The 72,089-nt window shown below is 37.2% G+C and overlaps 2 protein-coding genes across 2 annotated transcripts; one reads left to right on the forward strand and one right to left on the reverse strand.

The window, feature by feature from the left end:
* Nucleotides 1-5,115: 5,115 nt before the first annotated feature.
* Nucleotides 5,116-31,645, forward strand: LOC127659074 (charged multivesicular body protein 2b). Its single transcript, XM_052148706.1, has 6 exons — nucleotides 5,116-5,270; nucleotides 10,903-10,994; nucleotides 15,256-15,450; nucleotides 20,363-20,465; nucleotides 20,806-20,912; nucleotides 29,056-31,645. Exons 1-6 carry the CDS (start codon nucleotides 5,237-5,239, stop codon nucleotides 29,173-29,175), a joined length of 651 nt encoding a protein of 216 aa, XP_052004666.1. The 5' UTR covers nucleotides 5,116-5,236; the 3' UTR covers nucleotides 29,176-31,645.
* A 2,309-nt stretch (nucleotides 31,646-33,954) lies between these two features.
* LOC127658618 (pituitary-specific positive transcription factor 1-like) lies at nucleotides 33,955-44,586 on the reverse strand. The gene is made up of 7 exons (XM_052147991.1): nucleotides 44,445-44,586; nucleotides 40,669-40,818; nucleotides 40,425-40,523; nucleotides 37,428-37,673; nucleotides 35,904-36,068; nucleotides 34,253-34,313; nucleotides 33,955-34,165 (listed from the first exon to the last, which is right to left on the reverse strand). Exons 1-7 carry the CDS (start codon nucleotides 44,584-44,586, stop codon nucleotides 33,955-33,957), a joined length of 1,074 nt encoding a protein of 357 aa, XP_052003951.1.
* Nucleotides 44,587-72,089: the final 27,503 nt, after the last annotated feature.

Raw genomic sequence — 72,089 nt, forward strand, 5'->3', positions numbered from 1 at the left:
GTCTCTCTCACACTCTCTCCCTCTCTCTCTCTCTCTCTCTCTCTCTCTCTCTCTCTCTCTCTGTGTGTGTGTGTGTGTGTGTGTGTGTGTGTGTGTGTGTGTGTGTGTGTGTGTGTGTGTGTGTGTGTGTGTGTGTGTGAGCGTGTATTTATCACTTTGTGGGGACCAAATGTCCCCATAAGGATAGTAAAACCCGAAATTTTTGACCTTGTGGGGACATTTTGTCGGTCCCCATGAGGAAAACAGCTTATAAATCATACTAAATTATGTTTTTTGAAAATGTAAAAATGCAGAAAGTTTTCTGTGAGGGTTAGGTTTAGGGGTAGGGTTAGGTTTAGAGGATAGAATATAAAGTTTGTACAGTATAAAAACCATTATGTCTATGGAAAGTCCCCATAAAACATGGAAACACAACGTGTGTGTGTGTGTGTGTGTGTGTGTGTGTGTATCAAACAGGGGTGACAATACTCTGACATAACCTACAGTCCCCTGTTGGCCTGGTGCAGTATGGCATGGGACACTCTGATGGTGCTATCTTCCCAGGGGTAGATGGAGTGGAGTCAGTCATTCGATATATTAGCTCCCTGCTACTAGTCCAGAGCACTCGGGCAAAGCGCATTCATCACTGCAAAGATGTGCCGACTAAATCAGTGTGATGAGACCCATATTCTCCTCTCCTTGTTTGCATTAATCTATAACTCTGTCTGGTTAAAAGCCATATCTGTTACACTAACACTAAAAATGTTTTTGACAGTATGGGTTGAAGCTGATTAATTTGCCAATGGATAATTCATTGTGTTGATATCTACACTACCTTAAAAGAACAGTTCATCCAAAATAAAAAATTATTAATTTAATAATTTACTGCATAATTCACTGTAAATGTACATGGTAACCACCAGACTGATCTCACAGTAAAATCAGAAACAATATGTTGAATTTTCTTTAGCTAAAATCAGTCAGTGCTTACCAAAATGCAAAACACTGCCCCCTGTGTCTGAAGCGATTAGTGCCTTTGGATGTATGGGCCTGTGTGAGCTCCGTTAACATGGTGAAATGTCCACTGAAGGGCAACAAAAGAGAGCTGTGAAGCTAATTGTGCTCAGCTGTACAGGATACAATACAGTGAAGAGAAATGCACAGGGGTTAAACTGGGCCGGTAGGGTCCGGAACGGTGTTTTGAAAGAATAAAATAAAATAAAATGCTTGTTTGTCATTATTATACGCTTACTGTATTTTCCGATGCACTTTTTTGTTAAATCTATTTGGCACATTCCGTCTCTATTTTGCTAGTGTACTTTTTTTTTTTTTAATATTTCAAGTTCATTATGCTTTGCTCTAGTCAGCTGCAGACACTGGTTGAGTCAGCATAATCGAGAGCGTCATGAGACCGCGCTCCCCTGCTTCTGTATCATGCCATGGTCCAATCTCTGTTTCAAAGAAATCACGTAATATGGAATCAATATTCTTTGATCCAATACTATGTAGTAGCAATTTTGCTCAGTTTTGTTAAAGAGCTGTATACATGAAGGGGTTTTGAATCCAGTATCACTCACATCCAAAGAAACAGCATCAATATACAGAGTGTGAATATACAGTATCAATACAACTTGAGATCAAAAGACCACTCGACTATTATTTGTATATTTGTGTGTGTACTCCATTTTTGTTGATTCAGCATTTAAATTGTTTTGTGTGCGGGTTTTTTCTTTTTGAAAAAAACCAAAACATTTTCACTTGTGAAAATGCTTTTTCATGCCACATTGAAGAATTTTACCTACTTAGTTCAAGAAGAAGGTAACTTGTCCCAGCTGTCATCTGATTTTTATAAAATGTATAAAATACAATAAAACATTTTCGCGACATCACCCGATTTTAGGGATCCCCTACCTCTGAAATCTCAATTTAACCCCTGGAAATGCACATTTTAAATACTGTACCCACAACCCCCAAACCTAAACCTGACCATCAGTGGAGTGAAATAAAACAATTCAATAAAATAAACGTTAGATGGGAAAATGCAACCTCCGAATTACATTTGTCACTGATTACGCAAGAAGTAATTACTTCCAGGTTTCAATGCAGGATCCGAACCAAGGTCTCCCATATTGCTGACACAACGTGCTTCTGGTCACACCACAAAGAAAGGTAAACACACTGGAGCCGATGCAAACATGTCTGATGGGAAATGCCGCTTGAAAGTGAGTCAGCATAATGTGGCTGATCCAAGGGTATTAGAAGTGTTGGAAATTTCTTCCCGACCTCCTGTGTGATCATGTTGAAGATTTTCAAGTTAAGGTTATCAGTGAATAACGACTTAAATTTCTATATTTTCCTTACACAAAGATATCATACTCCTTCTGAAGACTTGGAATATGTTGTAGAGGTCTGCATTCCCTCGGAACTCCCGCAGGGCCAGCGGGACCCGATTAGATTTCTTGCGGCGAGGGACTAAATTTATGAGTAAATTTACTTCCAATGAATTGTGTGTGGGAGCGGGCCAGAAAAGTGCTGAAAATCCATTGTGGATGTCTGTTTTATGTTATTAATTTATGAATGTAAATATATATATATATATATATATATATATATATATATATATATATATGGTGGTGGTGTAGTGGTCTAAGCACATAACTGGTAATTAACTTAACTCCAGGTTGCTCCAGGGGGATTGTCCCTGTAATAAGTCCCGTTAATAAGGGCACTGTAAGTCGCTTTGGATAAAAGCATCTGTCAAATGCATAAATGTAAATGCATCAAATTAGCCAATATTTAGAGCAGGCTATGCAGTTAGTCAAAGGGGCTTTAGAACAATGACAGAAAATGTGTGGACAAACTGTGTCATCAAATTTTTTTTAACTTGGACTAGAAAATTGTCAGAAATCAACATCAGGGAAGTAAGATTGGCATCATATCATGCGATATGATGCCAATATAAGCATTAAAATTGTTTGTGTACACTTGTTGTCTATTTGTATGGCTTTTGCCCGTTGTGGAAAACAAATGTGGTGTTGGTGGAACTGGAGAGGTCGGGAAGAATATAACTGCAGGCAGAGATAGCGGGTGAACATGGAGTAAAATTCAGCTGTAGCGTTTGGGTGCAGGATAGAAACTTGCAGGTGCAAGTGCAGGTGGTGTGGGATGGACAATAACAGTCCAGTGCAGTCCTCTTATATGGTGCACCAGCCATATTATCTAATTTTATGATGTCTAATAGTAGGCTACTGTATTATACTTTTTGGCACTTAACAGCTCCTGGTCACCAACCACTTTCATTGTAGCTTGGACATTGTGCTAAAGTCTCCTTTTCTGTTCCACAGAAGGGGAAAAAAGTCATACTGGTATGGAACACATCAGGGTGAGTACATAATGACATAATTTTAATTTTGGGGTGAACTATCTTAGATAGTTAGTAGATAAAAACATATATTGATAGCACATTGCACTTAAATTTAAAATAAAACAATAAGCAGTGAATTCTGGAACAGTGTATCTCCTCTAAACATTAACACAATAACAGACACAGTAAATCTAATTACACCGATAAGATATCTTATTTTATATTACTGTCTGGAATCATAGTTAGCACGTTAACATTAAACGTCTGTTAGCCTCAGGCTTCTCCACGAACAGAGCAAGATACATAAATGTCGTGGCGAATTCTCTGCGGGACTTCTCAAAATGCGCCAGCCCGGAACAGAGTCTCTCTTATATGAAATGGAAATTTTAATATACTTTAAAGACACCCTCTATAGCAAATCAAATTGTAAGTTTATCTCATTATTGCATGCTAGAATCGTTCTGTGTTCTTGGAACAAGATTGATCACCAGTGGGGTTATTACCATTAGCACATTTAGTGCTAGTCCCTGTAGTCAACATTGCTGATTGTAGGAAAACATCTCCCTAATAACCTTAACGAGAATAATGCCCCAGGAAGCGCTGTGTCCTCCTTAGAGAGAGGGTATAATTTGCTGGGGGTGACACATGTGCTATCCCTTCCAAAGTCACCCGCACTGTCTCGTTGGCTCAGTTTTCTTTGCTTTGGGGCAGTAATCTCCTGCCCTCACTGTGTGTGCCTGCTCTACTTTACCATATGATGAGCATTACACCCACAAGGATCCAACTGAGCAACAAATTGTTCAGATGGATGGAGCGTAAAATTGATAAGAATATTACATTTTACCATAGACAATGATATGGCATCTACCCTGCAGTAAAGTCCACTGGAGTGATGGATATAGGAAATAAAAAAGGCTTTGTTTATTTTGCAAGATGAATTTTCTTTTTAGTGCTTTGGTATCCAATACATTTTAGGGGGGAGAGAAAAGGTAGACTATATTGTAAAAAAAACAAAACAAAGTGAAACCAAACTGGAAAATATTGAATACAGTCAATATGTGGGTAGTTGAAATATAACATGTCAGCTTAATTTAACATCATGATGTATAATTTATGTATAATGGTTCTTCACCCTTTTTAACCATATTTTTGCTAGATATAATCAGATCATTTAAAATGGCCCTTTCATGTGACAAAATAATTTGTTGAAAATCTTTAAAAGCTAAATGTGTTTTCCTCTTGTGTTTTTGGTGATTCACGCTCTTTGTGCATGTCGCCACCTACTGGTGGGTGCTTGTCAAAGGTGGAGATTTATAGTAAAAAATGACTTGTGTATTGATCAATTTCTAATCCACATCTATCATATTGATTCTGAAGACATGGATTTAACCACTGGAGTGGTATGGATTACTTTTGTGCTGCCTTTATGTGATTTTTGGCGTTTCAAAGTTCTGGCCACCAGTCACTTGCATTGTATGGTCCAACAGAGCTGAAATATTCTTCTAAAACTCTTCGTTTGTGTTCAGCAGAAGAAAGAAAATCATACACATCTGTGATGGCATGAGGGTGAGTAACTGATGAGAGCATTTTCATTTTTGGGTGAACTATCCCTCAAAGTTTGCCTTGTTGTGAACGTCTGCATTTTTAGAAGACACTGCCCCCTATAGGACTCAACGAGAATTGCATTATAATTTGTGACGTCACGGCCTGCGTGACTCAACGGGATCATGTGCTGAAAAGTCAGTTGTGCTTACAAACAGAAATCTGAACCTTGGAGTGGATCGATAGTATCCAGGTTTCCTGACAGGGAGGTTAGGCGGCGCTCAAATAAGGTAGTTTGATATTGAATCATAGAGTAAAACCAAGTATAAGTATATATAAGTATAAGTCATCATGGCATCTCTGTTTAAGAAGAAGACAGTCGACGGTAAGTCACTTTGTTCGTTAATTGTTTTTATTACAATGTTTTTCACTGCCTAATCTCTAATGTACACCTGTCTGCCTGCTGCATTTTTTGAAACGGTATCTGCCTCTTACAACAGTTTTGACGTTGTTTTCTTTTGACAGCGAAGTCACAGCAAGTCTGTTCGGAAAAGCTTAGCCTGAGGGTTTGAAGTTTTTGAATTAACAGTTCATCCTAAACTTAATTTCAGTTTATGACACAAACGATTTTATTTAATCACGTTTGCTTGTGACATTATGCATTGAAAAAAATAAAGTAACAGCACCTAAATTAAGTTTGCCAAAAAGAAAGAATAAGAAACTACATTTAACAATTTATAAAACTCAATATTGCATGCAACCAAGATTAGTCAGTGACCACATTGTGTTCGCTGTACAGACCGTTTTAAATTAAACCATTGTTGCAACTACATTCTTTATTATGGGAAATGAGGACAGTAGGCTTGTATTGTTTTAGCGCGCGCCTCTTCATTATTAATGTTTATTTCATCCACAACTGTATTCCAGCACGCACTCAATGAGCAACACTGGATCAAATGAAATCAGAACATCTCTGATTACAAACCTGCCCTTCCTCAAGGCTCAATTGATCACTGCATCATTTAAAGTAACACCCTTACAGGTATATGAACCTGTGCATAAGACTAAACATATCTACAATAAAAGCACTCATTCATGCATATTATCAAGCCGTTTTTTACCATACTGATATTTTCGGTTAGACTTTTTATTTTATTTCTTTAGAAATTGTAGTCATTTTAATGTGAGATTCATTCATTTATTTTTGCCACAATTAGCCATTATAGGTCAAATGCATAGACTCTGATAAATAACTCATTCATGATAGACTGTAAAAAATGACAAATGATTATCTGGAAAAGTAGGTGGTAAACTGTGATAAGATCATTTTAAAGAATCATAATCTTTACTTACGTTGTAATGCTTTTGCCCTGGTTAAGAAGTCCCATCATTTCTGAGCCTTTGCCATCCTTGTGTCAAACCTTGGTGCCAAGGTGAGCGGAGAGTCAACGTGCCAAAGTATCCTCTCAGATGGCAGAGTTGCTTTAGCTCGTCGAGTTTTGTGGACGATAACCCTCCCTCAATAAGACGTTTTCGAACACGTCATCTTTTACGTAAGACTTACGTACACAAGTGTACACAAACTATCCCATGAAGATTTAGGGAAGGGCAAGTAACAAAATGCTGATAATTATGTACAAATATTCAGAAAACTCATTGTGACATTTCTTGTGACTTGTATCCAACTTTCTTCCTCTTTTCCATTTTGTTCCCAACATTAGTGAACTTGTTTTCTCGCATGATTGCTGTATATTTAGAATGCTTTCGCAACTTCATATGTTACTATTTTAACTGTAAATGTATATTTAACTAACTTGCACTGGCTTTTCTGTTTCTTTCTTTTTTTTTTCTTTTGTGTTAATTGCCTTCTAATAAACTTAATTTAACTCTGTTACCAATTCTTTTGGTTTTTATTCATCCTTTTTAACATTCCTTTTTTCATTTATGTATTAATTAATTTATTCATTCATTCACTTGTTGTCAATCTTATTCTTTTGAAATTAAATTTAATCTTTCCATTAGTTTATTAGAATCATAAGTCTGTTTAATTAATCAGCATATTTTACTATGGAGGGCCTGTCAAAATGACACAGGATTACCTCAACAAATACACATGAAACTTTCATTTTCATCTGAATATTTGAATTTTTAGAGCATCATTTTTTTTGCTTAACTTTATGTTTTTGAAAACCAATGTCCTTCTAATGCAACCTCTGTGGCATCTAATATTGACCATTTAACCACGTGGGCTGTTATGACTTATGCTAATATGATTGGCATTCATGAGGGCACAGGTGGGATGATTGCTGTGTAGGAGAGCGTATCTTCCCTTTAGGCTTTGTAGCTGCCGCTCTCTTGTGCATCCTTAGTGAGCCTGTCCCCTCAATGTATGATCTTTCAGGCCTTACCCCCAAACAAACGTCAGTATTTTGGTTTTATGTCTGCCCAGTCCTTTAAAAGTACAATTATTTTACTTCAGATCCAAAAGTGACTGTTTTCAGTACTCTTTATCCATTGTCCACTTAAGTGCTGTCTATTTTTGACACAATCAGTTTAGGTCACCGAATGTACTTTGTCATTTAAGATTTACTTGACCAAAGATTCTGACCATTTATTTTTTAAAAAAGAAGCTGAAATATGGATAAAAAGTAAGCAATGATATTTAATGCAAGCTCGCTGGTTTAAGGACCATTGTTGTTGAAGGTTAAAAATCTGATGCAATGTACTTAACGTGCTGGAGGAGTGTAATGTGGTTACATTTTTCCACTTGAGCAGCTGGTCAGTTGTTTCTCTGGAAAATGTTACTGTGGTGGGACTCACAGAACTGCCGTTATGGCCTGTAAATCCCACCAGCACCAGAGTCCCAGGCTCTATTCAGCATCAACTATATATTAAATGTTGTATGTTGAGCACTTTGAATGCATACAGTACAATGAAGAGTTTTGTCCTACAGACATGAACAATACCTATGGATTTTTGAGAAGGGCTGTGCCAATAAGAAAGTTCTTAAGAATATTCCTAAGTGCAATTCTCAAGTGTTTTCTTAAAGGAATAGTTCACCCAAAAATTCAAATTCTCTCATCATTTACTCTCCCAGATATGTATGACTTTCTTCACCAGAACACATTTGAAGAAAAATATCTCAGCTGAGTTGGTCCTTAAAATGCAAGTGGATGGAGATTTCACTTTCGAATATCCAAAAATCACAGACAGTCAGCATAAACGTTATCCATCGACACCAGCTGTTAAATGAACGTCTTCTAAAGCAATACGATCGCTTTTGGTGCAAAAAAGATCATTATTTAAGTACTTTTTTAAACTCTAAATCATGCTTCTGTTCATGTTCAAATTGGCATTTGAAACACGCGAGAACTGACACACGTGAGTTACACCCGGAAGATCAGTGCTGTTTACAAGTGAGAATGATGAACACTGTACAGTAGCTTGGTTGGTTTTGATTTATATCTGTTATTATCTGTTTCTTTACTCACAATGGTGCATTTGTGTGCTTATCCTGGATGTCTAAATCGAGAGGACAACGTAAGATTACATCTTTATCCATGCTAATGCGAGTATGTCAAACAAGAGACCACTTGGACTCCGCCCTCTCGTGAAGCATTGGATTATAGTTAAAAAAAATACTTATATTATTGATAATGTTTCGCACCAAAAGTGATTGTATCACTTCAGAAAACATTAATTTAACAGCTGGTGTTGTATCGATGACCTTTATGCTGACTGATTGGGATTTTTGGAGCTTTAAAAGAGAAATCACTATTCACTTGCATTTTAAGGACCTACTGAGCTGAGATTATTTTCCTTCAAATGTGTTCTAGTGAAGAAAGAAAGTCATACACATCTGGGATATCATGATGATGAGTAAATAATGAGAGAATTTTAATTTTTGGGTGAACTATCCCTTTAAGAATGTCTTAATTTTTTTCTTTGACATTGTCTGATTATACTAGCACGCACATGAACTTACCAGGCCTTGTCTAATACAACAAATTCAATACTTCAACACTGGTAAATCATAACGATAAATGTGCATTTTGTATCTTTATTGTTTTAAGCAGCAAGCACCTTGCAATAATTTTTTTTTAATGTTAAACAATGTATAGTCAGGACATTAATAACGTGAAATATTACTATTTTAAATATTGAAAAAAAAATCAGAACTTCTTAAACTACTTCAAAGAGTTTTCATCAAAAAAATCCTCCATTGACAGCTTTGCAGATCCATGGCTTTCTAGCTGTCAGATTGTCCAGTTTATGTTTCACCCCAAACTTCATGTAGCACTTGCCATAGATGTGGCTTGTCGTGCACTTCGCACAGACCTTCCAGTCTAGCTGATCCCACAAAAGCTCAATGGGTTTAAGATCCATAACACTCTTTTCGAATTATCTGTTGTCAAATGTCTGTTTCTTTGCCCACTCTAACCTTTTCTTTTAGTTTTTCGGTTTCAAAAGTGCCTTTTTCTTTGCAATTCTTCCCATAAGGCTGCATCCCAAGTCTTCTCTTTACTGTTGTACATGAAACATGTTGAGCGGGTAGAATTCAATGAAGCTGTCAGCTGAGGACATGTGAGGTGTCTATTTCTCAAACTAGAGACTCTGATGTAATTATCCTCTTGTTTAGTTGTACATCTGGCCTTCCACATCTCTTTCTGTCCTTGTTAGAGCCAGTTGTACTTTTTCTTTGAAGACTGTATTGTTGTGTACACCTTTGTATGAAATATTCAGTTTTTTTTGGGGTAATTTCAAGCATTGTATAGCCTTCATTCCTCAAAATAATGATTGACTGATGAGTTTCTAGAGAAAGATGTGTCTTTTTTGCCACTTTTGACTTAATATTTACCATAAGACATGCTAGTCTTTTGAACACTGTGGCAACTCAAAAACAAACACAAAGACAATATTAAGCTTCATTTAACGAACCACTTAGCTTTCAGCAGTGTGATATAATAGTGATTTTCTAGCACCAAATGAGCAATTTAGCATGATTACTCGAGGATAAGGTTGGAGTGATGGCTGCTGGAAATGGGGCCTGTCTAGATTTTATCAAAAATATTTTTTTTCAAATAGTGATGGTGCTGTTTTTTACATCAGTAATGTCCTGACTATACTTTGTGATCAGTTGAATGCCACATTGGTGATTCAAGTACCAATATCCTCCCGAAACAGCAAAATCTGTACATTATTCCAAACTTTTGGCTGCCAGTATAGCTAGTTTTATAATGTTGTAATGCATAATATTTCTGACCCTCTCCTTAATTTTTATTTGCTTTGACCCAAAAGCACAATTTGAGTTGTATGCACTAAAGTAAAAGGACAGTCTTAGCATCTGAAATTATCGGCAGATTGTGGCCGATAACCAATATTTCCAAAAAGCAACTATAGGCACAGATTAACCATAGTTCTACCTCTAGTCTCTATGGACTCTAAAGTTTGTGTAGAGAGAGTGCAATGTATTTTATCTGTTTGAAATTTATAGCATGATTGGTCATCATGTTAAAAATCTTGAAAACAACATTTATTGTTTACATTTTGTAATAACCTTTGCATGGTTTGAAATAAAATTCAAATTGAAATAAAAAAACAATTTTCTTAAGAACGTTATGTGAATCTGGCCCCTGAAGTCATGAGACTTAGAGATGGTTGGAACACTAAGCAGCCACATAGCAACCATACTGAACACCTTAGCATCAGGGCAAAAAACTCAGGGCAAGCACACCCCCCCCCCCACCCCCACCCCCAGAAAATGTAAAGATATGGTAAACCATGAATAAAAGTTCTGTCAGACACAGAGCTAAAGATTTGCTTATGGTTTGGGTGGGATATACTAAGTTGGCCAAACCCATTTAATTTCTTTTGTGGGAGAAAAGGAGAAAGACTGGAGGAGGCAGAGAGAGAAAGCAGGACAACATTTTTTTTTTCATAGTTTCGGATCAATGAACTGTATGAGGATTTTCCAGACAGTGTTATTGCATGATCCTCCTCACCCCATCCTGTCACAGATATCATTAAAGAGCAGTCCAAAGAGCTGAGAGGCACCCAGAGACAAATCACCAGAGACCGAGCTGCCCTGGAGAGACAGGAGAAGCAAATGGTAAGTGGAGCAAAGCACTTCCATATCTGTTGTGACAAAACCTCTTCCCTTCCAGCCGCTCACATTTCGCTGCTTATTTGAGGTCGTCCCTCTTTGATATCATCTCATTGCATCAAACTCTTAAAGAATGAAGTTGGTTAATTTAACTTATTTGTGATCATCCTATTAATTGCTCTTAGAAACCAGTAGATTTGGTGGCCTTCATGGCTTTAAGAGAGAATGTTTAATACTCGTGGGGATGAGTTGAGAGCGTTCATGCAGGCGCACTGCAAAGCTCTGATGAATTCAACGTTCTTCTCAATCACCCCATTTCAATTTATTGTTTCTAATGTGCATAATTGCCTCCCGAGAGGGGGTCGTTTTTGTTAATCTTTATTGTAATTAGGCGAGATTTAGCTTTTTCTTATTTTTTATATGACCTATATTGAAATATAGCTGCTGTGTGGTAATGTTGGTGCTGGACCACACATTCCTTTTTGTCTTTTTTCTAATGATATTCTGTAAGGCTTCATGTCAAGAATATTAAAAAAAAAATCATATTTTCATTTACACTTATATACTCAATGTTTTAAGCCCATATATAGCCTCTGTAGCAATGCTACCAAATCTGTCTTAAAGGAATAGTTCACCCAAAAAAGGTCTTAGTTTTAAACAATTACATCCACTTTCCATGTATGGAAAAAGAGCGGCTAGGACATTGAAACGTCTTCTGTGTTTCACTGAAGAAAGAAAACGAAACATGAGGGTGAGTAAACGATTTAAATTTTGGGGTAAACTATTCTTTTAATCTACTTTTCACCAATAAACTTCTTCAAAATAAATAATATATATTAGTTGCATGATAATTATTAATCAGCTAAAGTGGATCATCGCTGCAGTGTTATGTAGAACTAAAAAAAAAAGTCCACGCCATCGTTCTTTGGACGACCTTCTGCATTTTCTTGAGTATACACTATTCTCTGGAGCAGATTGTTTTGTTAAGCACATCAGTCTGTCACTTTTATTGTAGTTCTGCAATCTAAAGTGCTGCCTAGTGGCTGACATGACCATAAAACATCTTTAATAGGCTTGATTCTACAACTCCATCTTGCACAGCTCTCTATACATGAATAATTATAATCATGGCACATCATTTTTATCATGGTGTTACAGTAAAAAGTGTCCTATTTAAGTCATATTTTGTTCATGACATGCAAACATACACAATGTTCTCAGTACCTGAAGCTGTCACAGTGAAATGCGATTGTGTGTTAAAGTAGGACAGTGCTGTAGGATTGTGTGTTTGTCAGTGCAGCTAATGTGGCTGCTTGCATTTTGCTTAGCAAGCATCATGTTAGGTGGAGCACAGCACCTGTTCTAATGTGCGTCGTTAGAGTATGTTCTGGTTAATATGCCTGTTTAGCTGCTCAGCACTAACATTAGGAGCACACCGGAGAAAACAAGATCTGCTGAGTTAAATAGAAATATTCTGGGATTTAGATTATACATTGAATTATGACTGTCTTAAAGGGATATTTCACCCAAAAATAAAAGTTAGGTCATTTACTCACCCTCATGTTGTTACTGTATTACTTTCTTCTGCAGGTAACAAAAAGAGATAATTTAATGATTTAATCCAGTTTTGTTGGCTAAATTCAGTACTATGTCAGTGTATTTGGACTTCATTAAAAAAGCACTCCAAAGTATCATAACTCCATGCAACTTGTGCATCATATTCCAAGTCTTCTGAAGACATATGATCACTTTATGATGATTTATGGATGTCAGTCATGACAACTCTCGCACATATTTAGCATGTTAATGTGGGTATGACATTGATAGTATATTTGTCTTGGCGGACTAGATCTGCTTGGCTGCTTCTGCTGCAGGGCAAGTACGGAGACTTGCTATTGCTACAAAATATACAAACATACAGAGTTAGCAGGTGGACATGCTGCTGCTGCACAATCAGAAAAAATGCAAGACATGTTACATTGAGCATGTGTGAACATGCTACTGCACAAATAGTCATTACAAACAATCTCCCAACAAAGCAACAAAGCTGCTCAAAATTAACAGCCACAAAACACAACCCCCCCACCTCCGTATCGCCAAGGCTTGTGTACTGCAGCAGCTCAGAAGAGCCATATGCATCGAGTGTATGCTAGCCAGGTGTTCCTTGGCCACTGGCCGAATGGCATAATGCTTATGAACTAAACTACTATGTGTGCCACAGCTGTTTGGCCGTATAGCTTAAACAACTAGTGACCTAACTCATAGTGTGTACCTGAACCAGGAAAGACCAGAGTTTATTTTACTAGTGACTAGTGTGTAGATTTATTTAATCTAATGACATAAGATAACAATATGTTCCAGACAGATTTGGCTATGTGTAAGATTGGCTAAGACTTCAATGTGTCTTGGCCATAAGCAGACCTTACCATTCAAGCTGAAAGAAGCAGCCCCAGCAACCACCTGAGCAAATTGTATATTCAGAGAAAAAACTCAAGCAGCGTGCTTCAGTGAAACAGCTTGTCTGCAAAACTAAGCCATTTGAATGATGACAAATAAAGAGATTCAAAATTGTTGCATGTCAAAGGACCAATCAGCTTACACCAAGCTAGTCATTTGTCTTAACATGTCACATTTGAGTGAGCTGATTGGCTAACAGATTAGTAAACTATGTTAACATCAATAACATTTTGTGTTACTGGGCCACCATTAGGTGATCATCATGTTGATTTCTGTAAATGAGTCTCAAATAAGCTGACATTTTCAGTCACACCAGATGCTAAGAGTTAGAAAAGAATATTTATCTGACATATATTTGTCTTGTCTTGCAATGTTTTTCAGTGACAAGAAACAACACACTGTGTGCAGAGAGAGCTGTATCATAATTATATACCAGTTAAAATGCACTGCACATGGCGTTTGTTGAAAGGCTTTCTAAGTGCAGGGACGGTCAGGCTTTAATGTTGATGGGCTGCCCTGACTATATCACAGTCCCTGTAGAGAATTCTGCATACACAAACATACACTCACACACTGCATCAGAAATACACTAATTGTTCCAAATCCCTCAGGGCATAGAGCTGTTTTCAGACTTTTACTATTGTAAAGAAAGACAGACATTTGGGTCTAAACACATGACAACATTTTCAGCTGTTTATGGTACAGTGCTGAGCATCTCTGCTATTGCTGGCTTTTCCAGTAGTGAATCAATCGATTTTGTTTCTTTTAGCTAGATCAGTAATTCACCAATTTTTTGTAATTGTTTTGTAATCAGATCACTGTTTTGCTTTTCAATGATGTTTTTCAATGACCACAGTAAAACCTCTACAAAAAGGTATAAAAATTGTTTTATTTTTGTAGAATAATTTTTGTAAATTACTAGATTTGATCTGTTAGTTGTCTAACAGGTCTGCATGACAAGACTGGCACAATGAAAGAAAAAATAAATAATTAAAAACATTTCTAGAAATATTCCAATGCGACCATTATAATCAGTAAAACCAACTTCCTACCAATTGTTATAACATTACAAGATCAGAAACAACTCAGAAGTTCAGGTACATTGTATGACAAGGTTTTCAGCTTTGCCAGATAAAAAATGGCAGAAAGAAACTTTTTTGTTGTCCCTTTTACAATGTAATTCAGCAGGTTTTTTTTTTTTTCTAGTATATTTGTAGTGAGCTTCACGAATTGTTGTGTCCAGTATGATTATATAACAAGCAGAGAGAAGCTGATTGTTACCCTATACAACACAATAACTGTACCTAAATTGGTGTTAATAAACCATCTGTTTTTAAAGAACTTATTAGTTCTAGTGCCATCTTTGCCATAGTGCCATATTTAATGGGAATGACAATAGGCTTTGAGGGATAGACTTCCACTCTATTCAATGGGCTGTACTGCAGTTTAAAGTGTTTTTGGATCCTGGACAAACTATTGATAAAATATCTGTCCAAGAACATTCAGTATACAAAGAACTCCAGACAACATGAGTTGTGTGAAATCAGATGTGATCTAGGAGCTTTATACCTTACGTGCCATTGAAGAGACTGTAAGTCCATCCCTCACAGCCACGTTGTCATTCCCATTTAAAATAAAAGATGGCGCTAACGTGAATAAGGTCTATAATGGTCTTTTTATACTTCTGGTCGATATGTTAACGGTATCAGTTTGATAAAAAAATTGGCCAATACATAGCAGTGGTGATCCAACAGTGCGTCCTGCACACATTGTTCATTGTAAACGGAGCTTGTTTGTTTATTCTTAACAGGAACTGGAAATCAAGAAAATGGCCAAGACTGGAAACAGCGAAGCCTGCAAGATATTAGCCAAACAACTTGTACAGCTTCGAAAACAGAAGAATCGAACCTACGCCGTAAGCTCTAAGGTCACCTCCATGTCCACACAGACCAAGGTCATGAATTCTCAGATGAAGATGGCTGGAGCCATGTCTACCACAGCAAAGGTAAGACCCCCATACCTCCTTATGGATCTGCCTGACTACCGCTTTCTATTATTTACATTTAGTCTGATGTGTTGTCAGGAAGCACCGCAAAAACAGAATCTCTTATGCAGCAAAGTACTTCAAAAGAATTCTTAAACAGCCGTTAATTACCATGTTGAGAAGCTTCTTATTTCAGTGGTATTATTTGACCCAGTTTTATAATATCTGCTCTGCTCTGAGAAAGAGACCATAACATGGCTTTTCAATGTTCTAATTCACGATGTACTCATTATCACTCATTTGGAGTTTTTCCATGATAGCTTGAACCGAGTTTGAAAAATTAGCACTTTTACTTTTTTGGAGCTTGGAGCAATTGAATAAATTAGCATACAGTATTTATTTTTTTGCTGTGCTACAGTGTAATACTAATCAATCAGCAAGGCATTTAATGTAAATTAAGTGTTTTTTCTTTGTCTTCATTTTCCTTATTAGTGAAACACGAGGCAGGATCTTTACCTGCACTCTTTTATTATCCATATTTTGTTGACTCTTGAGAATCTTTTTTGCTGAAAATGGAGAAATGGGGTGTAGTTTTCCTCTCCCTTTTGCTTCCAAACCAGGCTATTCTTAAATTCAGATTTAAAAAACAGATTTAGGGCAAATTTCAGTTACCGTTTTTGTGCCATTGAAGGCATACTATGGGAGGGGGTGCTTCTTATAAGGTAGTGCATTAAACCTTGTGCATTAATAAAAAAGGTCTTCGAAAAGGTCCTTCAAAAATGTCCATGTCAAAAAACTTCCATAATAATATTATATATTAATATTATTTTCCACTTTCAATGAGTTCTTTTTTTTTAACCAACATCTAGGGATCCTAAAAGTATCTCTACTTCCGATACTGATGTTGTATAAAAAACATTGATCCTCACACAAAAATATAGATTCTAAATGAATTATTTATTTTTTAACTAGGGACGTTATTATTTGGTGACCACGAACAATAACATAAGCTTAAAAGTGAAAAAAAAGGATTAGGCTATATTAGCAAATACTTGGATGGGAACTGTTCCAGAACAACGAGCTTTTGACGCAGAACTTTTTCATTCTATTAACAAGATGCCGCAGCACCGTTGAGTGAATTGTATTTTATTGTTATTATAAATTATTTTTTTACAGAGATTCTCTCTCTAAACTCGCACGGAGATGCACTGGGGAGTACTGGCAAGACAGACAGTTCGACTGAGCTGATCCACCAATCAGAAAGTTCATTTCAGATGCGATTGAATATTTGCTAACCAATCATATCCTCCGTTTCAGTAAGGGTCGAGACATTTCCAGCATCTGACACACAAGCATCCCTGGAGAAACTATAATTTGCACTGCATATTTATTTAGCTGCTAAACGTAAATATATGTATATACATTTAACTTTAACTTATCAATTAAACTTTGTGAAAATACTGCATGTTATTGCACCCCTGATCTTTGATGCTCTTTTTTTTTTTTTTTTATTCGTATCGGATTGAAAAGAAAATAAGTGGTATTGCCCATCCCAAAATCAGTGCTGATCATAACTACCAAATATTCATTCATTTTCAGGGTTTTAACCCTTTAAATGTCAGTTTGTTTATATAATGCCACTGTTGTTTTTTATGAAAAAAACAAAAATATATATATATATTAGGGATGTCCCGATCCGATACCTAGATCAGTATTGCATCGATACTGACGTTTTTAGATGGATCGGGTATCGGTCCGACGAGCCCGACCCAAATCCGATACTCTGTGTTAGTCATGTTCGTTACTGTCAAGCTTAAAAAATGACATAAAAGAACTGTTAAAACACCATTAAAGCGGTTCATATGACTAGTGCATTTTATTCAAAGCCACTTGAAGCCACGTGATAGCTCTGTGAATTGCAATAGGCTGTGTTTAATAAGTAAACATATATGTTCTTGCACGCGCAGCTTCAGCACGGTAGTGAATGGTGCTTTTACACACACGCGCACGGCTATTTATAGCCTTCACCCGTGCACAATATTTGTGCGCTACAAACGAACATCTCAGATGTAGATGCTCAGCAGTTCGGTTCACTTATAATATGGACTTAGAAAGGCACAGGAAGTGCATTTAACCAGAATTTAATTAAGAAGTGAATTAAACTGTGAATAAAAAGGGTGAGGGTTTAAAAGTTAAAGCTGTCACGGGAGACTCACGGAGAGGCAGAGATATGAACTCAGTAGCAGGGTTTATTGAGCAGAGGATTGAAACAGTGATGTAAATATTGTGAGTAAATTCAGTTAAGCAGAGTGGCAAACAGCAGGTAAGTAATATCCAGACAGTGTATAGATATGATGAAAGAGATAACTCAAAACAATTTTATGATACATGCAGGCAATAATGAAGACACATGATTGACATAGTAGAAAGTTCTGGAGTCTCAGAAATGCTATCGATGAGAACAGGCACAGAGTGAGAAAGTGAGTGTGAGAGTGTGTGAGTGTGAGTGTGTGTGAGAGAGAGAGAGAGAGAGTGTGCGAAAGCGGGGTATTTATTTATGCAGTCATTGATTAGCCACTAATGATATGCAGGTGCGTGTAATCAGAACTCAGGGAGTGCCAGTATGCTAGTTAATAATAAAGTGTTTCTTAAGCTATACATTTATATTGAAATAATGTGTAGTTAACACATTAACTCTTTACATAGCCTATTAAAGAGTACACCCAATTATTTCCACACAATACTGTAAAGATATTATAAACTGATTATGTAAAAAAACAACACTGTATCGTATCGGTATCGGCCAATACTGAGATTTCTGATATCGGAATCGGATCGGAAGTGGAAAAAGTGGTATCGGGACATCCCTAATATATATATATATATATATATATATATTTTTCCATACACTAAATGCTAAGGGGAAAATTGATTATCACAGTCTGGGATATGTCAGTGATTAGCAACAATGTTGATTTTGATGCATTACTATTTTTTGTGCAGTGTCAGATTTAAAAAACAAAACAAAAACAACTCACCTTGGAGGACAAAAATGTCCACGCCCAAAAACTGCTTTAAAAATAATATTGATTAATTTTATTTTCCACTTTCACCGACTTCGATGCCAGTTTGTTTACAAAATGCCACTGTTGTTTTTTTATACAAACACGGATTCAAAACACACTCTGACATCCATACCAACACACCCACACAATTTTAGCTGCATCGTTTATTCAATTGGCCTGCAGTGCTCTATAATCCAGAAAATAGGAAAAAATAATGTATTTGCTCCATAGGCTAAACATGAGAAAAATGGTGTGATCTGGTGGAAAATATAAAAAATATATATTTTTGAAGCCAGGGCTCTGGAATGAAATCAAAATATAATAGAATTTATGATTTTATACTTCAATGGCATGGGATCAAATATTGCAGTTTTGATGTCTTTCAATAGGGACATTTGTCCTGAATTTCCTGAGTGCAACTATTTTGTGTGCACAGTGATGTAGATGTGTTTTAGTAACTGAGTTTGAAATATCAAAATTCCCCCAAAAATACACACCTTTGGCAAAATATATGCCATTGGCATGGTCACAGCCAAAATGATCGAAAAAACTAAAATTAAAAAGACAAAAATGTCCCGAAGGTCACACAAGGGTTAAAACAAGAGTGAGTGACCATATGCCTTCACGTAGGCCCCTTCCACAAGGCTGTTAGCAAAGTTTACATACAGTGGTCACTTTAAGAAAGTAATCTTTTCAGTGTAGGATCATGTGATCCTATACTTACGATTCAAACCTGAAGTAATTCAAGATCTTACCTGGGATTTTAAAACCCTCAATTGCTCTCATGCATCAAAGGACTATAAGCTGAAAATATACCATACATATTTACTTATTTTCATGTTTTAACACAAGGGTTGGGAACCATTTCCTGTTGTATTTTGTTATTTTTTAAATAATGAAACCGTACGATTGTCGTGACTCGCCTAAGCAGACGGAACACTGTACTATAATACTCTTCCTGCTGCGCAAATTAGCACTGTACTGAATCTACAGCACAAAACACACAGCGCGTCCATTGTAGTAGGAATCGCTAATGCAACCGTATAGGAATCGGTATCGATGAGAGGAATCAGAACCGGATTTGTTAATTCCTTACAATTCCCATCTCTATTTAGCACAACATTGCGAGACAGTTCGCATTTGATCAAAACAATAAAAGTTTTATTTGCCACAAAAAAAAAAAAAACGAAATCTAAATTTATAAACATGAATTTAAATGCTACATTTCCAAGGATACATTCGAATGAAAAATTAAGTGACAGTAGTATAGTATAGATTCATGACGGATGTATCTGCTGTGCACATAGTAGACTGTAATCACTTCAAGTACTCTGCACTTTAGAGTGATTAGGGCATAGTAATGCTGACTTTCCAATGGAATTCACCCTCATTCTGTCTGCTCCCAATTTACACAGTATGAAGAAGGAAGCTATTAATATTTCCTCACCTGATTGTTAATGTATCCTGGGGTTTGTAGTCAATCATAGGGTTGTATCGAGTGTAATAGATATGACATTGGTGATAATGAGGCTGTCATAGACCCTGTGCGTAAATAATTCTCTCTAATCAGATAAAACTCTTCCTGTTTTGTCTGCCCTGCCACATTGATAGAAACCCACAGGGACAATAAAACAGCCTTCTCTCCACATGACCTATTTTTATGTTCTGTGTTATCTACTTATCGTACCTCCCTCCCCACCAAATGATGCAATGTCTAGATTTATGTTGAGCTGCATTCTAAATGTATTCATCCATGGTGGATTTTTGTCAGTGGTTCTATTTTTTGATCACCGTTTTGTGCACCGTAAGGCTGCGCCATTTTGTCTTCGGTAATGTGATTGAGTTCTTCAACTGATTCTGTCTCTTAGACTATGCAGGCTGTCAATAAAAGGATGGACCCCAAGAAGACACTAGAAACGATGCAGGACTTCCAAAAGGAAAACTTAAAAATGGGAATGACGGAAGACATGAGTGAGTTTGATTTTATTTTTCTTCTCAAAATGCCTGCGTCTGATTTGATTATAGCAGTGAAACTTACCTGGTGGATCTGATCTGAAGGGTCACTGACAGGAAAAGAAATCCTGCAAAGTAAGGATTGCAAAAATAAATAAACTAATCAGCTTTTAGCTGAAAGGGAAAAACAAGGCCCAAAGGCTGTGCGTCCAATCAAACTGTACTTTGGAGCTGTTTTTTGCGATTAAACAAAAAATTATCTTGTGTCCTGAAACGAAACCAGTTTCGACCACTGGTGTATTGATTAGGTTATTTAATCAACTTTTATGAACTTGTACAACTGTTTGTGTGCCCACAGTCAACGATACACTGGATGAGATCTTTGATGAATCTGGTGATGAGGAGGAATGTCAGGACATTGTAAACCAGATGCTGGATGAAATCGGCATTGAGATCTCAGGAAAGGTGAGACATTTTCTCACTCTCTCCCTTTTTGTTCTAATCACTTTCATGATTAGAAAAGATATAAATGGATAGGAACCAGTCAATGACTTTGTGTGCAAGAGGCCCATCAGAGAGGTCAAAGATATGGGCGCGGGCCTCGTCAAAGGGGTGGGCATCAGAGGAGAGGGCAAGGCAAAGGGCAGAGAACTGTTGTGTCAAATGAAGTAGGGTGTCGATTTGATTTATACAGAAGCCTTACCATGGCTACACAATTATATCTTCCTTAATTGAAATGATGAACAGTCAAATTGGTCATATTGTAAGAACTTACTGTCAAGAAAACCTGCAGGTCTGCTGGATATGCAAAATATGCAGTATATTATATACTATGTTCAACTCTCAGAATTAGAGGTCGACCGATTAATTGGGCGATTTTTTTTGCATTTTTTACATAATCGGCATAGGCCAATATCCACGCATATCAAGCCGATTATTAGGCAGGCGCATCTGTGGGCAGCCTAGTGTTGTTGTGGAACACGTGTTCGACGCACGCTGCCCCTAGAGTCATTTTCCAGCAGAGTGAGCAGACCTCATCCAGTGCCTAAGGAAGGAGCTAAGTTCCTTGGAGAAAACAGTAAGGGTTAAATTTGTATAACTTCTTTAGATTTAATTAAAAACTTTTGATATGTTACTGTCAACTTCAAGAAAAAACGTGACAAACGCGATACTTGACATGACATTCGGCTACTTTGGATATTGATAGCGTAGTTGAAGTTGCATTATCACAGCAGAAGGGTTGCTATCATGTCACAATAAGTAAGCAAGAATTTTGCAATTACAGACAGTGAATCTGAGACTTTTATTTGTTCTGTTTGTGTGTCTTATATTTGAGAGGGTTGTCACTCAATGCAGATAAATAAGTAATAAAAATATACCAATGCAGTATAGGCTATTGAAGGACTGGCTTTGGTAAGCTCGGACGTTATCGGTTCTGCTGTCGGTACTGGAGAAATTAAGAAAATACATTCTTTATTGCTATAAAGAGAAAGTTATTTTATCTCGCCAGCCATTTCTATGTATAATAATATGAAACCATTTGTCTGTGATGCAATTTAGCAATTCGCAGTGAGAGAGAGAGAGAGAGAGAGATCTCTCACGCGGTGCTGTAACAGCGAGCACAACATGAGCCCTGCTTAATGAGTGACAGAACTAAACATTCAAACGTAGCGTGTTTACACTTTAGATCTGTCATATTATTCTGATTTTATTTTAGATTTCGCCTTCTAAAGATTATAAAAAGAATATTTATACATAAGTCGCATTCTGTCTAGCACAATTTCCTTCCCTTCACAGCGGTACTGACATTTCTCCCTAAAACTCAAACTTAACGTCAGAATCAGCACGATCGGTGATTGTTGTAAAATGCAGTCTAGCTACAGTTGCTAAATTGCGGGACGCGTTTAATAATAAAAAGAGCGCAAGAGATACCGTTCCCAAGGCGGCACGCGCTCCGAAACACACTGCAAAGAGACAAGCAAAGTATAGGCTACTTTGGGTTTCATGTGCGCGTCTAAACAATCAAATATACACAAAAATATGTCAAAACGACCGGCTTGGAGATTCACTTAAACACAGTTTATGTCTTAAATGGACGTAGTTATGGAAATAGTTGGGGAGAAAATATGCTGCATCAGGAGCCTATTAGATCTGAACTCGGTCTTAAAGGGGAAGCAGTCTAATGAACATGTTGACGATTGAGCCATTACTACGAATCAAACAACAAAAGGCAAAGAGAAAATCACTTACAGCTCTTATCTTCTGCATTAATGAGCATTAATCTATCTATGATAAACTATGCAGTGCTATTTTACAATTAATTACTTTATTAGATTTCTTTTTAGACCACACCTGAACAGTAATTTTAGTAGACCTTCCTGAAATTAAATCACTGTGCCTATATACCGTTTATATTTGTGTAATAAATATATATATATATATATATATATATATATATATATAAAGAATACCGTTAAAGTACCGGATCGATAAGCAGTATCGGTAAGATAGTAATACATTAAAACCTTAACGATACCCATCCCTAGTTATGACTGTGCTTCTGTTGGATGCTCTGAATATTGGATTACCTGTCTGGATTGCCCCTTAATTAAAGCTGCATTTGGATCTCAACCTTCGTGTCTCGGAGCAGTTCGTAACACCTGCTTTGTTTATTTAATATATTTGTTATACATTATTTATACAATATGCTTTTACATTATACATTTTTAATTTTAAGTGTACAAGTGCAGATTGGTCAAGTGTTCAATAAATGTATTTGTTGAGAAATGTTGTCTATCTTAAGTAATTATTTGTGTTACATTTTATCTTTCAAATAAAAGGTTCAAATAAGAGGTTAAAAACAAGCACATATCGGCCAAAATAAATCGGCAGCATTAATCGGCCATCGGCCGACCCGGATTTCAAAAGATCGGCATCGGCATCGGCCTGAAAAAACCAATATGGGTCGACCTCTACTCAGAATGTATGCTCTTACATTGGATAGATAGTACAGATATTTTGGATTTTGTGAGTTTGGTTATGTAAAGTACAAGTGTACATGCAGGTACAATACCTACTGATTGTTATTGAATCAAATGATCGTTAAATTGCTAAATTTAAACATGATCATTTTGTTGGTGTTTTGGTGATTAAACCAAATGTCCTCATAATGGATAATGTGCAGGCAGACAGTCATTATTGCAAAACAAACCCTCAGGTTTGATCAGGACACCAGTGAGAAGCGGAGGCACGTTGAATCATCCCGAAGAGGTATATTTTGCGATAATAACCATCTGATTGTGCATTATCCCCATTTCTTCATGGCTACTTACCAAATAAACATGAATGAAATGTTGACTTTAGTTTAATTTATATATATATAAAATCTTGGCTTCTGGAAAGAAAACAGTCTATTCGCTAACTCATATTTAGCTACAGCGTAAAAAGTCTTCATGTGTTTTATGGTGTCTCTCTAATTCCAGCACTTTGTGTCTCTGGTTCCTTGTTCTTATGTGAACAGCTTTCATTTTCTTGCTTTAACTGTGAACTCCTGAGCATTTAGCCATCTCTAAAAGGTTTTATAAAATGAATACAGAAGTTCTCTAAGGCCGTTTTCAGTACAGTCAGTATCAAACCATTTGGAGATACAAAGAGGGCACCAATGAGCTATTGTATTCTTACTTGAATTGGTTGGAATACAGTAAAGAGAGAGACACCCTGATACAAGGGACTTGAATATCATACCAGTATGTTGTCATTGGAAAAGTTATATTAAATCACAGCAGTGGGTGGTTAAATATTTCTGAATAAAGACCATTGTCCATGCTATCACTGTACGAGTGACTGCTATTCTGGGAAACAGTGTTTTATACATAGCTGTGATGTGTGTTCTAACTCTCCACGGTCTCTACAGGTAAGCTAATAAAATAATATCAACTCAAGTCAATATTTTATGTCTATGTATTTACCATTTATTTGTTATGTAGCTGTGTAATAACAGACTGATCACACTGTGAACTTAGCCACAGTAGTTCAAATGTTCTTCAGCTGAAATCGTTCTGTGCGTTCTGAAATTCTAATCACTGCCCCCAGTGGCCGAAGCTGGAAGTGTTGTTCAACGGATGGGCATGTACAAGCTCCAGTTTCTGGGTGAAATGTCCACTGAGTGGTGCCATGAACGAGAGTTGTATAATATTTTTATTTGTAAATTATATAAAATGGTCAACAGGAATGCATATTTTATTAATTTAGGGAAAAGAGGGAATGAATAAAGAGGGAAAGTGCATCCTCCAAATCACACTCAATGCAAATACTTTCTGGTTTCCAAATTACCAGAACCAGAGGTGGAAAGTAATGAATTACAACTACTCTTGTTACAGTGCTTAAGTACTTGTTTCTACTTTTATAAGTATTAATGAAACATAGTACTTTTACTTGAGTTGATTAAATATGAAGAATTCATCTTCGCAACCGGTATTTTTCACCACAATAAAACATAATATTCCAGAATTTTTGAAAAGAAGAAAGTTATAAGTCCTAATTCTGTTTATAAACTATAATGTGCTTTGCACAACACAACGGAAGCTTGCATAAACTGCCGCTGCTGTTCATTCATGTACGAGGGATACGAGGTACGGCCATGGTTGATGGTGGAAAGATAAATTGTTGTAGAAGCCCATCCAATTTTGCGAGGCAAATTTTTTTTCGCGTTGTATGTGAACGCACCATTAGAAAGATACAATGCCAATAGTGTCGGAAATTATCGGGGACTCATTGCAAAAATTCCACCGAAATTAATAAAAATATATCCCTGAAATTCTAAATATGGAGGCCAAAAATGCCCACGCAATGAGTTTCCATGTTTATTAACAATATCTGATATAGTTGCAATTACATTGTGATCTTCTTTGACTTTTCACTGAACGTAATTTTTTTCCCTATAGTCCGGTTCCTTACACCATCGCGCGCACAGACGGGTTCTCCACTTCTATCAATCCGCATCAGGGTAGGGTTGCACCAGCTTTGCGTAAGTTCTCACATAAGTTAGGACGTAAAGTTTACACTAAGAGCTAAGTAACTACTAGTTAGTTTGTAACTAAGTCAGTGCTTAATTTGGTTGCACCACCTGTTCTTAAGGCAAGAAGGTTGTAAGCTCTGCATAAGGGGGTGCAGAGTCACATAATATGACGTTTACCTGAATTTATCCAAAAAAAGGCTTCAGATTTTGTGCACAGAAATGTTAAAAAGCCGTGAATTTAAATTTGATCTAGATACGGTTGATGTTCAAATCTTGTTTGCTCGCGTAACTGTCAGCTGTAATAAATTATATCCCCATTAAAATACAATACGTAATAAAAGTAGATTTAATAAATAGTATATATTCCTTGTGTAAATAACAATATATAGGAACTGTATCTAAAATAAATAAGGGGTGATAAATAAATATTAACACAATTGTATTATTTATTAATACAATAAATAGACATTTATTAATTTAAATATCATATATATATATATATAATTTATATTGAATGTGTTGAAACTTCACACCGGGCGACACACCCTGAAAACTGCACCGTTAGATCGGTTTCATGCTGAAGAGCCGCTTAAAAGTAAGTTGTTTTTTTTCTCTCTCTCTCTTGTAACAAGTGTAAATGTCAGCATCATAATGTATGTCGAAATGATTGATGCAAACATTGATTGTCACACAAAACATGATCTCATTGATGTCAAACTATTAGTCTGCTTTTTTTCCATTCGTTACTCCTGGTCATAAATATTTAGTTCATACATAAGGTTAAGTCCTTCCTAAGTTTAATGGTGCAACGCTCAATTATTTAGTAGTGCGTAAATTGTGACTTGGTGCCCATTTACACAATACTAGGTTAACTTATGTGTAGCTGGTGTAACCGGCCCCAGATTGGTATTGTACTCCCGTGTTAAATTCCATAACCATTCAACCCTCTTCTTCAAACTAAACTGTCCTAGTGGGTCACACTCACTCACCGTGCTGTACTGTACTTCCCTGCCCTGTCTCAGCCGCTAGCCAAAAGTGTGCAAGGGATGGATGTTATATTAAGAACATAATGTTACCTAATGCTACAATTTCCTTAATAATAGTATCTCAATATGCTAAAAAAACAATGTTAATTAAGACTTTAATTATTACAACTGTAATACAATAATACATATACAGAACAACCACTTTTAGTGTTTGAATCAATCATATGTCTCACTAATCACTGAGTGAAATGTTTATTTTTGCCTTATATTATTCAGTTGCCATGTAGACGTTGATAACAGTTTGCTTACTAATCTCATTCCATATCTGGATAATTGCCGCAATATCATAGAGGATACATTTTCTCCTCTAGGAAGTTGCATTATATTAGTTTTGTACAGTATGTTCATTTAATAGCCAAAATACTTGGACATACGTGAATGAGAATAAACCTGAAATAGGAATGTGTTGCAGTCACAATGCACATTATGTAGTTTAAAGACTATTTATAATGTTACAAATGTCTATTTCTTATGATGATGTGAATTGAAAACATTTTGTCTTTGCACTGAGCACTTTTGAACTTTTTGGCCTCTTAATAAACAAAAACATTTTTAAGACATTTTCTACACATTGTGTGTGAGCTTCCCCTCTTGTTTGGACTATATTTCTATTTAAATAAATATTTTATTCTTAATTTTCTGTTTGTCCAAGAATCCTCTTGCAGCAATTATTGACCTTGTATAGACCTTATTTACGCTAGCGCCATCTTCGATTTTTTTATGGGAATGACAGTGAGGCTTTGTGAGATAGACTTACAGTCTCTTCAATGGGCTGTACTGCAGTTTAAAGTGTTTTTGGATCATTCATGTTGTCTGGAGTATACAAAGAACTCCAGACAACATGAGTTGTGTAATATCAGCTTTGTACCGTTCGTGTCATTAAAGAGACTGGAAGTCTACCCCTCACGGCCTTGTTGTCATTCCCATTCAAATTCAAAGATGGTGCTTGCATGAATAAGGTTTATAATGGTCTTTGGCATTTAGAAGCTGTTAGTTTAGGACCTGTGAGGAGTCTGTTTCTCAAACTAGAGACTGTGATTTACTTTTCTTTTTGTTGTGCATCTGGCCATCCACTTCCCTCACTATCCTGGTTGGAGATAATTTTTTCAAAACAGTAATGCATGGAATAGCCTTCATCTCTAAAACAATAGACTTAAGGTGAAAATAGAATTTCAGGAGAATCGTGTTTCTTTTGGCCTAGTTTTAAAACCACAATTTGACTTCAAGTGTAAAGCAACTTATAAGAACTCAGTACCTCAGCATATGGGGAAAAACCCCACTGTATTGTGATTTCTTCATGGTAGCGCAACCAATTATACATTTTTCTAATAATAAGAACTTTTTCTTGAGTACCAAATTAGCACTTGAGAATACTTTTGTAAGGAATAGGTGACACAGTATATGTTTGCCATCACGGGTAAAGAAAAATTATTGAATAAATACCACTTAAAACAAATATTTCAAACTGTAATAATAATTTGCAATTAATGATTTTGGCAGTATTTTTGATCAATTCAGTGCATCCTTGGTGAAAGGAAGCATCAATATCTTTCAAGAATAAAAATTTCTTTGTGTTCTAAAAATGGAAGCGTATATATATATATACTGTAAATAATAAAAATTCTGTTACATTTACAGTAAAAACTGGCAGCTGTGGTTTGCAAGAAATTCACCGTAACAGATATGGTAACCACGTTTCAGGCTTTACGGGATGTAATTTTGATGCCTGTATATTTTACAGTGCATTACCATTGTTTATATTATTCAATAATAAACGTAATATATTGACCTTCTGAAACTGTAAAAATCTTCTTTTCACTTTATAATGTATTGCTAATCACTGTAGTTATTACAGAAGGGAAAATGATGACATGACGTTCATAAGTAGCCATTTAATAAGTGTGAAATAAACTAGATTATGCAGTATGTTTTTGACCTCTGAATGCTGCAGTTAACCAATCAGAATCAAGTATTCCAGAGATCACTGTGCAGTGTCACAGTAATCTTAGGTTTTGAGTTCTGTGAAAGGAAACATTTACAACCCTTATAAAGGCACAATAGCTGCTTTTGAATGAAAGACTAGCTGCGTGAGTTTAGAGTTTTATATGAAAGGTTTTTTAAATGGTGCCAAAGCTATTTAAAATCTCTGTAATGTTTCTCATACAGACAGCCCCAGCGGCTACTGTTAGCAGATGCTGGAATCTGGCTGTGCCTGTTTTTACTATAGGCCTTTCTTTAGATTCATGAGATGCACAATCATTGTTTCCGATTCCACCAGATGTGTATTCCCCTGGGCCAAAATGTGATACTCGCATTTCTATATACCGCAGCTTCTTTTTCATGTTTCTACCCAAATAAAATGCTTTGACTCTGTTTTGTAGAACATTTGGGTGAAGCAATTATCATATTTGATTAGTGCCTCTTTAAATGTGGCCCCTTATGTGACAATTTAACTCTGAGGCTTATACTGATAGAGTTTTAGCTCCAGGTGAGCTGAGAAATGTAAAGTCTTACTGCTCTAACGACTCTTATTGTTATTGCGCAGATGGTAAGAGCCCCCTCAGCAGGGAAGAACCTCCCCGGCGCCTCCCCAGCAAAATCGAAAGCAGCCACAATCTCAGATGCAGATATCGAGAGACAGCTAAAGGCTCTGGGAGTGGACTAAACTTCATCACGCTCCACAACTGTCTGCCACCAAAGACTGAGTTCATACAGTGGGAGCTGGGAGGTCTATGGGGATGGTGAAGTTATTAATGAAGGACAAATGTCACAAAGAAACGTTCTCTTATTATAGGCATGTAGAGAATGCAATTGGCCACTGGTCTATAATTGGATTAAATGGTCTGATGTAGAGAGTAAATCATGGACTAAAAGTAAAGAGGGTTTAAAGGTAGTGTCCAGTTGCTGTACCATTAGAGGCATCAGTCAGAATTGCAGTCTGTTTGAATGATGCCACGGAGACCTATTATGCCTGGAGAAAGCTATCCTTTAGCATTTCCATTCATCTTAATGGCAGTTGTTCAGACCACAGGACTACCTGCTTGTTGTTGAAGGGGAAGCATTTTTTTTTTCTTTTCTTTTCTTTTTTTTGCAATTCTGTTTAGTGCTGCTAGTGGCAAGTACTTTACACACTTCACCTTTAAATTAAAGGGTGCTATCTATTGCACTTGTGGCAATGAATTGTCCTATCAATTCTTTAAATGTAGGTAGCTTAACATTTTGAAGATTTTGATATACTGCATGGGAGTCTTCCCATTTGTTATAGGGCTAATCATCTCAAATATGTGTCATATAACTCATATGATGATCATTATGTGTACTTTTATGTCTCTAGGTTTTGCATGGCTTTAGAAAGTAAGTTATGGAAACCACTTTGCTTCACAGTGAGGTTTGATATGCATTCATTCAAGTATTTTTCTCCAAAACTGAACCGAAAATATCTTGCATGAGAATTTTTGTTGATATGATAATGATAATGTAAATAAGTCTTTACTTATCAACCTTGAAACAGTGCAACCATTGAGACCGTTTAACTACGTTTTGGATGTACTCTTTGGTAGATAACAAAACAAAATTGTAGGTTCAGAATGGTCACATTTAAATTGAATGAGACACAACGGGCCACATCAGTACGGTGAATGAAAAGAATAGTCTTCAGGTGCTGCAGAGAGATGCTCAAGCTTTCATACTGTTTGCAATGTCTCTGATCTCATTAGGGTCTTACTCTACACATATACTGGTCTGCCAATATGGGGGACCCAGTTTCTATGATGGAGGCCAACAATGATCCTCTATGAAGTATAAAAAATGAGGGGCTGAATGGAAAATGGAAATTTAATAGGAACTGTACATTCAGGCAGTTTTGTACAACTGTACTAAACTGCCTTTTTATTTGGTTTCATATCCTCAAAATGTAGAAACTCGCTAAAAACCCATGAATGTAAAGTAATTGTTCACCCAAAAATAAAAATTCTCAGAATTTACTCATCCTCATGAAATTCCAGTTGTGTAAACTGTATCATACTATCTTCTGCAACACAAACGAAGATTTTTAGACAAATATTTCAGCTCTGTAGGACCACACAATGCAAGTGAATGGGGAACAGAACATTGAAGCTCCAAAAAGCACATAAAGGCAGCAGAAAAGTAATCCATATGACAGTGGTTTAATCCATGTCTTCAGAAGTGATATGGTAGGTGTGAGTAAGAAACAGATCAATATTTAAGTCCTTTTAATATGAATTTCCACTTTTGACCAGCCCCAAGCAGTAGGTGGTGATTTGCTCCAAGAATGTGAATCACCAAAAACAAAAGAAGGAGAATGTGAAAGTGGACATTTTTAGTAAAAAGGCTTGAATATTGATATGTTTCTCACCACAGCTATCATATCGCTTCAGAATACATGGATTAAACCACCGGAGTCGTACAGATTATTTTACACAATTATTTTGATGTGCTTTTTGGAGCCTCAAAGTTCTGGTCACCATTCACTTGCATTGTGAGGACATACAGAGCAGGTATATTCTTCAGGGATATTCACATCTGGGATGGCATGAGAGTAAGTAAATTAAGAGAATGTTTGGGTGAACTATCCCTTTAGGTGACAAACATGCATATTTGTTCCATAATTACTGTTACAAATCATTTTAAAACGAGTTGATGAGAATTCTTATTTGCATAAAGTCACATATTTGCTGTCATATTGTGGTCAAGAGATGTAAAGCAGTGTTACTGGCAACTACAGTATGTTTATCAGCATTTCTGTTTAACTTCATCTTCTCAACATGTTTAACAGGTTTGCAACCTGACCCAGGCCTGAAAACACAATGGGTTTTGTGCCTGCTTCGGGTCAGTTTGTCAAGTAGGATTATGTATATTCGTAGGATTTTATTCTAGGAGAAGAAATAAGATAGTAAGCAATTTCGGGGACAGGTTCGGGCTTAAAATCTGATGGTATCTTTCGGACCGGGTAGGGTCGGGCCACACGGTCTTGTGTGCGGGTCTGGTTCGGGTTTCATTTTAAGGCCCGTGCAGACCACTAACATGTTTTTAAAAAGGTTCCTCACCAATACAATATGTATATAAATGTACAGTTTATGCTTTGATTTGTTTTTCTAATGAATAAAGTACCTTCAAATTGCAAATAACTCCTGTTTAACATGTGTTTCTGCATTTGACCATGTTAATAATGGAAAACTAATTTGTACAGTCATTAATAGCATAGAGGCTGTATGAAGATGCCCTATTTGAAACCTTTGAATGATGAGATCCTTTAAGCTCTTTGCTTAAGTCGAAATGTTAGACCTCTACAACTGTTCTAATGGCCTATTAGACCATTTCAGATTCCATTAAATTAGACCTCATTATTCATAATCATAAAAACCAAACATGATTTTTAAATAAGGTCTTAATGAGTTTGTAGAGTGACCTTTCCTAAATTAAGTGAACCATGATGGAGTCCATTAATTTTGAACTAACTTAATGAAGTATGAATGTGTAACTGCTCCAAGGCCTTTCTCCCGGACTGAAACCCCCATCTCTGCAAAAATCTGTGCTGGAATGCATGCTGACAAATTCTTCATTTTATTGTTTTCTAAGAAATCATATGATTTATACCTGCCAAAATTATTCCAGACTGTGCTGTATTTCTTGCATTATTAGATCACATAGGGTGTTAAGGGATGTATGCTGACACAGTCAATGGCAGGAAGTTGATGATATTGTAGATCATCACCCTTATCTCTGCTGTGAGAGGTTGCATGCAGGTGAGAGGCATTGCTACCTCATTATAACACTGTCAGGAGCAATATAATACTGTAAATATTCCCTCAATAAAATCCAAAAGGGACAGGGTTCTGGTGATACTACTATATGCAGTAGAAACCAGGTGCACTAAATTTACCATATAAAAGTACCATATACTGTACACGGAGGACAGGTGCTTAATCCTCTACCAATGGAATAATGTTAGATTACATATACTTTCTATCTTTGTTACAATTCATGCAAAACATGTAATTCACATTATAAAACTCAACAGATTGTTGTGGAGAGGCTAAAGTCTTAGTCGGATCTTACAATATTATAGGAAACCAAGCATGACCATACTATTAATCATTTATTTTGACAAATTCATAATTTCAAAGTGACATCACAAAACATTTGTCTTACAAAACTCTACAGTGCAAATATACTGTTTTCTGCTATTTTTAGAATATTTGCATATTAATATTTAGCCAATACATTAATATTTAATTGAAATGTGCTTTACATATATTTATAAAGAATAAATAATAAACTACATTTACTCAAGTATCGAAAAGCTATTTTGCCTTTACAAGCACTTTGAAATGTTCTCAATGAGTAGAACCAGAGAATATTAAGCACAGACGGGCCACTTCTATTAAAATTAATGGGAGAAATTGGAATGCCCAACCAAGGAGCTCGCTCCCAATGGTCAACGGATGTAGACAGGAAGTCCCGCCGTCAATTACCTTTTTAGGTACAGACATCTCCTGTCAATCATCTAAAAATGCGCATGTGCATTTATGTGAAACCTGGAGTAAAAAAAGCATAATTTATGATACCCGCATTGTCAGATTTTACTGCTGATTTAAAATATTTTCTTTGATCGTAATCTTGACCAAGTGTTTTTGAGATTTTGGTGTTCTCCCATTCAAGTAGAAAGGAGTTATGACTGGGAGTAGCCTCCCGAGAGGGTTCCAAAAATGGACGACAGTGGACTGACTTGCTAGAAAGACTTTGATAGGACCTTTCACAATCATTTCATTTTTCTCAGAATGTCTGGTAAAAAAAAATAAAATAAATAACATTAAAAGTTAACTTTTTTGATGTCTTTTGACAAGTTAAAAAAAATTATTTGGGGGTTGCAATGCAATCTCTAATAACCCAGGAAAAATATCAAATCATTTGGCATTTTTTAAGACACATAAAGCAAAACATTTTACAAAAGAAGCTTATTTTAAAATGATAAAACTAGATATACTGTTATAAATTAAGATAAAAATTACTTGGACACTTCCTGGTTGACAAATGTTAGAGTAGCATGACCATTGTTAATGTGAAGAACTACACGTTTGATTGAACACCTGTGTGAACATGAGGGGAACTGATTTCAAACCTCTATATCAACTATAATTAAATTGAGACAAGTTCAAAGTGATCAGAATGTTAGTTTAGAGAAAAGGTCTAGCATAATTTTTTTGCAGATGCAATTGGTTTGATATTTTATATTACATGCAAAGCATTCATATACTGTATATTTAATTGTGTCCAAATAGTTTTTGGGGCCACTTATTACCCTTTCACACTTCAGCTGGTGAATCAGTACTGTAAACCCACTGACTGCTAAAGGCCTGTGTTGTATGTCCCAGAGTAACTGTTTTGCCCATGGATAATCACACAGTACACAGACTCTAGATCTTCAGAGTCTGCAGACTACAGTCTCTTTGGTCATGAATGAGCTGTGATGTAGGCTGGTTTTGACTCTTTTCTCCCGCTGCCTGCGGTTACAGAACCACACACGGACCACCTCCTTCTCCAGATGAAGACCCTCTGCCATCCGCACAATCTCCTGAGACGAGGGCTTGCACTTCTCCACAAAATTTCTTTCTAAGGCTTCCTTAGACCCAAGACTAAGAGAGTGGATTAATAATTAATTAGATGTAGATGCTGATATAATGGGTTTTGTTTTCTTTTTTCAGCTCAAATTCCCAGTTTACCTGATGGTTGTTCTCCGTTTCCGTTTACGCTCCTGCATGCCCATCTTCTCATTATAAAGAGCTGAGCAGGATCACAAATTAAAGATAAGTGTAAGATTTAATTGTAATTCAGTAATAATGATAATGTATTGTGGTGGAAATAACTAAAAAGAAAAAAACATCACACATAAGTAGGGGTGTCATGCACCTATCTATTTAAAAAGGGACCAGATGCAGTCCTGGCAAGAGAAGACATGATTAGTACAAATAAGATAGGATAGTCTAGTGGTGTGGTTTTCATTTAGTGTGAATTTGGAACCTGGATTATGTCCCAAACTAACATAGTGTTTTTTAAACAGCAGGATCTCATAAAAATTCTGTGACTATGGCAAAATTTAATGCGTTCATTCAGTGCCATTCATTATATAAAAGCATAACATGTTATAAAAATTAACACAATCATGTGCCTGGACCGGAATAAGGAATATTCTGGACATTGTTAAGTTTGAAGTACCACCTGTTTTCTCCAGGGGGCAGTAAGTGAAACTCCAGCTGTTGAAGGGACTCAAAAATCTAAAATTCATCCAAAAAAATGTATTTACTCATTCTCATGCCATCCCAGATGAGTATGACTTTATTCTGCAGAACACAAACGAAGATTTTTAGAAGAATATCTTAGCTCTGTTGGTCCTTTCAATGCGAGTGGATGTTGACCTGGCCATGATGCTCCAAAAAGGATTTTAAGGCAGCATAAAAGTAATCTATGCAGCTCCAGTCGTTTAATCAATGTCTTCTGAAGTTATCCAGTTTGTTTTGGGTGAGAACAAACCAAAATATAACTCCTTTTTCACTGTTTACACCATTGCAGTCTCTAGGCACGATCATGATTTCAAGCTCGATTACAATTCCTAGTGTTTTCATATGCGGAGACAGCTAGATGGAGCTATAGGAAATGTATCGAGCTTGATATCATGATTGCCAAGGAGACTGCTGATGTCTACATTATTAATTTGATTATACATTTTAATCAATTGAGAACCCCAATTACAATGGATGCTTATATGTACCACAGCAGTTCAGAGTTGAAATGTGCACTGTGCGGTGCTTATAGCAAGTTAAAGGATCTCCCAAACAGATTTTAAATCAACAAAACCTACTTCCCTACCCTAAACCTAACTGCTAGTGTCATAAAAAAAAAGCAAATGTGACATGAAAAACACAACTGCTGAAGTAACCATGTCATTTTATGTTCATTTAACCAGGAAAGTGTGATACATACAACAAGCCATGCAAAAATGTGATTCTATGGAATCAGGTTGTATTTTTAATAAATGAAGCAAAATTTTTGTTTGCAGTGATCACTGTGCATTTTCATTTTCATTGTCTTTTTTTATAAGTGCTGATCTTACATTTTGATTCATGGGGAAAAATATCATATGACTTTCAATCAACTTTAGGGTGGGTAGATGATGACAGAATTTTCAGTTTAAAGCAAATGATCTGCGTAATGTGCGGCTCAACTGGAAAGAACAAATTTAGGCATGTGAATGGATTATTTTTTCCACCATGTTCAACACCTTTTTACCTGCAATAATTGTGCAACTTATCAAATGTCAGTGGGGACTCATGCATGATGCATCTGCTAATAACACGCTGTTGGCTGCTGACTCACCTCCGGCTTGCTCAGCCTCCTCCAGCCACTTGGACAGGATGGATTTGAGCTTGCAGGCATTTTTGAAGCTGAGTTGTAGGTTTTCAAAGCGGCAGATGGTGGTTTGACTGAATTCAGAGCCGTGCACAGCCGCCAGAGCTTCACCCACATTGGTCTGAGTATAACCTGTCAATCAAAGCCAAAAGTTAGAGAGCATCTCCTCTTCTGTATTTTCAGAAATATTTATGACATCTGATGCATGGAGATTTTTGACTTGCGGCATAAAGTCTGATCTACTTTGCAGTTTATTCTGTCTAAGAACCGCTTACTTAGTTCTTACTTAGGAGTAAGAACAGGTTGTCATGTACTGTAAAGTGACCAAAGAAGGTTCATTTTGTTTTTTTGTGCCATTTAGGGGCAGGTAAAATTTAAATAGATGGTACCACAATAATAAACCTGTCTAGAAAAAACAAATACAATTTTTTGCCATGTCACTCTCAATGAACCAATTAGTGGAAATGTGTGTAGACTTTGTATTCACAATTTCGGTCTGTTCAAAAGGGATAGTTTTTATTTTTAGTTCACCCAAAAGTGAAAATTCCCTCATTTACTCACCCTCATGTCATCCCAGATGTGTATGACTTTCTTTCATCCATAGAACACAAACAAAGATTTTTAGAAGAATTTCTCAGCTCTGTAGGTCCATACAATGCAAGTGAATGGTGGCCAGAACTGTGAAGCTCAAAAAAGCACATACATTTAGCATAAATGTAATCCATAAGATTCCAGTGGTTTAATCCATGTCTTCAGAAGATACATGATAAGTGTGGGTGAGAAACATTTCAATATTTATGTCCTTTTTTACTATCAATCTCCATTCACTTCCATATTCTTCTTCTTTTCATGCATAAGGGCAGGGAGGAGAATCAATAGTAAAAAAAATACTTACATTTTGATATGTTTCTCACCCACACCTATCATATCTCTTCAGAAGACTTGATACTGGAGTTGTCTGGTTTACTTTTATGCTGCCTTAATGTCATTTTTGGAGCTTCAAAGTTCTGGCCACCATTCACTTGCATTGGATGGACCTACAGAGCTGAAATATTCTTCTAAAAATCTTCATTTGTGTTCATCAGAAGAAAGAAAGTCATAAACATCTGGGATTGCATTAGGGTAAGCAAATTATTAAATGAGTATTTTCATTTTTGGGTGGACAATCCCTTTAATTAGCAGCTGATCATTTCACACACAAAAAAGAAGAAAAAAGGCAGGATATACAGTTCTCTTCATGAACATCTAGTTTGCTTGCTATTAAATACTCACCAGCTTATGTTTTGGGTGCTGGTCCCCCAGCATAGTGTGCTGGTGTCCCCACTAAGCTTTTAAACTAGCTCAACCAGCTTCATCAGACCAGCACCGAACCAGCCCTAGCCAGCATGGGAATTGTATGCTGGGTAAGCCTATTCACCAGGGTTTCAAGACACACTGGTCTTCTAACATTATAAACAACAACACCCATAAGATCCGACTCAAAAGACAAACCCAGTTTGATCCTCCTCAGCTTGAAGTCATTAGCAAATTTCTCCAGTTCACGGATCTGTGGGGAGTCCATATCTGGGGGCTCTTCCAATGGCCGACTTTTCCTGCGCAGCTCCTGCTTGAAGTCACCTAGAGTGGGTTCATCTGTAAGCAGGCCCTGGGGCAGCGGGGGGAAGCTGTGGGTCAGAGCACAAGAGCCTCCACCCAAGCTGTGCTCAGGGAACTTATACAGGCGTGGAGCCAGAGCTCCTTTGGGACCAAAGAGGACAGAAATAAAGACTGCATTTAGAGGGAATAACAACTGTAGCAAGAGCAAAGTCATCAAAGTGAAGAGCATGGTAGTATGCAATTCTGAAGTCAGTAAGAGACAGGTGTGATTTCTCAAGACATTTATTTTCCGTGATACCTATCAGTAGTAGGGTCGTTCTTGTAAATAACTTTTGAACTCTAGGTTTTCAAAAAAATAAATATGCTTGTGTTTATGGAGTATTTCTCTGAAAGTGAAGATAACAGTCTATACCCGACTTTCAGAAATCTGCTCAGGTCAAGCTCCGGTACTTAAACTTTGAGAATACTGTGAGTTAACTTGATATTATCATATCGGTTTCTGAAATTGTAGGATGGAATGATTTAACATCATGTGCAAACATAAGTACAATATATATACAGTATACTTGTGTATGCACAGTTGTTTTCCCACCAAAATGATGTCACTTCCTGGAGGATTGTTATTTTTTTAACCATTTTAAATTATAGGCCTATTTCCAAAAAAAACACATTTTATTTGCAACTTTTTAATTACAAAAAAAAAAAAAATGATAAAACAAGGAATATTTTGTAATAAATTGTTGTTCGTATTAGAAATTTGTAAATAGAATTTAGAAATGGCAATGACTGCTGTAAAAACAGCAGTAACCCCATATGTTAAGACATCATGGGGGCTTGAGAATGTACTGCATAGCAGGAATCCTTTAGCGACATTTATGCATGGTATTCCAAATAAATAAATAGACAAATAAATAAAATAATAATAAAAAATAAAAAAGCTGAAGCAGCTTCTGTACAATTGATGTTTTCAATAAATTGATCTACATCTCCCTCTTGTGGCTATGTGTTTTTAATGCATATTGTTCGCTCACATTGAGTTGTCTATATTGGTTCTGTTTGAAAGGTAGTTTAATTTTCTTGTTCTCTTATTCTGAATTAATTTCCATTAGATGACTAATACAGTGTCATGCATGTAACATAGAAACTAATATTAGTGACTATTATGAGTTATAAATAGCCTTAGAGTTATAATTGTTTTAATCTTGGTTAATGTTTGTTGATAAAAATACAATTGTTCATTGTTAATTCCTGTTAGTTTGTATTAATTGTATTCATTTGCATTAATTAATGTTACCAAATACAACTTGTGATTTAAAAATGTATTAGTATATGTTGAAATTAACATTAATTTTAATAAATGCTGCAAGAGTATTTTTAATTGTTATTCACGTTAAATAATGTTAATAAATTGATTGTAATGTGTCAATGTTAAGTGTTACCAAGAGATCTTTACTGCAAAAAGCAGCAATTCAAAGAAAACAATCACTTGTTATTTATTTCTGCCGACACTAGGTGGAACCACAAACACATCGAATTTATCTGGTAAACGCGTGCATTGAGTCAACTGCAGCAGCATCACACAAACAGCAGGCACCAAATACAGTGGCCCCAAAAATATTTGCACTTTTAAAACTGTATATGTGTCATTTCTTTATTTTTTTTTTTTTTTTTATCAAAGCAAGAGTCGTCTGCAAACAAATGTTGCCAGACCTTATCTCAGAAGTAACTCTTAACTTCTTTCAATGATTTTGAATCAATTGGCATAAAGATCATTTTCACACAAATGTCCTTACAGAGTAACTGCAAGTGTAGCTCATAACATTAACTATGGACATGTTCCAGTAACGGTTGACAACCAGAAAGTTTTTTCTTAATTTTGTATAGTTTTTTATTTTGTCATTTAATCCTACTAACTTCCTTACACAAGTGTACTTGTGCTACATTCTGTTGAAATTAATGCAACTTGGTTTGATATTCTGCTGTGTAATATAATGACATATACAAAGTGTGCCTTAAAAGGGCACTCAGTAACTTTTGTTTTTGTGTCATCTTGGATTTACACTAGCTGGGTTTCCATCAAAATGTTTCGCATATTTAATGCGCACTTCAGAAAAGTAGACAAAAAAAATGCAAAACATTGCATTTCATGCGAATAAGCTATTTCCATCACTTTAATGTGCATTTAACCAATGCAAAACTAGAAAATGCACCTCCTCTTAACGCATTAATTAATGTTAAGCGTTTCATTGCAGGATTTCTTATGCGCATTTTCAAAATGTGCATAAAAATAGTTGGATGAAAACGCCGCTACTGACATCTAGTGGCTTGGATGTAGCATCATATAAAACAACAGTTTTCAGTGTCAGATGGCATTGTAGAAATTCACTTTTCTCAGTCAGCCATAAATACTTTAACCAATGAGTGAAAGTGTCAAATAACAGGACATTAACTAAGATTAAGCAAGTAGTATTTGGCTGGTCATGTGATTCTAAAATGGCAGCCCTCATGTGCGGACCCTCTCCATGTAGAATAAAACAGCTTTTATAAAGTTACTGATATGACTGGAGTCTTCATTTTAATGTGAGTGGTCATGATTTCCTACATATACTGCAAAATTAATTCATGTCTTTATGAGTTAAACTTTTTTTTAAAGTTTTTAAAGAAAAAATAACTGAGTGCACCTTTAAGTGTCAAAATACTTTTGGGGGTCACTGTACTCTGCATTTATTTTTCTGGTTCTATTGCAACAACTTTTTGTGACTTTGAACTTGGTCGGTCTTTGTGTATGAGTTTGGCTATTTTGTGTGTGAGGACTTGACACAAGTGAGAAATACTACATAACTTGTGTGTCATGGGGTAGCGCTCAGGCTTAGATTTTAGCACAGGTTGTACCTTGCAATGAGTTGGCTCCGTTGACCATGTTGGCATGAGGCACACTGCAAGTCTGCAGGATGCGAGTCTGTGAGATGCTGGCAGAGAGCATTTCCTGTGCTGGGGACATCAACACTGCACTGTCATTACACATCATAACAACACACACATGACCTAAATGATGTTATTTTGTATGGCGACATTGTGTATGCACATTGGAACAATACTTGACGCACTTGCGTGATTTGTGCGTTACTTGACGCACCTGCCATCATGCCGTAGGTGGTCTGCTGGTTGCTGTAGTGACATGGGGGCATTGGGTAGTGCAGGCTGGCTGACGCATTGCCCAGAGCAGAAGTGGACAGGTGCATGTGAGAGCGTTTGGACGACTGGACCAATGGGAGACCTGAGGGGACTAAATCAGAAAGCAATAGAAGAATATCAGTGCCACATCCAAGATATTTCAGTTTATTTATTCATGAGGATGGCTCTTTTTTAACCTGATCCCACATCTCTGTTCAACACCTACTTGCTATAGCAAAATGCACATCTTGATGAAAACTAAATATAAAAAAAAAATGTTGCTCAAAAGCTAAAAATGTTTTTATTCTCTCTCTCTCTCTCTCTCTCTCTCTCTCTCTCTCTCTCTCTCTCTCTGTATATACTGTATATGTATACTGTATATGTTCCTATGCATACTGTACTGTAGTCTGTCGATTTGATGTGTTAGTTTAGTGCAATTAATTATATGAAAAAGCACATTTTAATGGCTTTCAATGATATGGAAATTATTCAAACAACATTTTGTTTTCTAAAGCCACTTTTTTATTGTCTAATCAATGCGTTACACATCCGCCACAATAATGTAATGTCTTTGAATAATCAGAATTATTATAGCCTATTCATTATGTACATTATTCTATTTTTAGAATTATTTTCAATATTGTACATTGAATTAATTTTAATATGAAATTCTTTATGATTAATTTAACTAAATAATCAGCATACCATGTCATTAATTTGATTATATATTAGGGCTGTCAATTGATAAAAAAATATGTACTGTATATATACAGTGAAAGTTGTGTCCCAAGGTTACTGTATGTGCCAACCAAATTATTTCCCAAGCCTGTCACCATCATAATTAGCCTATCGCTTAATACATGTATTTAATACATAACTAATTATAATGAAAAATAATTATTATTACAGCAAATTATTATATACACTTTTTATTATGTTTAGTTACATCCCAACATAGGACGACAGACAGACAGACAGACAGACAGACAGACAGACAGACAGACAGATAGATAGATAGATAGATAGATAGATAGATAGATAGATAGATAGATAGATAGATAGATAGATAGATAGATAGATAGATAGATAGATAGATAGATAGACAGATAGATAGATTTTGTGAAAGTCATGATTTTAGCTCTATGTTTCATTGCATTTTTCCTTACTTTTGCAGTTGAGTTTTGAATTAAAGTCAAACTTTTTAGAACAAAAGAAAGTATGTAAATACAGATATTAATCCTTAATCTGCACAGTGACCTCGGGTTGGGAGAGCTGCACAACTGCCAACATTTCATTCAGATCAAAGTACCCGTGGGAGGTAATAAAAAAAAACAAAATGGCCATTATGCATGTCTCAATAAGAAGTGCTCTTTATGAGAACAGCCTCAACTAGTACTTATAAGACAATCTCCTTATATAGTCTGGCTTTGACCACTTGAGCAAGAACAAGCCTGACATTGAAATGATGCAATCAACCTTTATAAATCTCTCATAAAAAAAATCATTGGTTTATTCCATCAGTATACTGGAGCAACCGTTAAGTGTTCAGATACAATAACAAGTCTATCGCATTAAATACCTCTTCAAAACTTTCCAATAGTTGTATACTCTGACATTCCAAAGACAGGGATTCACTTAGTGCATGGGGGAACGGCGAGTTAACAGAGGGCAAATGTGTATGAATAGAAATGCCAAAACATTTCATTTAAAATGAACAGAGTTTTGCATCTTCTGGATCAGAGCCAGAGCGAAATTGCACGGCTCAGTAATTATGCATAAGACCTATAATTTCTATGACGAACAATAGCCAGGAGTTGAGACTCAATTCAGTGAGTGTCTGACAAGACTTTCAGTAATGCTCTCACACATGAAATACAAAACTGGGACTAAATGATCATATGCATGATAATTTGGCTATCAACACATCAAAGTAATAATATGTCTGCTTCGATAATTATCTGTGGAGACAAAACAGCTGTGCAAAATGAGCTGATTAGCCATGTCTACATAATTCTCACTTATTTCAATAAATTACTGTTTGTCTTGCCAAACTCTTCGCTGCTCCCTGATGTGGTGAGTGGTGTCACCCAAATCAAATGTGTCACCCAATGGGAAAATGTGAGTACCTAATGATCAAGGTAAGTTAAACTGAGTGATGTCGTATATAATGCAAATTTCTCACTTAACTGATTTAAATGGCCATAAAATGAGTTTCATTACTAATGTATCTGATATGAAATGGCATTGGCCAGTGCATCACATTTTAGATTTAGTGATCTTTTTCCAAACACATTTCCTCTGGGGGAAAAGATATGCGATCTTTGGAAAGGTTATTTGCTCAGAGTGAGAGTCAGACAGATTGTGAGCGATGACAGCAGTGTGGACTGGAGATAATAAAAAAATGATATCTTCATAACTTTAGGTTCACATAGACTAGGTCAAAAGGACATACACTCATAGTCCAGTCACTCTCTCTTTCATCTCTTTTCTCCTTGTCTTTGTTTCTCTCTCTCTCTTTCTTATAAATAACTCTATGGGAAATGGTCTCAATGGGTAAATGCTGTTATTCCAGAGATTTATCTATAGAAGTCTAGTTGGGCTTTTCTAGTGTTCTTTATTTCTTAACTTCTATGTTGAACTTGTCCATCTTAAAATTATAATGTTGGCAATTTCTTTCATTTCTATAAGCTGGGATGCTCCAACTTGGAAATGTTCCAGAACATAATAAATGCAGTTGCATTCATTTCTATGATAAGAAACAGTTCGGAACAAACAATCTATGACCATAAATAGATAAAAGTGAAAACGAAATATAATAACCCTTCAAAGACTTCATAGTCTATTTCAAATTAAACATATTAAACTATATATTAAAACAGCTTCCAAATGCAAGTGAAGCACTATTGTATTTATTACCCCATGACTCATCATCGCACAGTTAATTGTCCAATTCTGGGACAACTAGGCCGTCTCTGCTGGCTGTGCTTCAGGATCCAGAGTCTACACTGGACATCAATTGCTGATCCAACACAGCACAATTTAACAAAATGTAACAAAATAGGCCCAACTACTGTACATGCAAAATTATTTACGTAAAAACATTTCTGAATATGAAACTTGACAATTTTGTAAATGCATAAACAACAGCAGAAGGGTGACTGTACTAGACCAACACATCTAACAAATACTGGGCCAAATGTTAGATTATTATTTGCCATTTCATAAAGTTACAGATAAATTGGTACACAACCTCTGATGTCAACAACAAAAGATTTAAGCAGTGTTTTTCTCCTGCCTTTAAACATTTGATAAGTCTATGTATTTAGCAATCTTAACTCTGTGCAAATATACTGTATGGTTATTCAAATTCTACAGACATGGTTTAGGGTTTTTCAGAAACCCAAAACAAGACCAAAATTACTCATTTTAACTTCTAGAGTTTTCAAGCTACATCCACCAATCTCGGCACAGACTTTCAGACTGTTCTGACTTTATGTGCTATGACTTTTCTGACTGATCGGGAATTAGGTTTTCTGCAGAGTGGACAAACAAATCCTGGAATAATTCCATAGACTTTCATTGACGGAATGTTTAGATGAGCCCAGACTATTCCAATTCCAATTCCAATTCTCTAAACACACACAAAGCATTTAATCAGCTTTAAGGTACTCTCTAATTAGCTAGCTGTCAATATAATGTCAATATAACCATCAAAAAAATTTTGAGCATCAGATTTACCTGCAGGCACCATATTGCTAGTGTAGCTAGTGACGGGCAAGCAGTCGGAGGCTCCAGTGTGGTGCATGAGCAAAGGCAGAGCAGCCGAGTCTCCGCTTAGAGCAGTGAAGGAATCAGTGGTGCTGAAGGCCTGACAGGTCATGACTCTATCACCAACACAGATACTGCCTCCTACATGCACGACAACGGCCCACCTGTGTGACAGGAGCGGGGCTTGTGCAGGTATTTATACTGAGCCCCCTCGGACCCCCTCATGTATGTTAATGCTCTCTTGCTGTTACCACACTATGGCAGCCCACAGCAGCTTTCTGACATAAAGCTGTGGTAATTAGGGCAAAGAGGTGAAATTTGATACTGTCCATCTCCACTGTGTTTGGCTTTCAACAAATACCAATGACTGCCAAACCAAGGCTTATGTGACTTAAGTTGGAGTTTCCAAACTGATCTGCATTAATTAGCCATCTCAGAATGTGTTTACATTTACTTTTTAATGCATTAAGGGAGTTGTTGTTGAATGAGGGAAATATTTAGGATTTGTATAATATAATATAATATAATATAATATAATTAGAATATGATTATAGAAGAATTGGAAACTTGTTTTGGAAATGTCTTTATTATAAAAAAATAAAAAAAAGTTTACGATTATTAAGCTGACTTTTATATAAAGCGTCTCAAAAATACTGCTGTCAAACTGTCAATATGATGCCATTTGGCCCATTTCGTGGCCGTCCCACCAGGAAAAGTCCTGGTTCTCCCTATGGTCAGTCTGCCCCTGTTTGCCAGTACACATCTGGCCATCTGGTCACTTAACAATTAGTTTTTGTTTTTAATTTTATTTGTTTGTTAAAAATATAAGCTCCAAAGCCCTAGTCCTAGCTTTAACTTGCTCTATGTGATTAAATCACTATGCTTAGCTGAGCAGGTGACCATCTGCAGGGATCTCTGAGACTAAAGCACAATAGTTCATTTTAAGACTACATTGTGACTCTTTATTGTTTGTGTTTCTGTTTGCCAGCATGACAAAGTAATCGCCTGAAGACTTTCTTGTTGCAATCCTGCGGAATATTTGGTGAATATTTTTCATCAGAATCGTAAATTGCTTTGTGTCTGGGTGACATCATTTCTCTGTTTACTCTCTTCAGGCGTCTCACTACAATGCCTGATCCATTAAAAGTGAGGAATTTAAAAAAAATCCAGCCTACGATTGTTTGCTGGTATGAAGACATCATTACACTGCAAAAGTGGCACAGAAGCAGCAGCTAAAGTGGCATTTAGGTGCATTTACACACAGTATTACAACTGTATAAATCATGTTATAAGATGAATGTTTAAAACATAAAACTGTGAAAACAGAAACATGAAATGACTGAAATTATGAAGTTATACTTTCAATTATGAAACCAAATTATGAAATATATGCTGTCATAACAACAACAAAGTTTAAGGGTGCTCTGATGTTGCATTTAATTTACACCGAAAATGAGCAGCCTCAGAACTGCCTTTGATTTTAGGTGCTGATGTGGGTCAGATCAGGCTTAATTTAGTCTGGCTTTTGCATCTTTACACAGAATTTTAAGCAGGCTCAGAGCAGACTTAACTCTGCTGTTTGCAGATGCATTTAGTCTCCCTGTCTGGTCTGTTAGCTGGTTTTAGAGGGATTTGAGGCACTTTTTAGGTTTTCACTTTCCAGCTGACCTTTCAGGTAAACCAGCTGAGCACCAACTTGACAAAGCTGGGAGACCAGTTTAAACCAGTTAAGACCAGCATACCATCTCAGGCTGCTTTAACCCTCTTATTGTCTTAGGGTCATTTTTGACCCAGGGAAGGTAAACAATACTTTATAAATGATGCCTAGATTTTGGTATTGGGACCAGACTTTATGACTTTGTCAAAACCTTGTCAAAACAAACAAAATAAATAAAAAAGAAAATTTCTGAAAAAGAAAATGGGTTTTAGAGAAATAACAATTTAAAACAAATTATTCCTTCAGTTGTTTAAAAGGGGTCATGAAATGGAGATTCATATTTTCCTTGATATTTAGACAAATAAGAGGTAACTGTACTATAAAAACATACTGTACATTTCAGAACTCAGAACTTCCTCCCTAATCTAAAATGAGCATTTATAGTTCCAACCCTGCTGAAACATCTAGTTTTTAAATCTGTGTGTTTGTGATATCACGAGACATTGCTCTTTGCATTTACACACCCCACAACCAGCATTATCACACCCTTGGCCACGCCCACTGGCGCTCAGTTCGAGATCCAGAGAGAGAACAGGACAGACAGGCCTGGTGTGGCTAACTATCCCTGAAAACCAAAGGGGAGCCATCTGAACTATTTTGAATGATTTTTGTATATAAACATGCACTAGACAGATGTCTTTGAACATTGTCATGTATCTCGCGCTGCTTTTAAAAGACAGCGGCAAGTTACAACTCTGAAAAGGAGATTAATTCAGCTGCTCTGCCTCCTACTGTTTTGAGCACAAAGGGTCCTGGACACATTCTTGTGCCCATCTGCGCTATTATAAATTTTTGGTGTATGTTAACATGCACTAAATGGACATCTTTGACTGTTTTGATGTGTTTCCGGCGATATGCACCTCAATGCGCCTGTGTGTGTGCTTCTTGTTTCATTGTGCTTTGGACTATGTATGTGCACTTTTTTGGCTCATATCAATGTGGACTGCTTGTGGACTGCTTGTGAACTAGTCGTAATAAGATGAAAAGAAATTGTTATTGAAGGATGGGGCAGTTAAAAAAAACTTGGACCAGACTAAAGTAAACAATTTCATTAATTAATATTTCAATTGTCATGACTGTTTGATTGATATACTGATGCTGTGCTTGAGTGAACAGATCAATATATTCAGATGCAGTGTGTTGAAGATGTGTTAGTATAAACCCTGAAATGTATTTGTATAATGTTGTGTCTTCCAACTGAGTTTCAAATATGGCTGTATTTGAGGGGCTGCATGATGACATTCAAGTTTAAAGGAGATGCTGAGGCCAAAACCGAGCATTTCAGACAGAGGGCCAGAGACAGGGTGAAAACTTGTCATATATTACTAAATTCTGACTGTTTTGATGCAAAAAAAACTTTAGTAACATTATCAGTGGACCTCAGTTAAGATTATAAAATTATTTCATGACTCCTTCAAATGGGCAGTAGTAACCTTTCACCTTAGGACTTTCTTACTGTTATACAGCTTTAAATAGTTTTTGCATCTATGAATCAAATCTGACCTAAAAATAGTTCCTAAAAATCCTGTTCTCTAGATTCCCCACCTGCTTCACTGGGTTCTGCAACTTTCCCACAAATTACTTTCCTCTCAAACGGGGTTTGAGCAGTTAATATGGTATTAAATATGTTTACTGACACAATTTTATGGTATATGTTAGGGTACAATGAGGCTAAAGACCCCCCAATGATCAAAGACCTAATGAATATAATTTTCTCCTAAAGCATTAGATGGCCGAAAGAACTATTAAGGCTTCTTCCTAAACCCCTATAACAATGCAACAAATTGTTTGACATTAGTAGGAAGAAGTGGATTTGTTGCATTGGATTGCCAGGTGGGCCCATTTTGACTGCTGGAAAAGGCAATAAAGATGTAGGCATGTACTAAAATTGTAACTCTTAAATGTAAACTGTTGATTTTCTACAAGCAGAATAAATCAGAAATTGTTGTAATATAGTTACAATATTATACATGCCAAAAGTGCTTGAAATATGTGCATCCTCCAAAGTTTTTAAACTAGTTTTTATTTATTTTTTTAATCTGTTACTCCATTAATGGCTTCAAAAGTGACTCAACCAATCAGAAACGTTAATGAATTCTGAGAGTTTTTCTTTTTTAAAAAAAAAAGTTGAATGAAGAATTAAAATTGAAGAATGAATTGCCGAAGTTTAAAATGAACGCAGGTCTGTAAAAACAAATGTGTTCATTTTACTTAATTAAATTATGCAAACTTGCTACCTTAATTCACTTACGTTTAACTAAATTGTATCAAGTTAAATAGAAGTCTCAGTTACTAAAATACTCCTTAGTATTCCTTATTTATTCTGAGCTTGACTGACTAAGTTCTATTATTTAAGTTTTATCTGTGATTCGAGGAACAGTGGCAGTACTGCACACTCACATGTTTAGTAAGGATTAGCCTACTTAAAAATATAGTACTAAAGTATACAGTATATATTTTATTGTTTGGTTTTTGGGCAAAATTAGAGTGCCTTGAAATTACAAATCCACAAGAGTCTAAAAATGAAATTGCTGTTAAGTCCTGTAGTGTGTTACACACCAGCCCTGAGAAAGAAGTTTAGCCCTTCTAATCCTCTAGGCTGTCAAAGGAAGTGAGCAATGGAGGTGAGTGCAATACAAGTCCCAAGTGAGTCAGTGTCTGCTCTTAAAATAACACCTATTGTACAAGTTTCTGTTGTGATGGAGGCTATACCAGAGAGATAGATGTAAAGAGAGAGAGAGAGAGAGAGAGAGAGAGAAGGACTGGTAAAAACAGGCTTGAAACACCTGATTAAGGGGGCCGTGAAGAAGACCTTTCCCATGAGAATGAACAAAGGACATGTGATTTGAAGAAATAAGACCATGTTCATTACATCTCTCAGGTAAATCCCTGCACATTGAGTCCTCGTAGCCTGCCAGAGTAACCAAGCACGGCGGCACAAAGCCCCTAAACTTAATTAGTACAGGGAGCATGAGCTGAGGACCAGCGCTCGGCGCCTGCACCTGCTCAATACGGTCCTCACCCCAGTCTGCAATACAGACACCTCAGGCCTTTATCCAGCTCTGCAGTGGGAACGAGACCATCACAGACATTCTCACAGGTATCACATCCATCTAATGCAAGACACACATGTACAGTACACACACCTAATTCTGTGAGCACTGCATTGATTATACTCTAAATCAGTGGTTCTCAACTGGTAGGCTGTAACCCTAAATTTAGTGGCAGGTCTGTTCTGAAAGGGTCACGGATGGCAGGGAGATTCCAATGCTAAAAATAAATAATAAAATGCAATTAACCATCTAATCATGAATAAAAAAATACATTTTAAATAAAAACTTTTAAAAGGAATGAGAAAATATCCATATCTTTTATTGTTGATCTTTAATTTGAGGAATTTTTGCGCAAATGTACTGTATCTATCTAATGATAATCTGACTAATATTATTAAAATATTTGGCTCAGTGTTTGTTCCATTTGCTAAGTATTGTCATGCTTGTTTATGCATTTACAAAAATGTCAGTTTTATTTTCAGACTAAATGTTATGCCTAATAATGATGTCATGTTCATATTTTTGCATAATGTTGGGCCTATGCAGTTCACGGAAATATTAATAAATTTCAATGTTTGATTTTATGGAAATTTTTGTTTATCTTGTATTAATGTTTGTACTGTGTCGGCTCATTACTTGATGGCCAATGTCAGCATAGAACCACTGTGCTGCTATAGAATTTCTTTTGTCACAAATATATCATACATTACATAACAGATATACTGAATATATATATATATTATTATTATTATTATTATTATTATTATATTATATAAATACTTACTACAACATATTCTAAAATAATTGTATCTAAAAGGCTTTCCATAATAATAATTATAATAATTCATAATTCATTTATTCATTGTTATTTCATTTACAATTTAAAAGGAACTGTAAGCATGCTTCAGATGCAAGCTATTCAGTACTAGAACCATATTTATGCGTTAGGAAACATTTATGAATTCAAATAGACAGTCAGAGAGATCAAGCATGGATCATGTGGTCAATACAAAATTAAGGATTAGATGGACCGTTGTAAATTACATTGCAGAAAAGTCATTACCGTTGGTTTTCACTCTCACAGTGTGATGAGAAATTATATATGAGTCCTTCTACAGTGATTCTAAGGGAGAACATCCCATAAAGATTCTCTGTTTCTCTTGCTTGTGCTGGTTTCATGCACATTAAAGATCTGACTTTGGCTTTGATGAATGCAAGTAAACAGGCCACAGCAAAACAAATGGCTGCTCCTGGCTTTAATTCCTTGATTCATTATGCAAACATGATCTATTGTGGAACCCAGTGTACTGATGAATATCAAGAAGACCTTATGTTTAAGTCCTGAAACATCAGCCGAGAGAGATCAGTCATTCAGACTTCAATGCATAAACTAAACCAAAATGCAGGCAATGAAGGTAATTTCATCAGTATATTCAACAATACCCTTATTCTAAAAGGTTAAAGCAGAAAGCCGGTGAGGGAGGGCTTGTGACATTTTGCACATGATTTTATCAGTTATTTAGCAAACAGGATTTCTACTAGTTTTCTCTATACCACTTCAATTAGTTCCCCTATAGCTTCTTAGCAGATCTTGCATGGATTGTACACGTTCATATATTCCTGCTTTACAGTAAACACTGTTGTTGTAGTATAATAAGATGTACGAGATGTACAAGACCTCTGCCTCATCAAATGACGACAATATGATGGTAAAACATTGGTATAAAAACCGACTGTTATTTTCTATAAAAATGTGTGATTTGTTACAGCAATCTGCAGTGTTTCTCAGGTTTGATGTCTAGTAATAAATGTACAATATGGAATGGTACAGGGTTGGGCACAATTCTAAATGTAAGAATTGTTTTCTTTTCAGTTCATGAGTTGAAATTGAATTAAACCAGTCTATTTACAGTCTACTTAATTTCAAATTTGAATTATAATTCAACATTTTGTTTGATACCTCCATTCTAATTGAATTCAAGTTCAGGATTGGAATGGAATTTGAAAGACATTCTCAATTCAATTCTGAATGGCGCACAAAACTGTTATGTATATAATATATAGTAAGGTTAACAATACTAATGTATCAAAAGTACCCGTTTTTTCACTGGGGCCGATGTTTTACTAAAATAAGAAAACACTTGTGAATTAAAACAGAACCGAAAAGAAAATCCAGAATAAATAGGCAAACCTACTTGGTCACTGAATTGATAATTGTTTATTTTTTTTATAACAAGAAAAAGTTGCTTACCTTTCAACTGGTAACTGTAGCATTTGAATTTTTGCTGTCCCAGTATATTATTCCTGTGGACTGAAAAGCATCCAAAACCAGCCATCGGTAAAACAGTTTGCTCTTTTCTACAAATTGAACTGTAACCTACTGCATTAGCATAGCTTTTATAATTTCTCTAAAAAACACATTATAGAAATAAATGTTTAAAGACAGTTTTTACAGCTACTCCAGTCCGATTCTCTATCTGTGTCTGTGTCTCCAGCATTTTTCAATAGTAAACATCACCTTGTGATGTTTTAAATTTTAAATGTTTACTGCAACCTCCAAATGCCTCATTCATACCATCTCCATTTTCATCATGTCTCAGCAGTTGTACAGTGATTTGCTGTAAATATTGATATTTCTGAGTTAATAGTAAGTGGTTACCTTGCATCATGACCTCAAGGCCACTTAATCTACACTGGTGGCCAAAAGCTTTGCATAATGTACAGATTGTGCTGTTTCAGAAGGAAATTGGTACTTTATTCTCCAATGTGGCATTCAACTGATCACAAAGTATAGTCAGGACATTACTGATTACTGTAATATCACAAATAGTGATATTACAGCTATATCACTATTTGACCATAGTCATTTTTCCAGCAGCCATCACTCCAACACCTTATCCTTCAGTAATCATGCTAAATTGCTCATTTGGTACTAGAAAATCACTATATCACATTATATCAAACACTGCTGAGAGATATTTGGTTCGTTAAATGAAGCTTAATATTGTCTTTGTGTTTATTTTTAAGTTGCCACAGTATGCAATTTACTGGCATGTCTTAAGGTCAATATTAAGTCAAAAATGGCAAAAAAAAAAAAAAAAGAAACAGCTTTCTCTAGAAACTCATCAGTCAATCATTGTTTTGAGGAATGAAGGCTATACAATGCTTGAAATTGCCAAAAAACTTAATATTTCATACAAAGTTGTACACTACAGTCTTCAAAGTCAAAGGACAACTGGCTCTAACAAGGACAGAAAGAGATGTGGAGATAGTCCAGATGAACAGCTAAACATGAGGATAAGTACATCAGAGTTTCTAGTTTGAGAAATAGACGCCTCACATGTCCTCAGCTGACAGCTTCATTGAATTCTACCCGCTCAACACCAGTTTCATGTACAACAGTAAAGAGAAATATTGCAAAGAAAAAGCCACTTTTGAAACAGATTAACAAAAAGAAAAGGTTAGAGTTGGCAAAGAATCATTGGACAACAGATAATTGGAAAAGAGTGTTATGGATCTTAACCCTGTTGAGATTTTGTGGGATCAGCTAGACTGGAAGGTCTGTGCGAAGTGCACAACAAGACAGCCACATCTATGGCAAGCTACAGGAAGCGTGGGGTGAAATGTCAGCTGAGTATCTGGACAAACTGACAGTTAGAATGCCAAGGATCTGCAAAGTTGTCATTGCTGCACATGGAGGATTATTTATGAGAACACTTTGAAGTAGTTTAAGAAGTTCAGAATTTTTTTTTCAAATTGTAATATTAATTTTTCAATGTACAGTGACTAATGTCCTGACTGTACATTGTGATCAGTTGAATGCCTCTTTGGTGAATTAAAGTACCAATCTCTTTCCATAAGAGCAAAATCTTTATTCCAAACTTTTGGCCGCCATTGTATATTTACCCTGTTTACACCTTTTGAAGTTTTTACAGTATATGTGTCTGTAAAGCAGTTCAATGGAAAGGAAGAGGCAAGAACTGGCTTGACAATGTAAATAATAGTTTAATGAAGAAATAAACCAAAAGACACAAACACACACACATAGGACGGACAGCTGCCCGTAAATGCACTCTTTCTGTCGCACCACCGTCCGCAGTCGGCCTTTATCCCTCTCGGATGCTTGATTTGCCTGATAATGGTCCGGGTGTGTAAAATCATGACCCGGCCCCACCAATTTCTCGGGTGACAGAAGGGGTCTCCCCCGCCCCTGGCAGCAGCTCTCCCACTCCAAGTGGTCGGCAGTGAGCCCCTCCCCGCTCAGTGGCTGGTAAGGGACTCCTCTGCCCCTGGCGGCGGCCCTGACCGCTTCAGGCAGTCAGTTAGGAGCCCCTTCTCCCCTCGCGGTCGGCGGCCATTCCTCCACTTCCAGGCGGCAGGGTTCCTCCGTCCTCTGGCAGATGGCTGTGGCTGCTCCGTTGGGGTGGATGATAGTGGCAAGAATTCCACTACCACTGGCCAGCAAGCCAGTGCCCACGTCTGTCATGGCCAACAAGCCCACGCCTGTCACTGTCACGGCCCTATCTCTCTGTCAGTCTAGTGTGAGCTCTTCTGTTTGTTATTGACGTGGGTGCATTGCGCTTGTGTCTTGGCTGCATGCATTCTCATCAATAATCCTTGTTTGTCTCTTGCTTGCTTTGAGCGGCACGCCTAGGTCACGAGCTGACTTTGTGCGCTGAGGTTCGGTCACATCGGTACAGTGTCTAGTGTATGGCCGAACTCTCACACAAGTGTCTGCGCGCAACTTGTTTTTTGATTGGTGTGGGTGTATATCGCCTTGTTGTCTTGGCGATGTGCACTCATGCCAATCGGATGATTTGCCTGCTTGTGAGAGCATGCGGCTTTGTTGTTATTTCTACCTCCTTGTTTGCTTGTCGTTGTTTCATTTTTTACACCTGACCTGGATTAACCCTCTTAATTTCTTTCCCTATTTTAGTCTCTTCGTTTTTGCTGTCCAGTGCCAGTTCATCTTGTCTTGTTCTCTAGTCAGTTCTGCATGTGTGCTATAATCTTGTTTACCCTGATCACCTTCCTGTTCCTGTGTGGCCCAGTTGGTTCGGTTTCCCTCTGCCATCCCCTGGATTACTTTTTTCCTTCGGGGTAATTTATGTTTTCCCCCTTGTGGGATTTTGTTTAATTAATAAAGTGTTGTTGTGTTTTTAACTCTCTGTTTGTGTACTTCCTCTCTCTAAACCCGTGACAAAAATGCCCTGTCAAATTGCAAACGCCAGTAAATTTTAATAATGTATGTTAAAGTAATCTATATTTTTATGATAATGAGCAAAAGCAGTGCAAATATTATGCAATGAATGGTGACAAGGACAAAATTCACAGCAAAATCAACCAACGTAGGATGGAAACATTTAGAAATTGTTGGTAACTAAGCAACAGGCTGAGTGAGGAATGTTTGCTGCTGTGGATGGAGGATATGTTCTCTAGAATTCTGTCTACCAAAGGACAGATAGTTCACACAAACAAATCTATTTTTATTATTGATAGATTTCCTTTTTGTTTCAGTTTTTGTCTCTTTTGTGGAAAATGCCTTCACATAGTAATAGAGGGTTTAATAATAAAAAAAACGATTATCTCATCCTTTGGTTTAAGCAGATCTTTAAAAGTCATTTTAACCATTCAGGGTGTGATTTTACATCTAAACCTCAATGTGTGTATACCTTTGACCCTTTACTATTATTCTACATGACTGTCCTGTTATTGTGCTATTGTGATGTTATTTTATGATAATGAGCATTTGTGACAATGTTGATTACCACAAAAACTGGTACCTTTTCTTTAAAAATAGCTAAAATTGAGTTACATTGAGGGACTTACAATAGCAGTGAATGGGGCCTATGTTTGGAGGGTTTTAAAGCATAAATGTGAAGCTTATAATTTTTTAAAACACTTACATTCATTCTTCTTTTAAAACTCATGTATCATTTCAGATGTTAAGTTGTTTAAATGGTAATTTGTACAGTCATTTTAGGGTTTTAGGGTTTGTTGACATTGCATTGCATATTGTTTATGTCTTGTGGCTAAACTTTTAAAAAAAGGTAGTTTTTAACATTAAAATTGGCCCCCAGTCACTTGTAAGTGCCTACCTGTGATCCAGATTTGCACTTTTTTTAAAGAAAAGGAGGGGCAAGTCAAAATTTATTTTTGTTGTAATTAACATTATGCCAGACATGCTGTCAATTGAGCTTAACTTGTATTGAACCCGAAATATTCCATTAACTTCTATTGTAATGGGGGCAAAGTTGCACATTCGACTCAAATTGGTTAACACGTTTCAAGTGTTGTAAATATTGACAGTTGCACTTCAGGGCTTAGACAGAAGCTGTCATGATGTTGTCAGTCTGACACATCCTCATTTACAATTCACTGTGTAACACTCATTACCAAGCATCTGTGTTTTCACTTTTAAATACTTTATAATCTGTTGACTCTGAGACAAGAGGTAAAATATAAAAAAGCAAGGCTTAAATAATAATAATAAAATAATGGGGAAATAAATCAACATTGGCCTAATATGACAGCTAATTTTCCCCTTTTAATTTAGAAAAACATTCTAATAAACAATAGGAGCTTTAATAGTCTTGTACAGATCAAAATGGTAACCAGATGGCATTTCCATCATGATTTATTAATGGTATTGTCTGATCAGTGGCTTTGATGTAGGCTTTGCAGATAAAAGTGCTATGGCTAATGACAGACTACTGCTGGTCCATGTAGTCCTTTAATATGAGCCTGGAGGTTGAGATCAAACAGTCTGTGATGAACGTTACTTGCCGCTCTCTGACTGGACTGAGATTCAAGATTAAATGCAAAAGGCTCATGGCTCATGGCAGTCCACACTTAATAATTTGAGCACTGGGACAGTTCACTGATATAGCACTACACATAGTGCTACTAAAGCAGAATGTGAAGTGTCCATGGACAAGAGCTGTAATTGTCCACTTAAGAGTTGATGTCGTTTTGACTATTCGATCTTTAATAGGAGTAACACTATTGTCCTGCTCCTCAATTCTCATTTAAGCAGATGAACTGAATTTTGTTTAATATGAGTCTTGTCTGACCACTGACAGATGTAGGGAGTCTTTGGGAAAGCTGCTTGAAAGCAATGTTTATATATGCGATTGCATTTAGCGATGATAATGGTGCAGAAATCACACACTTCAGCTTTAAGTTCCAGTGGAAGTGATAGACAAAGAGAATGGTAGATAAATTATGGTAATAGGTCCTCGAGAGAAAAAGGAACTGTTCCATTTGAAAGTCAGCATGTGCATGGCTCCAGTATTGATATCAGTAAAGACCTCTAAAACAGCTATAACAAAACAAATTGAATTGATGTATTATAATAGTTCGACAGCATTTTGAGTAAAAAATTTGGTGTGAATGTTATAAATTAAATAAAAAGAAAAACTCTCGAGGACTTTTCTTCTATCTCAAGGACAATTTTATTTTACTTTATTCACTGCAATTTCCTTAGCAGAAAAGGAAATAGCTTGCTGACAATCAGATACTATTCTTTTAGCCAAGTCGTGTAAGGTCATACTTGTTGTAGTTACTGTAAGTCAAATGTATCTAGTAGAATAGAAGTCTGCCGCTACTATTGTATGTTCTGCTTTGAATTCAGCAGTTGGAACTCAGTCGATATTAATGTCAATATCTCAGCATTCATAGCATCTAACCTCTATGATGGCCTAAACTGTGATGTCTCACAAGACTAATGACTGAGGGTAAATAGGAATGTCTTTGGTAACAGGCTGTTAGTGGGAGATAAAAGACATTAACAGACACTCAGGCAGCTGCAACATTTCAAGGCTCTTTAACCAACAGGGCAAAAATCAGATGACTTCATAAAGTCTTCTGAGAAATGAAGGGACCAACTGTCAAAGAGACAAAACCAGATGAAGACAGAACCAGAAAGGGACAGACAGAGAAATAGAGTAGAACAGATTGATTGTCCAACAGAGGGATGAGGGGAGTTTTGGGCTATAATGAACCAAACTCAGCAGCTGCCTTGAAGCATGGGCAGTAATGCTTTTCCCTCCATCTGTTTATCCTCTGCTTAAATCCAGTGCATTATGTTGTTTCATGGAGCCCACCTACAGTATTCAATGTGTTGCTCTTTCAACAAATTATTCAAGGATAGCAAAGTGTCATGTTGTATCTAGACTGAGCTTTACTTAAGCAATATCACATCATTTTGGTTTTTAATAATAATTTTTTTCAATTTAGTTCATTGTTTGTTAGTACTATATTGTACTATTGCATAACCATCTGATGCAAAAGGTGTACAAATTATGAAAACATTTCCTCGATCCATGGAAAAGGGTACATTTTGTGTACAACATTTTGGAGTTGGCACAACCCCCTTTTGGAGTAACCCTGCCATCTTTTGGTGGTTCTGCCCCAATAGGTCTCCGGCATGCAGCACAAATCTGATTGGCTGGTTTGATGGAACTTTGTGAGTTAAAGCACACAGAAAATTCGTATCAGATACAATGAGGGATTTTGAGGTGTTGTACTTGTGCTTTCTACACATTTTCTCAACACTCTGCACTATTTTCCCATGTGTTTTCTATGCAATTGCTCACGGTGACTGCATTATATAATTATTTATTTTCCCATGTATGTTTTTAATTTTGGTACAATATATCTCAAATAACTCTGCCCTTAAACTGCACACAACAACAAAACTGACTGTGACTGATCGCTTTACATGCCGTTTAGATGGCTCTTTCTGTCTAAGTGGGCATTTCTCTGCCAACTTAAAGGTGTACTCAGTCATTTTTTACTCATTTAAATTTTTTACATATAAACAAATGTATTGAAATTTTGAAACATAAGTATAAAACATGAGCACTCACATGCGATGAAGACTCCAGTCATATCACTAACCTTATCCACCTTTTTCCTGAATGTGGAAGTGTTCCACGATTCGATTTTATATTCAATATTCTGTCTCCAGTGTTTTTACTCGCATCGGCGTATATTCATAGCAGGTAATGTAATGTTTAAGGTATTACATTTGTAAGAATTGTCAAAAAACATGTGGCTGTATAGTGCCGATACTTCACAGTATACTTTTTGTATTGACGGTGCCTCAAATTACAGTATATTATACGAACTGACATGAAGCAATGGTCCGAGGTTAGTTAATGTTGTTATGTAATGACAGACAACGACAGTACAAGTTGAGGCTGAAATTCATTTTTACTCAAAGAAAACTTAAATGGTTGTTGTTCTTCATCTGGATCACTTGTTTTAGTAGTTTTTGCATTTTGTCTCGAGACCAAAACAGAAAACAGGCAATAAGAATCATCATGTCGCCGTGATAAAAGCAGTTTTTTTCTACATGGAGAGGGTCTCCTCATGGGAGCTGTCATTTTAGGATCGCTACCAACTGAATAGTACTCGCATAATCTCAGTAACAGCCCTGTTATTGACACTTTTACTCGTGGATTAAATAAATAATGACTGACTCTGAATTTCTACAATGTCACTGGTAACTGAAAACCATTGTGTTTGAATGATGCTGCATCCACAGCACTTGGTGTCAGTGTAAGTCCAAGACAGCAAATAAAAATAAAAAATACTGATTGCACCTTTAAGCTGCTAGAGAGCTGTTCAGCCATGTTGTCAATTTGTAGGCAAACATGAAAGGCTAATTCACCATGGGTTCCCTTGGAATTTTCCTATGTGTTTTTATAATGGTATTTTTCCATTTATGAGTAAAATAAGATCTGTGGTAAACATTACTTGAAGTTCCCTATCAAAAAGCTACACTTTGATGCTGCGCTGATATAGCGCTTTGGGAACATATTTAGGTGTGACCAGCTGTGAATATGTGTGCAACACATCAATAAAATGTACTAGAATTTATAGCCTCTGCTGATAATAAATAGATGCATCACAGGTGCATCGTCAGATCTTTTGTGTGTGTTGTGCTTCTTGACTGTCAGAACTTTCTACTTTCCTCTGTTAGGAGTTAGAATTGTTAGGCAGTATGCAGAAACCTTTCTCTTTCTCTTTTCTTTAAAAAAAGAAGAAGAAAAAGAATGACTGATAAACAAAGCAAGTGGTGTGTGTTCCCATGTTTACGCTCTATGGCTGAAACGGACACACACCAGTTTTGTTTTGTATGTTTGGGGGAAGAGCATGCTGCTCTTGCGTTGGGGCGGGTGCGAGCATTGAGATCTGTTTACAGTCAAAATGCTTCACACTCGTCTCACTTACTTCCAAGAGCCAGCGCCCACTCTTTCATCGTGGGGCTCTCGCATAGATCTGGCTGAGGAGCGAGAGACGGGTCCGTCCCTATCGCTCGCTCTCTCCCCAGATCCAGCTGATCCTTCTCGTAAGCCTGAAGCGTGCTTCGGCGCCTCTTCGCAAGGGGGACGCTGAACCTCTGAACATTCCACGCACAATAATAAAGTGGCTGATGAATTACTTGAGGTGGTTACTCGGGCTGTGGCCAGACTACAATTAGACTGGCCACGCGAACAAGAGACTCCCAAACGCTCCAAACTAGAAGACAGATTTCTGTCTGGTGGCAAAAAAGAAAAAGAGAACGCTATATCAGTACCATCCTTTCTTTGATGACCTCCATGACGAGCTCTCTCGTTAATTGAGGAAACCTTATACTTCCCGTGTCTTCGAGCCCTCGACGTTGACATATTCGACTATCATGTGTGCCGAGGCACGGGGATATTCAGCGATGCCGCCGGTAGAAGGGACACTTATGGGTTATCTCTCGCCTGGCTCGGCATCATCACTAAAGAGACCCACTCTCCCAACAAAGCCATGCAGGACCACCTCCACGCTTGTGGGGAAGGCTTATCAGGCCGCAGGTCAGGATGGTGCTGCCCTGCACACTATGGCAGTGTTACAGGCGTACCAGGCTGATCTGCTGAAGGACCTGAGTGCAGGCACCACGGTCGACGAAGAGGCTTTCTCTGAGCTTCGTCGAGCCATGAATCTGTCTCTCCGCACGACCAAGCAGACGGCTCGTGCCATTGGCCGGTCTATGTCTGCTTTTGTCAGGATGGAGAGACACTTATGGCTCAACTTGTCTAGCATCAGAGACAAGGACAAAGTTTTCCTTCTCGATGCCCCGGTTTCGCCTTCTGGCTTTTTTGGTAATGCTATGAATGTAGTTATCACCAGGTTCCAGGAGGCAAAGAGTCACGAGGAAGCCTTCGGGCAATTCCTTCCTCGCTGCACTCAGGGGGAGGGGCCATCGGCCATCCTGCCCCGGTCCTTCTAGAAGGGAGGCTCAAAAACAAAGTGTGGCGAGTTCACCTCAGGTGAAGCATTCACCTGTACCTTCCCGATACCCCCATGAAACCTCTCCATTCCAAGTCCAAGGAAGATGGCCAGTGGGCTAAGGCAGATGGCCAGAGTGGACCAGTGTCCACTTGGGACTTGGTGGGTGGAGCCACTGGGGACACAGTAGGCAGAGCCACTGGGGACTTGAAGGGGCAAAGGCACTGGGAAATCAGAGGGCAGAGCCACTGGGGATTTGGAGGGCAGAGCCACTGGGGATTCAGAGGGCACAGCCACTTGGGACACGAGGGACAGAGCCACTGGGGACTCAGAGGGCAGAGCCAATGGGAACTTAGGGGGCAGAGCCACTGGGGACTTGGAGGGGCAGAGCAACTGGGGACTCGGAGGTCAGAGACATTGGGGACTTGGAGGGCAGAGCCACTGGGGACATTGAGGGTTCAGTGGTCAAGTCAGCTGGGGATGAAGAGGTCAAGGCAGCTGTAGATGCTGCTTGTACAGAGGTCAGGGCAGTGGTAGACACAGAGAGCTCAGAGGTTAATTCAGCTGGGACCCAAAGGGCTCAGTGGTCAAGGCAGCTTTGGACACAGGGCTCAAGACTGCAGAGGATGCAGAGGGTACTGTGGTCAAGATAGCTTGGGACACAGAGGTGAAGGTATAAGGAGACTCAGAGATCAAGTGCAGTGGTCAGAGCAGCTGGTGAAGCAGAGTACACCACACCAGGAGACTCAGACATCAGGGCACTAAGGGACTAAGAGGTCAGAACAAAGGGGGACTCAGAGGGCTCAGAGGTCAGGGCAGCTAGGAAATCAGAGGGCTCAAAGGCCAGGGAAGCTATCAGGGCAGCTGGGGACTCATAGGGCTCAAAGGTCAGGGTAGCTGGGAATTCAGAGGACTCAGAGGCCAGGGCAGCTGGGTATTTCGAGTGCTTATAAGCCAGGGCAGCTGGGCACTCATAGGGCTGTGAGGTCAAGCCACACAAAAGGGACACAAAAGTCAGGGCACAAGGTGACTCAAAAGTCAGGGCACTAGGGGTACAAGATGTGGAGATCTCTGGGAGCACTTTCTCTTTCTCCTCCTGTTAGAACCTAGAGTTGTCTCCGAAGAAAGAGCGCTGGGTGCCGCAGTACGGGTACTGCCATACCACGCTGTGTAGGAGAAAAGTGTGAATCAATAAATCCCACTAAAGAGAACTCACACCTACCTCTCTGCAGACAGGATTTTATAGGTTAATTTAGCTGAAACCTATATATATCCTGTTGCCCCAAACTATAGCTGCTGAGAGGCTAAGAAGTGGGAAGAAAGAATCCTGTGACACGTCCTAATGTCTTTCTGATCCATGGGGATTTATTAAAATATTTTTAAAGTAATCCAAAAACAAATAAGACAAATAACAACAGACAGATGATGATGATGATGATGATGATAAATTAGGTCACACAAAACAACATAGAAACAGTCAACTAAAAGAGAGCATTCCCAGCTACTCACCCCCTGTCTACCATGCTACAAACAGGAAATACAGCCAGGTAAATAACCCAATATACCCTTGTGACAAGCCAACCAGATCAATGTCTCCCCAATTGAGTGCTTGGGTGAGATTGCAAAACTACTCTGTGTACTGCTCGATGGTCCTGATTCCTTGTCTGAGAGACAACATTTCTAGAGCCGCTAGATACATTATGATGGTCGGTTCTTCTATAATGATTGTAAGAGCCGTGGCGAGAGAGAATCTTAATGCAACACAAATGCAAAACCAGTACAAAATAGAAAAAAACACTACATCCTGGGAAGGAACAAGAGACGAAAAAGACAGAGGTTACATATGGGCAATATATACACTCGAGCAAATAAGGTTAACAAGACACAGCTGTGGGAAAAAAGAGGGGAAAAGAAACAGAGACAAGCCAAGAATCCAAAACATAAGTTCAAAATAATAGTCCAAGCAAAACCTAAAGAGTGTTAACCTCCTAATGATCTCTGTTGGCCACTAGAGCTAAACTGCACTTAATTTGTGGTAATTTAATGTTATTTTAATAAGTTTTTAAATGAGTTTTAGTCAGTTTTTTCCAATTATCTTATGCATTAATTTTATTCCATAACTTTCAGAAAGATTTAGCATAATGTCTGTATAACATATTGATAGTATATTGGTCTTGGCGGACTAGATTTGCTAACACTTCTGCTGCTGCAGAGCAGGCACAGACACTTGCTAGACATGCTGCGTAGAGCATGTATAATATGCTGCTGCACAAATAGACATTACAAACAATCCCCCAACAAATCAGGGAAGCTACACAAAACTCACAACACAAACACAAAACACAATCCCCCAACCAATCAGATTTATCACCAGCACTTGTGTACTGCTGCTGCTTCATCAAAGACCCATATGCCACTGGCCAATGGCGTAACGCTAATTAACTAAATTTCTATGTGTGCCTTAGCCTGCTTGACTGAATGGCCATAAATCATTTAAATAGTGAGTTTAACTCACTATGAGTGGATTTATTTAATCTAATTACTTAAGATAACGATGTATGTTAGGCAGATTTGACTAAGGATTGCCTTGTTAATGACACACTTTTATGTGTCATGGACAAAAGCAGACCTTACCATGCAAGCTGATATAAGAAAAGCTCCAGAAACCACCTGAAAAATAGCATATTCAGTGAAGCCAGCTTGTCTGCAAAACTTAGCTATTTGAATATTACACAAAGAGAGAGACTCATGTTGATTGTCTACCCAGTTGCATGTCAAAGGACTAAACAGTTTTCACCAAGCAAGTAAATTTGCTTATCATGTCATATATGAGTGAGCCAATTGGCAAACAGATAACAAGTCAAAGAAACTATCAGCCACATACAGTTATATAGCTGAACTTAATTGGTAATTTCAGTTGGCAAGGTAATTTAAAATGTTTTATTTAGCTTTAGTTTTCGTTACAAAGTAATAGCACTGCAACAAATCTGTAGGCAAGAAGTTAGACACAATATGGCTAGTCATTTGGGAAAGTTCCAAACAAAGTCAAAGCAGTGTTGTACATTGACAAGCATTGCTGAATTCACTCAGTCCTGCAATTACAATTTTGATTGGAATTTGCCCCTTGAGTACAGTGTCGGTGTGATAATGCTTAAGTATCATTAATTAATGTCCACCAGCAATTTAAATGTAGGAATATACTGTATACTATGATAATTGAGGCAGCATATAAATAACACAGCTCAGTTTTATGCATTTTTAAGTCTCTGCAAACACAATGCAAAATAATGCATTAACCAAGACACCTCTAAAATTGCAACACATTGGCTGCAATCATTTGATTACAGTATTCATTTCTATTGAGGTTTGGGACTGGAATACAGTCACTGGATGGACAGAAAAACATAATGACTGGCTCAAGATACACACTACATGACTGTAGGCATGACCAATTCAGACCATGTTCTGGAAATCATGAAATAGGGAAAATGTAATGTTGTGTACCATATGTATAACATCCTCATTAGCAAAGCTATGTGGAATTCTGCTCTAATCAAACATACATGCATAGAACATTTCTGAGAAAAACATGACCGCATAGTGGCACCAAGGCGTATTTTCAAGTATAATTAAGCATTGCTGTCACTTCACTTTCCTGAGATCTCAGTGGGAGTAAAATAAAGGCGACTGAATCTTTCTTTTGGCTTCACAGAGATGCTCTGTAGACCAAAGCAAGAGCTCTCATTATAAAAAATAAATAGTGTAACCAAGAGGCAAGCAAATTCTGAAATTCATAATGGTTGATTATGTAATGGTATTTATGGTTATATTCGGTTATATTCAATATATTATCACAAGACCATTAAAATTGCTAGAATGTATGCTTCATCTATTTTTTTAGATGCCAATTTTCATTTATAGCTGCTATCATTTATTTTTATTTTTAGGCCTGAATTTATAAAATATTCTGAACACTACATACTGTATGTCTTATACAACTTTTTATATGAAAAATGGGATTGCATTGTCATGTGAGGATTCTTTTCTTTTAGGCTAATGTGCATTATAGCATATTCATATTACCTCTCATTTCTGTGTAAGAAAAAAGCAAAACCTAAAAAATATGAAATTTTGAATTCTAGTATAAAAAAGCCCAGTTGTCAGTTTGGCCTCAAAGCAACTGAGAAAGGGAGCAGTGTCTCAAAGATTCACATCTTTGAAGGCCACTGAACTGAATGATTCATGATTTTAATGTTTTCTCCTTTTTGAATCTGACAGTTTCTTCTCAAATACCTCCTAAAAAAGCTGTTATGTTTTAGACAAATGATTGCAGACACTGTGTGGCAGACAAATGTTTTTTTGTGTCTGTTTTTTTTTTCAGACAGCAAAACTGGCATGATGATAAGCAGTTATTTTCAAGAATAGAAAAGGTTAAAGCTTTAACTGAGATTTATACAGCATGAGGTTCCACTGCAAGCTCCTGCAAGCTCATTTTCCTGGCTACATTCATTTGCATAACTTATTAGTAATCATGGTGGTACTTACCATTTCACAATTCACATTAAGTCAAGTCAACTCATTTTTATTTGAATAGTGCTTTTCACACACATCATTTCAAAGCAGCTTTTCAGAAAATCATACATTTCTGAATCACAATTTTTTACTGATTCACATATTAAAATATATATAATCAGAATCAACAACTAATCCCCACTATTACCCCTCCCCCTTCCAATCCCCAACCCCACCCTGGCCCCCAACAACATCCCAGTGGTCATACATGATTATAGACACACACACACATGCACACACATATATATATATATATATATATATATATATATATATATATATATATATATACACACACACACACATATTGACAACTACACCGCTCTCCACTGCCTCTCCCTGAGAGCCCTCCAAAAAAGCCAGATATCCGCCCCATTTCCCCACAAATGAGACCAATTTTCCCAGTCTTCTAAATGACCCTTCTTCAAAAGCCGCCACCCTCCCCATCTCCTAGCACCACTCCTGAAATAAGGGTTCTCTAGACGACCTCCATCCCCTTAAAACTATCTGTCTGGCAATCATGACACTGGTTAGGACCCAACTCTTTATGTGTCTATTCTCTACATCGATGACTGCCCTCATCGCCCAAAATACAGAATCTGGGCCAAAATGAAACCTGAGTGTCCAATACGTCACACACAAAACTCTGAACCTTCAACCAAAATTCTTGGATCTTAACGAACCACCAAAAGACTTGGGTTGTGTATCCATCCTCTGATTGGCGTCATCAGCAGGTGGGTGTGCCTTTAAGACCAAGCCTATACAATCTAGAGGTGTCCAATAGAATCAATGTAAAATCTTGAATTGCATAAGGCACACCCTTGCATCTCTAGATGCAGACTTGATGTCTTTTAGAATCCTAGCCCAGACTCCCTCCTCCAATACCAAGTTTAAATCTTCCTCCCATAATCTCATGATAGAAGTTAAAGCTCTGTAACCCAGACGCTGATTTAGCAGGGAGTAATACACTGATGTCTCATGACCTTTTCCAAAAGCAGTAATCACCCCCTCCCAGATTATATGCCACTATAGGAGGGTGTATGCTACTCCCAAAAATAGTACAGAGCAGGTGGCACAGCTGTAAATACCTAAAGAACTGAGATCTGGGATTCCCAAAATTCTGAACCAAATTTTCAAAGAATCTCAACACTCCACTCTCAGATAGGTCACTGAGTGTAGTAAAAATGGGGCTAATATGATCATATTTCATGGTTCTAGTCAGCACTCTGACTGCTGCATTTTGAACCAATTTTATCAAAAAGTTTTGAAATTGTTTATTTATTGAACTTGCAGGACATCCTCCCAGTAATGCATTACAATAATCTAGTCTTGAGGTCATGGATGCACAAATTCGTTTTTCTGCATCAGCAACAGAGAACATGTGTCATAACTTAGCAATATTTCTGAGGTGGAAGAATACTACAATCATTGGAAAATTTATTTTCAAAAGACAGATTGGAATCAAATATAATTTGATTCTTCACTGTACAAGATGATGTAACAGTACTTCCATCGAGAGTCAAATAATATTTTAGCTGATTATTTTTAGTGGCTTTTGGTCTAATAATTTGTACCTCTGGTTTGTCAGAGTTGAGTAGAAGGAAATTTCGAGCCATCCAATCTAATTTCATTGATACGCTGTGATAATTTAGAGAATTGTGAAATTTCATCGGGTTTCGAAGAAACATAAAGTTGGGTATCATTGACATAACAGTGGAAAATTATTCCACGATTCCTGATAATATTTCCCAGGGGAAGTATATTTAAGGAGAAAAGCATAGGCCCTAAAACTGATCCATGTGGCACTCCATCCTTAACTTTTGTTTGAACGTCAACATGCCTGTCTATTTCTTTCTGTGTATAGCATGAAATCAGAAAGGAATTTCAATTGTCTGAAACATATTTGCCAGGAGAATATAAATCTGAGCCCAGAAAAATGTGTTAGACATAAAAACTTGTTAACAAACTTATACATCAGTTAATGCCATAAGTATCATGAACAGCATATTACTTTACAGAATAAATGGATTTGTGTGTGTATATATATATATATATATATATATATATATATATATATATATATATAACTCAATCAGTACCTATGATATAATGACTCTTTCGGTAAGTTGTAGAGACAAAACATAAATAAATGTATGAAGTAAAAGAAGGATGAACTTTCAGTCCATGTATAGAAATAATGGATCCATCATGGGTTCTACCACTGTTAATGTGCATTTGCGTCATAAGAACAGAACTGAACCACAAGTTTTTATTATGATTGATCTGACCATATGAAAGGCCAAAGAAAAGATACATGCAATACCGGCTATCTATTGTTACATTTAATGAATACTAGATGTTCATATGTACTGTATATACATCAACATTTCAAGGTCAATTAAATTAAGATTTAGAAACTGAAAGAAATAGGAAAGAGTCATAGTATGTGCTCTACCAGAGCCCAAACAAATAATTAAATTCATTGACATTTCAATACATCTTCAGTGTAATTCTACTCAGCTTATCATGGTGCTTATTTCCCCATTGCCTTAAAACAGGGCTGATGTAGCTAGTGAATACTGCCTCAACCTTGTGCTATTTTTATCAAAGAAATGTCAAACTAACTCAGTTTGACAAACACATCTCAGGTATTATGAATATTAAGTGGTGTTATCTGATCAGCAGAGCCTAAACCATGAGCTAAACCCTGCGAGAACCTCAGAAAACACATAATGGAGGCAGCTGTTCATACTAAGATGCAGGGATGTTTTAAAGATAATTTTCTTTGAACAGTATAAGTACTGCAAACAAATCTATTATTAAAAAAAAAAAAACTCTATTAAATCAGTTAAATGCCATTGTGGCAGGGCAAAACCCCCTTTCCATTATTCCCTTTACACTGGTGCCGAAACCCGGGAAGGAGGAGGAATGTGTACCCCAACGGAGCAGCCGCGGCCATTCACAGGGGTACGGAGGAGCCCGGCCACCTGATTGCGGAGGTATGGCCGCCGACCGCGAGGAAAGGAGGGGCTCCTAACCAACAGCCTGGAGCCATTAGGGCCGCTGCCAGGGGCGGAGGAGACCCCTACCAGAGTGGGGATGGGCTCCTTGCCGACTGCCTGGAGTGGGAGGACCACTGACAGGGGCGGGGGAGACACCTTCCATCCTGGCGTTCCGTCTGCCAGGTGCCAGAGGCACGGCTGTCGTCCATTAGAGGAGAACCTCTAATGGACGACATTAGAGGTTCTCTCTCCTCTCTCTCCCACTGCCGTTCCGTGTTGGCCTTTCCCTGTCTGTTTTTTTGTTTTGTTAATTTAAAATGATCGCTGTTACTGCGTGTAAATGCCACATTTTTTGGGGTTTCCCTCCCTTTGTCCCCTCCCTCATCCAAGTAGACGGAGATGATCTGCCAGCAGATGGGGCGGAGGGCACGCCCCTCCCCAGGGAAGGGGTGTACATCATGCCGGGGTCTCTCCGGCCTGAGAGAACGAGGGAGGAATATGGCAGGGCGGAGGGCGGGGCCGGGTGGTGATTCCGCACACCCGGCCCCTAATCAGGCTAATTAGCCCTGGAGAGGGATAAAGGCTGACCTAAGACAGAAGTGCGGGAGAGAGAGAGAGATTTACAGAGAGCTGTCCGACACCTTTGTGTGTTTGTCTTTTTGTTTAAGTTTCTTATTAAAATATGATTTATATTGTCAAGCCGGTTCTCGCCTCCTCCTTTCCATTAATCCCTTTAAAGCCATTAATCAAAATAACCAGCTCCGAGATGAAACATTAAATATACTTTGAGATTTTCATTAAGTCAGAGGTAAACTACTCTGTACTTTACATATTTTATGAGGCAATGAACTACTCATGAAGCATTTTCAATGAGGTAATCAAAACAGAAACAACTATATTTTACTTAGTTTAAAATAAAATTGTATTGCAAAATATTGAAATATACAAATTAAGTAGTTTGACATGCTGTTTCATCATTCACACGATTTACACTTCCATGGTTATATCAACTTCGCTGATTGGTGGGTGGCTCTTAAGGATTATGGGTAGTGTAGTTCTTCACTGGGAATTTGGAAATTAAACAAGATTCTTAAAAAAATAGATTTTCCCACAAGTTTGATAATGACACAAACTTGTGTTTTTTCATCTTGAAAGGTTTATATTGAACATAAGTTTACGATGCGATAATCTGACGTGTTGAATCTGAGCGAGCTGCAAAGCAATCGTCTGTGCTCTGTGACTGCTATCGGGTCTTTGAATAACGTGTGAGCAAGAGCAGCTGGTGGAGTTTCTGGTGCCCCCCTAGGGAGTTGGTTCCCTATGCAGACTGCGTAATATGCATTTAGGGAGCAGCAGTACTGTATTTGCATGGTAAAGAGTTGGCAACTCTTTCTCTATGTAATCCTTAAACGTCACTTTCCCTAACAAAAGAAATAACCCGATTGCAATGATCTATTTACTTTTCATATTTATTTAAAGTGTCAGTTTACCATCTGTTCTTTATAAATGTGTTACAAGTTTTGTTTAACAATTTTATTTGAATGTAGAATGTCATAATAAAAAATATTGCATGCAGTGTAAAATAAAAAAAATATTATTTTATTAATAAAATATTGCCCTTCTCAGCTTCCATTTGAAGAAATAAGAGCTAGGCAAAGGCAAAACAATCAGGAAGTCGGCTGAGAATGATAACTGAGTGAGTGGATGAGAGGGATTCTTTGGATGTTTTTGGAAGACAGTTGGAGACATTTTACAGTTTACCACAAGCTAAAGAGAGAGGATGAAATCAATTTACTCATGAAAAGGCTTTTACTGTTGTATGCACAAAGAGAGTCAAAGGCCACTGACAGTGACAGTCTGACCTTTACAGCATCTACAGCTCCACTAATTAAATTCTCAAACCATCATTTTTCTCTGTTGGGAAAATTAACGCTTGGCTGTCCATTCTGTGTGTAGTTTACTCATATCATACATATTCTATACCGGTGTTTCTCAAAGGGTTTAACTTTAAGGACCAGATTTTTCATTGTACGTTGCTATGGACATTAAATGACACTCAATACAGTCCCAAAACTGTTTATCATGCAAACGTTTACAAAAATGTCCTTAAAACAAAACTTTGGAATTTATTTACTTAACCATGCAGTTTATAGGCTCAACAACATGCTACATAATTAAGGTGACATAGCTTAAATTGGACAATTGACTATTTTGGTTAGCTTCTTGGATTTTAATGGTTTCATGCTCTCAGTAAAATCTACAGCTAGGGCCGGTTTTTGGGAAAATCCTACTAGGAGGCATCAACTCGCTAACTTCCCTAATCACATCCCCTTGGGGATGTTTGGAAGTTCATTCCACTTTGTTAAGTCAGCAAGGGAAGTTTCTGTTGACAGACCCTCAACCCCTCGATTTTGACTGAGGGAGCGAGCCTAGTCTGATGTAAGCTTCAGGCAGCTCCATATACTGCAATGCAACTCGATTGTGATGTGACAACAGATCTTGATTCATCAACCCCACCCCACACAACTCTAATGTATGATGGAAGTGAAGTTAGGTCAATAATTAAGCAGTTTAGAAAAGTTATTTTGACATTTAACAGCATAATATCTGTAGCTAACTTAAACTAACTGTTTATCACATAGTTATAGCCTATGTGTTCATTGTTATGTTAAAAAACATTTGTGTAAATCTTGATTAATCCTTTCTAACAATTAATTATAATATAAAAATAAGCCTCTGAAATTAAAACTAAACTTTACCTGAATCTGTGGTTGCATCAATCTCCAAAAACATTGTTTCCACAAATTGACATCAGCCTTCACTGAGCTCCAAGTGATCAAGGGTTTAGGGCAGGGGTTGGCAACCTATGACATGTGTGCCGATGCCGGAGGGGTAATCACTGACATGCCAGCAAGGGCAAGAGAGAGGTAGACTATTTTATTTATATAAATTCCACACCTGCATTCCAATCTATATCTTGATGTAATCCTTCCTCATGATCTGCATGTTTTATCAGCTGAATGGGAGACTAAACAAAAAGTTGTGAGAATGCAGTATACCCAACAGACTTGTGCAGAGCATGCAAGCCATTTGTGCATCACGAGCCAGCAGCGCTTCACTTTCAGTGAATCATACGAGTAAACGCACCCACTTTGCTTCAGTCAGGCTGCGTGGATGAAAGCCTACATTCCGTGTTTCATTTGTTTCTTTTTGCTTTCAGAACAACACGTCATGCAATAAAGAAAACACAACTATTAATCCTTGAGATTTCCAATCCAGCATATAGGTACACCCTCCTTAAACCATGGTCACACTCAAAATTATATTAAACGATAACACCACAAAACATTCTCTAACATCTCTTCTTCTTCTTTTTCTGTCGTGAATGACCATCTTCCTGGTTACCTTATAGTTGCCTTTATCGTTGACACCTGGTAATCTGATGAGCAGCCATTTTAGTTGGTGGTGGTGGATCCTTAAAGGGGCAGTGGGCAGTTCTGCTCTGTTTCGGATGCGGGTAATACAGCAAGCAACACACACACTTAGATTAGGCTGTAGAGCCCCCGCTGCAGGGCATTGGGTGACGTCTCAGCGGCATACTCACTCAGCAAAGCGATACCACTTACCAATTTCTGTTAGGGTTTCCAATCGATTATCTCCACTCAGTGATGCACCCACTGAGAATCATTTTGAAAGAGCCTTGGTCATAGGTGATTGTTAAATGCATTTCCGGGGCTCGAGCATCTGACATCAGAACAAATTTACAAGTGTTCGCTAATGCTAAACATAGATTTTCTAAAATTGTTATTCATATTGACACTAATGATGTCCAGCTTCGCTAGTTGGAGATCACTTAAGATAATGTAAAAGAGGTGTGTTAACTTGCAAAAACGGTGTCAGACACTGTAATATACTCTGGCCCCCTCCCTGCCCGTCATGGTGATGAGGTTTATAGTAGATTAGTGTCACTGGACAGATGGATTTCTGAGTGGTGTCTGGAGAATAG

This window comes from Xyrauchen texanus, chromosome 18 (assembly GCF_025860055.1).
Source record: "Xyrauchen texanus isolate HMW12.3.18 chromosome 18, RBS_HiC_50CHRs, whole genome shotgun sequence".
NCBI classification, from domain to species: domain Eukaryota; kingdom Metazoa; phylum Chordata; class Actinopteri; order Cypriniformes; family Catostomidae; genus Xyrauchen; species Xyrauchen texanus.

Bases quoted from the DNA above. Each gene is read 5' to 3' on its own strand.
- LOC127658618 (XM_052147991.1), bottom strand. From the start codon at position 44,586: ATGACCTGTCAGGCCTTCAGCACCACTGATTCCTTCACTGCTCTAAGC. The intron at 34,314-35,903 runs GTGAGTCAGCAG...GATCCTGCTCAG, and splicing joins GGAGGCTGAGCAAGCCGGAG to CTCTTTATAATGAGAAGATG. The intron at 34,166-34,252 runs GTAAACTGGGAA...CCACTCTCTTAG, and splicing joins AAACGGAGAACAACCATCAG to TCTTGGGTCTAAGGAAGCCT.
- LOC127659074 (XM_052148706.1), top strand. From the start codon at position 5,237: ATGGCATCTCTGTTTAAGAAGAAGACAGTCGACG. The intron at 10,995-15,255 runs GTAAGTGGAGCA...TATTCTTAACAG, and splicing joins AGAGACAGGAGAAGCAAATG to GAACTGGAAATCAAGAAAAT. The intron at 20,913-29,055 runs GTGAGACATTTT...GTTATTGCGCAG, and splicing joins GCATTGAGATCTCAGGAAAG to ATGGTAAGAGCCCCCTCAGC.